The following is a 71,837-nucleotide window of genomic DNA, read 5'->3' on the forward strand; positions in this document are numbered from 1 at the left end:
GTCAGATACAATGGCTGGACGATGACAGTGAAGACTTTTCCTGGTCTACAGAACTCTTTAGCAGTAAAGTTCCTGAGCTTAAGTAACTGTATGAGACTTCTGAATGCTTTGTTCAGTTGGGTTTCTGTCCCTATTTGCCGCATGGCTAGAATGGTGACAGAACACAGGATGAGTATTTCCTGAAGAACGATGACAGTGAAGACTTTTCCTGGTCTACAGAACTCTTTAGCAGTAAAGTTCCTGAGCTTAAGTAACTGTATGAGACTTCTGAATGCTTTGTTCAGTTGGGTTTCTGTCCCTATTTGCCGCATGGCTAGAATGGTGACAGAACACAGGATGAGTATTAAAACTTTAAACATTCCTGGGTGATGGGACTGTGTTTGCTTTTGATTTCAGCATTGCCTGCAAGAAACCACAAAGAAAGTTATGCCTCTGATCACTTGATATCATATGATCAAACTATCCTGAAGTACAAGTGGCGTCTGGATCAGATTTGGCTATCTAATGAGATAGCCAGCTGTTTCTATTCTACAGTACTGGGCGCACGAATAAAGTCCTGACTGGGAAGTGAAGTTTTGATTGCAAGCACATGCATCAAGAATAAATTTAGTTTGACTGAATAAGACCATGTTCATAATTGTAGGACTTTGTTTCATATTATGTAATCCTCTGCAGCCATTTGTCATTAGACAAATGCAACAGCCAAATCCCATTTGGTAGAACATGGAGCACTGATGCTAATTAGTGTATGAAGCTGACACAGAGTGGTAGGGAAACATTACAATGAAAGTAAACGACAGCTTTATTTTATAATGGCTTGTAACTGAAAGGAGCCCAATGATCTTCAGATAGCGCTCCAGACACTCTTGGGAAAACGGATTATCTAGATCCATTTCAATCAGGCTTCAGACCTGTCTTTGGAACAAAAACTGCTTTGGTCGCCCTGTGTCATGACTTGAGCAGAAAGAGAAAAACACACACGGGGTTAATACACCCTGTTTATTCTCTTGGATCTCTCAGTGGCTTTTGATACCGTTGACCACAGTATCCTTTTGGATAGGCTGGCTGGGTTGTGTGTGGGAGGCACTGCTTGGAGATGGTTCTGCTCCTACCTCAAGGCCCATCTCCAAAAGGTGGTGCTGGGGGATTACTGCTCAACCCCTTGGTAGTTGTACTTTTGGGTTCTGCAGGGTTCCATTTCCCCCCTTATGCTGTTTAACATTTACATGGAACTGCTGGGAGAGGTCATCTGGAGATTTTGCCTGAGGTGTCATGAGTATGTGGATGACATTCAGTTATATCCCTCTTTTTATCAGGTGCAGGTGAGGTAGTGACTGTCCTGAATCAGTACCTTGATGCAGTAATGGACTGGATGAGGCTGAAAAAAATTGAGACCCGATCCAGACAAGACAGAAGTACTGTTGGTTGGTGGTTGCTCTGTCCAGGTTGTTCAGCCTGTTCTAGACGGGGTTGCGTTCCCCACTGAAGGACCAGGTCTGGGTATGCTCATCGATTCAGCGTTGTCGCTAGAGGCTCAAGTGGCGCCTTGTACAGAGCGCCTTGTATCAGCTTCGGCTGCTACCCCAACTACAACTGTACCTGGACAGAGATAGCTTGGCCACAGTTACTCATGCTCTGGTAACCTCTCACCTAGATTACTGCAATGTGTTATATGTGGGGCTGCATGGAAACTGTAGCTGGTACAAAATAGAGCTTCCAGATTATTAACTGGGACTGGGCACTCTGATCATATTACACCAGCTGCACTGGCTCCCAGTCCATTTCCAGGCCCATTTCAAAGTGCTGGTTTTAACATTTAAAGCCCTAAATGGCTTGGGACTGGGTTACTCATGAGCAGCTTGCCCCATATGTCCCAACTTGGACCTTAAGATCTTCTTTGGAGGCCCTGCTCTGAGTGGCCCTGCCAAACAAGGCGAGGTGGGTGGCTACTAGGGAGAGGGTCTTTTCGGTGGTGGCACCCCATTTATGGAACATCCTCCCCTGTGAGGTTCGCCTGGCATCATCATTTTGTTCTTTTAAATGCCAGGTGAAGACCTTTCTGTTCACTCAGGAATTGGTTTTAAAAAACAATTTGTGTGTGCATGAGTGAGCATGTTGTGATTTGATGTGTGTTAACGTATTTTTATTGGATGTTTTAATGTTGTGTTCTGGGTGGCTCACAACACAATTTGTTATGGGGAGGCTAACAAATAAGATGTATTATTATAATAGACAGGCTGCAAAGTTATAGGAGGCTGAAGTATGTCACCAAGATTGCAGCCTTTGACCTAGATATAGCCTTTGCCTTCAATAATTTTTTGTAATGGTCAGGCATAAAGCAATTCTGGCAGTGCCTTTCCACAGCTCTCTTCCTGGGACTGGCCCAGTACATTCAGCAGATGGGCAGCTGCTAATGTGGAGGGTTGGCAGACTCCCTATGGTCTCTTGGCCAGGACCATTTCAGACATGAATAATTTATAGGGCTTTCCCCAAGGATTTCCCAACAATAAAGCTAAAGATCAGGCAATGATGCAGAGATTCTTTCATGCGTTTCTCACATTGGCAAAGATTTGCTCTGTTGGGTTGGAGTATCTCACTTCCTATAGGATCTGATCCACATTATAAATCAAACAATGAGAAATGCATACTTGTGTTGATAGGTGACTAAGAGTGGTCCATTGCCTCATAAGGCTGTATTATTCTGTAATTTGGCCCCGAGTGGACAACTGGCAGGGAGTGTGGAGCAGGCAGTTGCTTGACAGCCTAGCTTGACCAAATGGGGAATGAGTTACATTGACATTGCAAGCAACACAAAGGATATAGATGGTTTAAAACGTTTATAGAGCAGCAACAGTTTTACTAGTCAATACTGGAGATCGCCCAAGATATAAAATGGGATATTGCTTTTATGGGCAAATGGATTTATTTAGTGCACGAAGGCTTATTTCTATCCTGCATTCGTGTTCTAAGGAACTCAAGGCATTACACATTGGGGTTCTCATTTTATGATCAGAATGTAGGTGGTGGCAGCTCAGCCAGGCGATTAACTGGATAGCTTTGGGCAAACAAGGATTTGAGCCTGCAATCGCAATATCCAATACCAGTCACTGCTCTAGTCTGGCTCCTCTTTACACCCATTAACATGAAGTGGATAGACATGCATTACTTACTACTGAAAAGGCTTTTTAAAGAAAAAAAGAGGCTATGGGTATTTACTGCAGTAAGACCAACTCACAGATTGTACTTCTTGCTTTTTATTGATGAAAACTTTGACATAGAAATCCAATGTGAAGAGCGTTTTAAGCAGTCCCAGAGCATACATTGAATAGGCCAGTCATGGCAACTAGGATTGTTCAGCCATATCTGGAATAAAAAGGCAATATTTAGTTTGGCTTCACATGTGGGTGCCTGCAAGGTCATGCCTGTGCAGAGTTGCTGTTGCGTATGGCGTACAGTACACTCTCACAATTAAGCATTAAGAATGGTCTTTAGAACAATCTGTGTTCAGTGACAAACATTCCAGATGTTCTGGACACTAGAATACACAAGGAGGCAACTGTCACATGCAGCTTACTCGCACTACACTGAGCAGATATGCCTGCATCAAGAATGTTCTGTCAAAACATGCCTCTAGACACCTCCCCAATGGTGGGTGGGTGCAGTATATATCCTAGACGACACTCTTAAAGAGGAACTCTCTACACATATAAAAGAAGTGTACAAAATTGGATCTTCGTGTCTCATTGTTGCAGCTCCAGCATTCAAGGGAAGTTGCTTTCACACAGAAAAATCACTGTCCTGTCCAATGCTATTCTTTTAGCATTGCTAGGAACAGCTTCTTATTTGATTCAGCCTTGAAAAAGGCTATGGCCACAATCCAATGCAGAATCAGATATGTTTAACTCCTAGTATAAACAGTGTGGTTTAAGTGTATGCAATTCCAGTATGGATCATGGTCTATCTTATCAACTTTTTTTACTGAAGGCATTGCCACCTTTAGCAAACGTAGCAACCGGGGCATAGCAAGGTTGTAGTGGGAGACAAGATTTTAAAATGAGCCCCCACTCACTAAAGCTCAGCTCATGAAGTAAAGAAATCTTAAATGAGGCTGAATAGTGGTAACAAAAAGCATAGTAAAAATTATATACACACACACCCCTATGTGCCACAATAGAACATCATCCTAAATTGTTTTTTTTAAGGTTTTGTAAATTGTGGACGATGCAAGTCATTTAATGGTACTAGAGAAAGACATGCTGTTCTGGTAGCTCCAGGTCTTAACACTTACATCAATTTCAGAGGATGAATACAACTGAAGGAAGCCTGGGTGGGTGTGTGGCTGGGCGAGTCAGTCATGTGACTTGCCGGGGGGGGGGCAAGGCAGTGGGCCCCCAGACAACTGTCTCCCCTTGCCCTATTATAGTTATGCCCTGGTAGTGATTCTTACAGTCTTCTTTATTCAAGTTGATTGTATTATACCTGATTTGTGCACTTCCAATTCCTTAACTTGGTCAGGATGAATAATCAAGATGGGCCCAGCTAATACATAACCACGGCGACCAGACTGAATTTCAAGATTCACATCTAAAATATTACAAGGAAAGTTAAGCCAATTTTTTTCTGAAATTCTTAATGGACATGTTTACGAAAACATTTTAGAAGAGCTGGTTGCTTCCCAACTTAAAAAATTAGACAAGATAATCAAAGTCAATTCACAAAAATATTAAAACATTTCATAAATAGATTCCATCTCCACAGTTTTCAACTGAATACCTACCAGGCTTCCTTCTAGAAGGACATTGTCTATAAGAGAGATCATCAATTACATGAAGGCAATCTCTGACTGTTACTGTGCAGTGGAAATATACCTAGAAGAAAAAGGAAATTTTTACATTTTCCTAGAAGACTGAGAATAAAAAGGGTTTTTTTTTTTTTAATTTTAAAGAGTCTAAAGTTTAACACATGTTAAATTCTGGTGTCTGCTCTCTCTCTCTTTTTTTTTTGGACAAACCTTGTTTCTACAAAGAAGCGCTTTAAAGTACTGGATTTAAAAAGGGAAAAGTGCTTTTTAGGAAGAAAACATGAACTAGCTCTGTTTAAAAAACACTGCCTAAAGTTTTATTTGTATGGAACACTAAGTTTAACATTTCAAAGTTGTTGCTCGCACACTCTTTTTCCCAACTAATGGTTGAACAGGTCTGTTTAGAGCAGGCTTGCACAATTGTGATTCTCCAAGTTTAATACAGCCTGGTGTTCAGGCCTGACAGGCCAGCTTTATCAGGGTCTGACAGTGGCAGGCCCCTCAACACTCCTCCCCTCCCCATTTTGTAGGCAGTCACAGAATTAGTGAGCCACTAGTAGGCTCTATTTGATTGGACCACAGATTTGTGCAGGTTACGATTTAGAGTCTGCACTAGAGATTTAAATTAGAAACAGTCTCTTATGAACTCTTCTTGAGGCTTGCCAAAGAGGGCAAATTTTATATTTAGATACTGCATTGGCATGGATACTCTATGGCAGTTTCTTCTGTTCTGCTTGTGTATTATTTCCACTGGTCGTTAAGCATTTCCATATCACAATGTGACACACACATATACATGGTTAATATTTGAGCATTCCAAGTTCTGTAGTACCATAGTTTATTATGCTCAAGCAGCACTAAGTCACTGCCCAACTGTGAAAGTCACTCCATAAGTTGAGAATTGTAGAGGCATCATGTTTATTCCAAAATCTTTCACTTGATCATACCTTTTTCAGTGGGATTCTCATCTGTATTCCTACTCTCTTGAAGTGATTGGGATGTTTTACTCTGTCATTTTTAGTTACAGGGTAGAAATTCAACACAGATCCATGGCTTTTGTTCTCACATCTGTTTTGTGAAGAGATGTGTGTTATTAGACTACAAACCTGATCAAGGTAGCTATGGAGGAGTTGTGCAGAGAGTTACTTGCCTGTCCACAATAACATTCCATTGGGGAATGCTGCTAAAATCTTCAGACTCAGTCACCCAACAGTTGTCCAAGTGCAGTGCAACACCAGGAGCTTCATCTTTCAATTCAACTTCAAGATATGTGGGCTCCCATGAGTACTTGACAGCTGTTGAATGTGACCCATAGGTTTCTGTGAAGGATTCATCTTGGGGGAGAAGAGATGGAGGGTTAGTTGGTAAGCTAAACTAAAATTGAAGTTCTCTCCCATTTTAGAAGAATCATCATTTTACCTTTAAACACATTTGCAGCTATATTCAGAACTTGCCTTCCTCTTCTAAGGCCTGCAGGAGAAGATGATATTTAAGAGTTTATCCCCGTGTAAGAGAATATGATTGTACACAGGTTTCTGCAATATTTACAGGTACAATATTTACCTACCTGGAAGACTGGACCTAGCTATCATTGTGCCATAGCCGAGAGGAGCAACATCTCTAGCTGAGGAGGAGCCAGACACCAGAGCACTATGCATCAGTGTCTCCTTGGTTGGATAGTAGCATAAGATAGTCAGTCTGCAATAGAAGATAACTTTTAGTTTGTAGATACTTTTAAAGGACAAAATGAGCACAAGTGTTACTTCTACCTGTAATCTGGATCTCTTGTGATAATTGGTGGTCCCTGTGCTGGGAGTGTCTCTTTTTCAAAGGATATTTCATTTTCATAGATGAGGTGTTCCCCTTCAAACTGTATCAGGAAAAATAGTTTCAGGTTTAGTGTGCTTGAAAGTTGGACAGCTTCTTTATCTTCTCCTCCATACCCCTGGCCCAATACTTACCCTTAGTGAAGTACCACAATTAGAAACATGGAACTGGAAGAAGGCTTGCTCCTTGGTAAACTCTAAAGGCTTACAATTGTGGTCCTTCAGTCTTGTTTTGCCCATGTCAATGGATGGAACTGTCTTCATGAGAGCCGATACAGTGACTGTTCCATTAGGGTAGCACACTAAAGGGAAAAGAATCAGATCACAAAACATGTCCACATAGAGGACCTTCTAAACTGGGAGTGGAGTACAGCTCACCTACAAATTCAGAGGCACGAAAGCTGCATCTAGCAGAGAAGATATCCAATGTCTCCATTGTATTGATTTTCTTCAGGGTGAGATCAAATCTAGCTTGGATTCTCTCAAATGAGACTTCCTTTAATCAGAGATAAACACATCCACAACACTTTGAAAAATAGCAAAGAATTAAGCATTTGAGCCAACATTTTAAAGCTTGCTAGGGATACTCAACGTTTATTAGATATTTATAATTTACAAATGTGTATTTATGGGTCTTGTTCACAACTTCCACAGAATGTGTAGAGGTCTGGGGCCAGTGGAATCCCACTCTTCTATGAATTCAGTTAAGAATTCAAGAATGCTTTGAAGGAGAGAACAGGACTCTAGGTCTGGATATCTGGAACCAAGTGAAGTGTTACCCTGCTACTCTGGTCTTCTGGTGGATTTCTGTAGCTGAATGTGACCCTCCTAGGAAGGAGCTCCAAGAGAATCTAAGGAACCAAGAGTGAGGATTCTGAAGGAAAGAGAAACTGGGAATGAGAAACAGTAGAAAGAGCAATTGAGGGAAGAGCTGGGAAAGGAAACAGCAGGGGCTCTATTCCGCTCTCCTTCCATCCAGCCCACAACCTGCAATAACTCAACTAGCCAAGCAAGCAATTAAAGAATGGAAGCTTACAGCTGCATCCAGTCAAGGATCCTGCAGTAGCAAGAGGGCCAGGAAACTGTGAGAGCCCGATTACCTGTCTGCTAGTAGTTTCAACAAGAAGCTAGTTATTACATCCCTGTTATTTGCTTTGGTGGAGACTTGATTTATAGCAAGTGAGTGACAGTTCAGTTTGACCCTCTCCTTTTTGTTAAATAAATCCTATCCTTTTAACTCTATATAAGTTATGTGAAAGGATCAGAATTCTGAAGGAGGCTCTTGGTCTGAGGCTGGGTAGATTTCTTAAACATTTGCCTACTTGTTATTGAACCCCACTGTCTTGGGAAGGAGAAGCTATTGGGCCAGAGACCCTGCTCATTGGTTCCAGCTCATGCCATTGTTTTTGACTCCTCCTAGTGCCATTCACATATCAAGGTCCCATTGTTCCCCAACAGGGATTGGTAGGGAAGAGTGGAGTTCACCCCCTACCTCAAAAGCATTTGTGGTAAGATAACAGCAAGATTTTCTCAGCTTCAGCTTGTTCACGAGGAAGTGAATTTTTAATTATATTTTAATTGATATTATATTTTAATTGATATTATATTGATATTATATATTATATTTTAATTGATATTATATTTTTAATTTATTTAAAGTGAATTTTTAATTATAGGCCTTAATTATATACCTCGTAGATAATCCCAACAGCAAAGAGAGGCACTTGCAGTCTTAGATGAGTAGCATTTGTAGTGATCAGATACCCATCTGAAAGGGCAGTGGCCTGATTTAGAGGCTTATTACCAACATAGAGGCTCCAGTGTTCGTTTAGGCCTGTAACTGTAACAGCTAGATACAGGTTGTCTTTATCACAGTACCCAATTCCTTCTGGTAGTTCTGTGGAGGAAAAAACCACACAAAGTCATTAAGTACCTACACAAAATGTGTCCCCTTCAAGAAGCTTTGACAGGTCCTTCAACTGTTGTAAGGTGAAGATAGTTATGAAAGAGAATTATCTATCCTTCTCTGACTCAACACAAAGGATAATAAGCCTGTTCACATGGCCATTTGCGGGGGTGGGTTGGAGGGTTTGAGAGCTCCTACCCCAGCACATGATCAGAACCTCTGTCAGGATCAAGAAGATCAGAAAGCACACAATTGAGCCAGGCGAGGCATCTATTGCCAAAATCAGAATCTGTAAGCACGAGAAGACATCAAAGACCTAACAAGCCATCTCAGCATGATTTGTGCTGCCAGTAGACTGGAAAGTCTCTTGAAGTCAGCAGCTGCCCTATGATTGGCCATGAAGGAGGAGGCAAACCCAGCCCTGCTTTAGGTGCTGCAGCTACAGGATCATAGAGTATGCTTTGCAGAATGGCATATCCATGGATGGCAGCACCTGTAGCCACAGCTCTATTGTTTCCAGGCCTGGTGGGTCCCAGTGGTCAAGTACAAGAGGTAAGTGGATCCACACAACCAGAAAAGCGTGATAGGAAAGCTCTCTTCTCCTCTTACCTTGGTTAAGAGTAGGGTACAAAAGCTGGGCTACCCTGCTTTGAACAACCTGGGTTGGAGGGATTTTTGCAAGTTCACACAATCATGAAACCAGGGTAGAATGCCTCCTACCCCAATTTTGATGATTGTGTGAACAGGCCTAATATATACATCATTGATCTTCAATTGGTAGTTCATAACATCTGGGTTGTGTTGCAGATGGGTTACACTAAATACCCCATTGCCATTTATAACTTTTTATAACTTATTCAGATTGTTTGCCATTAGTCCAGACACAGATTTTATAGTACCCAATGGTCTATCCCTTTAAGGTATAATGAAAAATCATCTGGGTATTACGTATATCTATGGTTTAAGCTAGTCATCCAAGAGTCATTTTTTGGTCAGTACTGGCAGGCAACTTACCAATATCTGCAATTGTGCATTCTACATCAGCAGGGTGGTGGTAAGGCTTCCGCTCAGGACCCACAGCCAGAGTATAATTCACATAGAGAAGGTATTTTGTTTCATTTTTGTTCACATACTTAGTCATGGAAAAGAAGATGAGTTTAATATTGTTAGCATGATCAAATCAGATGTTCAGGCAATATTTTTTTTGATACCATCTATGAGAACACTTCTGGAAATATACCAATAGTAAGATCCCTACTACCACACACACAGGAGTCTTTCAGTCAAAACTCTAGGATTTTGTTACATAAAATTCAAACTACTTCCATAGCATATCATCAGAACATAACAAGTTTGAAATATTCGAAAGCATAGCAATTATAGGAGTTACACATTCATTGCTCATAATATAAAGAGATTAAAAAATTTGAATACATAACCCTGCATTGCCCAAACTGCATCAAGAAGATCTACCTACAACCCAGGAGATGGCAGTTTCCTATGTGGCCACCTAGCAAAGGCATACTTTGTTGTCTATTTATTTATTTAAAATATTTATACCTCACCTCTCCAGTGCACTACTGCTCGGGGTGGCTCACAACAATAAGCTAGACACAGATACAATAAAAGTAATAAAATTAACTAAATTTTTAAAAGTCAGATTAAAAACCACAATTATTAGGTTCAATTTAAAACTGAAAATTATAAAAAGCTAAAGAAGCTAAAGAACCTACCAGATATAACTAATTAATAATGGAGCATTAAAAGGCCTCCTTAAAAAGCTGTGTTTTAAGATGTTTTTTAAAAACAATGAGGGTGGGAGCATGGTGAAGCTCTTCAGGGAGGGTGTTCCAAAGCTGAGAGGCCACAACCGAAAAGGCCCTGTCTCTAGTTCCCGCCAACCGAATCTCTGTTAGTGGCAGGGTCATGAGCAGGGCCTGAGATGATGAGCCGAGGGCCCTGGCAGATTCATATGGGTGAATGCAGTCCGTCAGGTACCCTGGCCCCAAGCCGTCCTAAGCTCAATACCAGCCCGAAAGTGGACCAGTAGCCAATGAAGCCGACGCAGGATGGGTGTAATATTCGTGAAGTGACTCGCACCCACGAGCATCCTTGCAGCCGCCGAAGCTTCCGAAAAGTCTTCAAGGGCAGCTCCACATAGAGCACATTGCAGTAGCCCAATCTGGATGTTACCAACGCATGAGTGACTGAGGTCAGGTCCGACTTCTCCAAGTAGGGTTGCAGCTGGCATACTAGCCGTAGTTGGTAAGAGGTGCTTATGCACACTGCTGCCACCTGCACCTCCAAGGACAGTGTTGGGTCCAGAAGCACCCTCAAGCTGCAGACTTTGTCTTTCGGGGAAGCGGGACCCCTTCCAAACCAGATTTACCTCATTACTCGGATGATCAGTTCTACCAACCCAGAGCACTTCCGTCTTATCTGGATTGAGTTTCAGCTTGTTTGCCCCCATCCAGTCCAGAACAGCCTCCAAGCCCAGGTTCAGAACATCCACTGCCTCCCTGGTGTCTGCTGACTTAAAAGATAGATAGAGCTGGGTGTCATCAGCATATTGATGGCACCACAGCCCACACCTACGGATGACCTTTCCTAGGGGCTTCATGTAAATGTTAAACAGCATGGGGGACAGAATAGATCCTTGTGGCACCCATAGGCCAAAGGCCAAGGGGTGGAGCAGGCATCCTCCAGCACCACCTTCTGAGTATGACCCCCTAGGTAGGAATGGAGCCACCATATAACCGTGCCCCCAAGTCCCAACCCAGAGAGACGTCCCAGAAGGATACCATGGACAATAGTATCGAAAGCAGCTGAGAGGTCCAGGAAGATCAACAGAGTCACACTCCCTCTATCTATCTCCTGGCATAGGTCATACCCCAGGGTGACCAAGGCAATTTCAGGCCCATATCCAGGTCGGACACCAGACTGGAAAGGATCTAACTAATCTTGATTCATCCAGGGCTGCCTGGAGCTGAGACGCCACAATGCTCTCCAACACCTTACCCAAGAAGGGGAGGTTTGAAACTGGCCGAAAGTTATTTAAGTCATCTGTGTCCAATGAGATCTTTTTAAGGAGGGGCCTAATGACTGCCTCCTTCAGGCAAGGGGGGACCACCCCCTGATCTAAAGAGGCATTCACCACCCCCACCACCCATGGACCCAGTCCCTCCCTACAAGCCTTCCCCAACCATGAAGGGCAAGGTTCGAGGACACACGTCGTAGGCCTCAACCTTCTAAGCAGCCTGTCCACCTTCTCAGGCCACACAGTCTGAAAACCATCCAATACAACAAGACCAGACAGTGCATCAGCAACATCCAGTTCCAGTGCCACAAAAATCTTGGCATCAAGTCAGAACGGATATGAGAGATTTTATCAGCAAAATGTAAAGCAAATCGGTCACAGTGGGCTGCTGAGTGTTCTGTTTGATGGTCTTTGGGGTCCTCACCTAGGAGGCCCCGAACCACTTGAAAATGCTCCACTGGATGACATTGAGCCAACGCGATGGTGGCGGAAAAGTAGGATTTCTTCGCCATCACCGCCATAGAGTAGGCCCTAATATGGGCTCTAGCCTATGTTTGGTCACATTCATTCTGAATGAATTTACTAGAGGCCTCACACATAATTTATGAGTGGATCAAGAGAAGGGTATAGTTCCAGCCATTTAACGTCTCTCACCAACATATGTGGGTTCCTTAAAGTATGGAGGTGGCTAGATGCTAAAAGCACCAGAAGAAGCACAAGCATCAAGCGGAGGCAAGTAACAAATTCTACCAACATACTCATGACAGAGAAATGCATGCATATTGATAAGCAGGGGCACAAACATAGGGAAAAATCTTGAAGAGCAACTCCTTGCCTGGTTGTTGTTTTTTTCGGGGGTGTGTGTGAAAACTGTTTGGGGATTGAAAATATAGGTTAGGTTTGTGAGGAGAATCTCCTCAAACGCTTTAGAGGGATTTGCACCCCTGTTGCTAAATGATTAACTGTTGAAGTATACAAGTGTGCCATTGAGTAGGTGTTGACTCCTGGCGTCCACAGAGCCCTGTGGTTGTCTTTGGTAGACTACAGGTGGTGGTGGTGGGGGGCTTACCATTGCCATCTCCCACGCAGTATGAGATGATGCCTTTCAGCATCTTCCTATATTGCTGCTGCCTGATATAGGTGTTTCCCATAGTCTGGGAAACATGCCAGTGGGGATTTGAACTGGCAACCTCTGGTTTGCTGGTCAAGTTTCCCCCACTGCGCCATTAGGTGGCTTTACAAGCTAATGCTTAATCTCTTCCTTCTACCAGAATCAGCAAATGCATGGGTAAGGAGAGTCAAAATACTTATTCATCTTCTCTGTTCAATATACCACTGATTTAGCCACTGTGTGCCTGTCCCAGAGAGAATGATTTCAGGGTAGGGCACCTGTGCCTTACCTCCTTCAGAACATTTGGATCATCAAAAGGTACTTTCAAGTTAAAACCCTTTGTTCCATTGGGGAAAGGCATTTCAGAGCTCTTGTAATTCTTTTCTAGTTCCTCTGGAGACAAAGTTGTGTCTCCTATTGTAATTGTTACCAGAGTGACATCAGGAAGGAAAACTCCAAAGTCTAGGTCAAATAGTCGTGTATCTGGAACAGTTTCTGTTAAGACAAAAAGCATTTGTTACTGGAAAGCCAAGAAAGATGTCAGAAGACTTCTTAAGGAGTCTCTCCCAATTATCTAGTTTTGAAAATAAAAGCGAAGCAGGATTTATGTGCCAATAGCAACCTTAATTTAGGGATGTATTGCAAAAGCATATGTTGTTGTTAACATACCTTGGATAACTAATGTAGGAGTCCATAAGCTGAACTGAAGTCAAGATCAGGTAGAGTTAAAGAATGACACCCACACACTTTTTTCTTTTCATCAGCTTCCCCCCCGCCCAACTCCAGTTGCCTGCCCCCCTCCTTTTTCTGCCTCATCCTTTCTGCTTTAACCAACTTCAACATCTTGGTCCTTCAACAACTAGCTCCCAACATGTTAGTTACTTCTTCTCCACTGTCAGTTTAACTCCCAACTGCTCCTGCTGCCCAGGTTTTGAAACCCATGGAATTGTTTCTGCCAATCAAATCAAGCCACATCCCCTAGAAACCATAACTAGGGTCCAATCACCTGCCAGGCTTATGTTGCAGAAAAAACACCAAACCAAGCAACATACAAGAATGTAAACCATTTTTTTCAGCTAAACACCTTTAAGTGTCAATTCTTCAAATTCTACAAGGGAGCTTGCAGCCTCCATTTGTTTAGGAGTGTGTGTGTGTGTGTGTGTGTGTGTGTGTGTGTGTGTGTGTGTGTGTGTGTGTGTGTGAGAGAGAGAGAGAGAGAGAGAGAGAGAGAGAGAGAGAGAGAGAGAGAGAGAGAGAGAGAGAGAGAGAGAGAGTCTTTCCCATCCCATCAACATTATTTCTCACACCAGACCCTGATTTCCTCATTTGAGGCTCAACAGCTAGAAGCTGTGAATGAGCCTACATAAAGTCATAATCACCCTTCCATCTTTTGGAATCAGTATCACACACCCCAATTATCACAATCTTTAGTTCTAGTTTTGTTAGACCACCAATTGGCTAGACAAAAGCCTATTCTCAACACAGCAGTGACTTCTAGAAGTCCACCAAAGCAGAAACACACTCTCATTCACTGAAAAGCAGGTAAGTTTTTAATGGTTTTCTATATAGTTCTGCATCTCAGCCATACCAACTTACTGTTGACTACTGTTGGTATTCTAGGCATAAAGGGTGTAGTGATGGATTTGATCACAGTGTATTTAGTCAGGTGCCAATCTGTATCTGTCCAGGTATGTTCCAATAATAAGCTGATTCTGTATATCACCCCATAGATTCCATTAGCTATCATGCTCTAGAAGAGAAAAGTGTTAAGGCATAAGCTAGACTCAGATTCAAGCATCATGGCAGTGGAAATCATAATTACAAATTAAGCTGTTGATAACCATCTGAACACACAATCCAACACTATGTTTTGCATTAATCAAGTGACCCTTGTAGAGTATTGTTGCTATTGTTCCGCTTTGCAGCAGCTTCTTGACAATTAAGATTCCATTTTTATTTATTTGGATTTACAACATGCTCCAGCCCAAGGCCTTGGTGCCAGTGCCGCCAGTAATAGCATACTGCTCCTCTATCCCTGGCCACCAAAAGCCAGCTTGAAAAAACCAAAACACAAACATACATCTTAACACTGTCTCTGGACATATATAGGCTCATGAGAGTCTTCAGAGGAAAAGAAACACAAGATTGTGAGTTAAACCACTAATAATGCCTTTGTGTACTCTCTTCTAGATATGTCTTGGGATACAGATGGTGTAGAGTATTCCGATCTTGGAGGTCATGGTGGAACTTGGGGTAGAAGTAGTCTTTTGGGTATTATGGGACCAGGCCATTATAGGCCATCACTGGCACTTAGATGAGCTCAGAAGGCAATATAAAATCAGTGCAAGCACTGAAGTGTTAGATAGACACTCCCATTCAATAAGCAACTGCAGCAGTGTCCCATGTATAAACAAGCCTTCCTTGGCCCAATTCCCACAGTACTCCATATCAAAAGGATCCCAAGTTTCACCCACATGCCCCCACACATGTAGAATATTTGTGCTGGGGCTCACTGTCAAGCAGATAAGATACATTACCATATTCCAGCTGGTTTGATTAAGCTTTTGAAGAGCGCCTGGAAGCAAGTAGCAGATTTTTACTTTGCAGCCATGTTTAACTTGCAGGATTTCCTTGTGCTCCCAACATAAGCCTGCTTCTCTGTTCTGTATACTTTGAAAGCATTTACCATGAGTCTGCCCCCAGATGCTCCTATTGGGATTGTTATTCCAATGTGTGTGCTGTTGTGTTCCAGTGTGTAGTTCAAGTTCTCAGGGTTCTCTATTCTTCTTCCATCAACTCCCATTGATATATTCTGGGATGTAAAGGTGGGTTCCTGAAGGACTAGTCTAGGGATAGTACGTGGCACAGTCCATGTTATCACTGCATCTGTGAAGCTGGTACCATCTGAAGATATATAGAATTAGTAAAATTCATAACATTGCTAGAGAAAATCAAGTTTAAAGAAACAATTGGTTGTATGTAATTATAGGACTTGGTCACAATTAACTTTTCTCACTTATTTCAATGATACTTGGTCATGAGTTTCATAATATACTCTGCAGATCATGCTCTCCCTATACCATATTTACCTTGAATGATTAGGTTTTTTTCCAGGTGTTTTGGAATTAGCAATCAGGAGGTCACCTTAAATTCAGAGTCCTATCCCTTTCTAGTAAATGCAGGTATAACCTGTATTTAACCTCTACTTTTTAAGAGGGTCGTCAAATTCAGAGTAATTTTCAAATTGGGTAAATACAGTAGTTGACAGGTAACACCTTGAATGCTTATGGGCCAACTTGCCATCACACGTGTGATCTTAAAATAAGATTTTGCAATTTCAGTTCTTACATATTTAAGTTTGTGTCAGTCTAGTCTGACAAAATATAGTTGCAGACATAGTTGGTAGAGACTCCACATGCAATAGTGGATGATTGGATCAACATTACTTTTGTTTTGCATGATTTCCCCCACCCTTCCCCAAAGGATCAGACCACATATGAATCGGCTATGCATTTGAATGGTAGGAGAAGTGAGATACTTGCCAACTGGGCATGATACAGTTGTGTCAATCAGTAGAAGCAGCCATCTTTGTTTGTACATGGAAGTGGAACTGATTGTGCTCATAGTGACCCCATTAACCTATGGAAGATGTATGGACAGATTTTACAAGGTCAGCTGGAATACGGAAAACAATGCTCTCCTCCCCTGGGGTTGGGGGCAGGGAAACAGGACTACTCACCACTGAAAGTTCAGTTTCATTTGTGGAGTATGGCGAACGGAGGAACACTCTTGCCAGTGTATTATTAAAGCCGTAGCCTAGTTTGTCAGCATCACTCACCACTGTAGTTTTTCTCCCGGAAGGAGAATAGAATATCAGCTGCCATATTTGATACACCACCTTCTGTGCCTAAAGAACAAACCACATGATTAGGGTGATGAAACTGCTTAAAACTTTGGAGCAACAAAGGTTACTAGGCAAAAATATACATGTTTCTAATTTCACTATTTTTCATTTCTCTCAGACATAGAGAAGGTAATGCAGTGTTAAATGACGTTTTGTATGGATGTAGGAGACCCAGGCACAAACCCCTGCCCTGCTATGAAACTTGCTGGCAGTCATGGACTACATATGGTCTCAAAGCAACGTATCCCAGAGTGGCAGCCAACTAGCCTGGTACCAGCAAAAGGTCTGGGACACCTTAAGGTCCAGTTTGTTGTACCTTAATGATTGGTAAGCAAGAGTTCTGAGGCATAGATGTGGTGGTCCAATGTCTGTCATTATGGCTATGAATGTGTTATGCAGAGTGGAGAAGTATCCTCTACTGAGCATTCTGGGACCTGCCAGTAGGTGGAAGAGTGGCATAATATTTATTTATTTATTTATTTGATTTATATACCGCCCTTCCAAAATGGCTCAGGGCGGTTCACAATTAAAACAACTTATAAAACAGTAAAAAGCTAAAACAAATTAAAACAATAAAACAGCTAACAATTTAAAACATTTTAAAACAAAAATAAAACATTATCCCCAGACCCCAGCTCAAGAAAACATAGACTCAGTATAGAGGAAAAGGGCCACAACTTTGTTATAATAATAAGCAATTAACTGTACCACAAGACCATTTCACAATAATACGAAATATACCTAGCAGTCCTATCCAATTGCATGGAACTGAACGTTAATTTGAATTGGGAGAACAGAACTTTGAGCTTTGAACAGCTCACTTGAAAATTGCATGCTTAGTTACTTCTCAGTCTCTAGCCTATCTCACCAGGTAACAGTGAGGTACTCTTCAGATACTTCCTCTGAGAATAATAAGAGAATAGAGTGGAGAGTGTATGCGTCATGCACACCATCTCAAGCTCTTTATGGATAGAAAGAATAAATTTTTTAGTACACATGTATTCCCATAATACAAGCATACAAACCAAACAGGTAGCTTACCACCACAGATGCCATAAGCCCCCAGAATTGTTTCCTCCAAAGGGAAAATGGGATCGACATGAAATTTAGATATTGTTCCCACCATACCTCTGGTAGTGCCGACATCCACTCTGCAGTCTCATCATCAGAAATCACAGGTACATCACTCTTCACAGACACCTTGAAATAGAGATTGGTAGGTTTTTCCCCCAAACACAGAATCCAAAAAGCTAACAGGAAGTTTAAATCTGCCCTTGCAAGCCCCTTATTTTAGCAAAAGTTAGCAAGATTCTTAAGTGTATTTGCAAGGCCGGCTGCACTTTAGAAGCTTCCCCTCCCCTGAATCTTATGCAGCTGCATTAGTACTAGCAAGGAAAGTACTGCGGAGCAAATTACTCATTCTCTCAGGTTGCCTATAATATTTAATAGACATGTTGTCATAGCTTACCTCCATGTAGTTCTCCTCACACACAATTTCCCTTGGAGCCCAAGGGGAGTAGGAGCAGTACATGGTGTGTCTGTAAGCTGTAGCCGCCCTCAGGTCAGGGAATAAGGACACTTTGATGTCTACAGTAAGAGAGAACCTTTCATCCACCTGCAATCATATAAGATATTATTTTCTTATGAATCTGGGGACACCGAACAGCCATAGGAGATGCATTTTGGTCACCAAGCCATAAGGCTTGACAAAGCCAAAGTTTAATGTGCTTTAGGCTTGATTGAATTTTACTGTAGTCCACATCTTCATGCAAAAAAGAGGCACCATCTGAACAATACATTGGCCTTTCATGCATTGTCCAGTCTGGGATATGCACCGCCTGCTGCTGAAGATGCTCTTGCATCATGTAGCTGTTTGCACTCTTGCAGCCATCCATCTAAACAGCTTTTCACAAAAGCTAGCATAGCATTGCCCTGACCCATTTAATCATAGCAGCAGTTAATCAAGAATAGAGTTTGTGGTTACAAACATAGGAAGCTGCCATATACTGAGTCGTCAGACCATTGGTCCATTTTGCTCAGTATTGTCTACACAGACTGGCAACAGCTTCTCCAAGGCTACAGGCAGGAATCTCTCTCAGCCCTATCATGGAGAAGCCAGGGAGGGAACTTGGTACCTAGATGTTCCTCCCAGAGCAGCTCCATCCCCAAGGGGAATATCTTACAGTGCTCACACATGTAGTCTCCCATTCATATGCAACCAGGGTGGGCCCTGCTTAGCTAAGGAGATAAGTCATGCTCGCTACCACAAGAGCCTCTTCTGCACATGATATCCCTAGAGCATCAAAAAAAACCCCATCCCATTGTTTTGGTGCTCCATGATACATCGAGTGGCTGCCATCTGAAGTTTGTGGGTGGAGTTAACATGGCTATTGATGCTTGGGCACCAGACATACAGTATTATTGAAGAAAATTTGCTATGACACAACTTTACTTCTAGAAGCATTTTCTGTTTTGCGGCATGTGCGATTTCATGATTATCACAGTTGAACTTATCTCTAGGAAGCAGTGAGGAGACCAGTCCACAAAGATGGTTGGCATTTCCCAGTGGTAACCATAGATTTAACTCTAGTGACCAGCACCCTCCTGGACACCTGGTACAAGCCTTCTTCCTGAGAGCCTTCCATGCAACGCAGAGAAGATTCTACAGCTTTTTTTACATAGTATGAAAAGCTGTTCTTCAGATGGACGGTTGCAAGAGCAAAAAGCATCATCATGCTGCAAGACTATCACCACCAGCAGAAGCTTAACACCCCAGAATGAGTGATAAGCTTGCAGTAAAAATTCAGGCAGGCATGGGGCGGTGTCTCAGTTTGTGCTAGCTGGTGTGAAGTGAACCACATCCCTCCTCAAGTTCTCCATGCACACCAGGAGACTTCAGAGTAGGGTGGGGTTGTCAACAACTGAAAATAAATGTCTGCCAAGCCAAGATCTGTGGTCCTTAGACAAAGGAACAGTATTTTTTCCCATCTATGTGTATCCCCTTGTTGTGAATGCAGGAGGTGGTTTGCTAAACATATACATTTTTAAGCTATAAAGAGACTTCTCCAGGAAATCATTCCACACCTTAGCCCCCTTGGGTGCTTGCTTGTTTTAAGTAAATGGTTGATTGTTCCTTCCAGCTCCTATCTTAAAGAGACTCACTGTCAGAGTTCGACCATTTTTCCTGAGAAGTATCACCCTTGTGTTGATACTTAACACCACATTATGAAGATTAGACACAGGTGTGACACAAGCTATCAAGAAGCACAGCAAAAGCCAAAGCAGCAAAGAAAGATAACATCAGTAAATAGGGATTGGAGTGGGGCTGGCTTCTCCCAATCTCTTTAAAGTGGGCATGGCAATTGCTGGGCAGATCTGTCCCAGTTTCATCTGGTCCAGGAAGTCCTACTAAGTTTTATCCAAACTGCTGTGCTCATGTCCACAGTTTTACTAGTAAGGAAACCCAAATTGTTTCCAGAAGTTGCAAGAATTATGTTCCATACAAATGTCTTTGGGTTTTATCCATAATCGCTCACTCATACCAAAAGTGCATGCACTGCAAAATGTGAAACTTTTCCTGCTAGCAGATCCTGACTATTACAACATTTCCTCATTTGGGGACTGAAGGTGCTGGGTGTGGGGCAAAACACACTTCTGATTTTCATCTAGAGAGTCTTGTTCCCAAGACACAGTTAACAACCTAAGAGAGAGGTTCCCAGCCTTGGGTCCCCAGATGTGGTTAGCCTATAACTTCTCTGGCCATTGCGGCTTGGGATAATAGAAGTTGTATCTCAGCAACATATGGGGACTCCTGATGGAAGGGAACTGGGTGTTTAATATACCAACACAGTGAACAGTCAAAAGCAAAGAGGTACCACTTCATTACTAGAGTGCAGCTAATGCAGTTGTGCAGGGAAACCCAGAGTTTGTGGGGTTAATATCAACAGCCTTGGGTGCTTAAAATCAGAGATTATTTAAGAGAATAGTTCTAAGAATCAGAAGCCTCATCCGTACTCCTCAAACCCAAGTCTCATATACCTTCAACTTTAAATCAATTGATGATGCTTTGCTGAGTCCAGCTCAACTTTTGAATAGTCACATTGCACACCAGCCTTTCCTACTTTGCTCTTTTTGAGATGATACCTCTCAAAGCATCCTTTGGCCTCACCTCATTTATAACATGACAAGCTAGAAGAGAAGCCCGGAAAATAGTGTTGCCCCACACATCTTCCATCAAGGTATAGCCACAGCGAGCTTCTAGTGTTTCATCAAGCTGTACAGGGACACCAAAGGGATCTAGCAACATAGAACAGAGTGTTAATTGCTCTGTAGGAGATCCCATTTCAGCAGCTAGCTCATTCTAATCAAACTCTCCTACATTATGTTTTGGAGGTAGCCCTCTCTTAGGAGCTTCCATGACAGCTCAAACACACTATCCATATACAGTAGTATTTCACATTATTCAGTATTAATAGTGTAAATATTAACCTTAGCCCCTTAAATGCCTGCCTAGAGACAGTAAAGGGCTGGATGAGGGATAATGAACTGAAACTGAATCCAAGCAAGACAGAGGTGCTCATTGTTGGGGGATTGTAAACTGCAATATGAGATAGAACTTCCAATTCTGGACAGATTCTTAGACTGAGAGTCCTCTTGGACCCGGGTCTCACCCTGGTGCCTCAAGTTGAGGCTGTGGCCAGGAGTGCTTTATACCAGCTGCAACCGATTCAACAACTCCACCCGTTTCTTGAGGAGAAGGACCAGAAAACAGTGGTTTACCAGCTGACAACTTCCAGGTTGACTACTGCAATGTACTCTACGTAGGGCTGCCTTTGTATGTAGTTCAGAAACTTCCATTTGTCCAAAATGTGGCAACCAGATTGATCTCTGGGGTATCCGAGAGAGACCACATTGTACTTGTTCTTAAACAGATGCACTGGCTGCCAATATTTTATTGATTGCATTTCTATACCACCTAGTATAGAAATCTCTAGGTGGTGTACAAACTAAAACATAATATAAAAACATTTAAAATTCATAAAACAGATAAAAATCACAGTAGATAAAAACACACATTAAAATTTAAAATTTAAATTTTAGTTAAAAGCCTGGGAAAACAGGTCTGTCTTCTGGGTCCTCCTAAAAGCAAACAGAGAAGGAGATGCTCTTATTTCAGCAGGAAGTGTGTTCCAAAGCATTCCAAAGCCACAGAGAAGGCCTGGTCCTGAGATGCCACCAAATGAGTTGGTGGCAACCATAACTGGACCTCTCTAGATGACCTTAATAGGTGACAGGGTTTATTGATTTGATTTGAATACCGCCCTTCCAAAATGGCTCAGGGCGGTTCATAACGGAGAAGGCGCTCTCTTAGGTATCCTGGACCTAAGCCATTGAGGGTCTTATAGGTAATAACCAGTAGTTTCTATTTCGTTCAGAAACAGATCATCAGCCAGTGCAGTTCTTTTAGAATTGGTGTTATATGGTCCCGTTGAGTAAACCCAGAGAACAATCTGACTGCCACATTCTGTACCAATTGTAGCTTCCAAACTACATATAAAGGCAGCCCCATACATTACAGTAGTCAAGCCTAGAGGTTACCAGCAGATGTACCACCGTTTTAAGGTCATTTGTCCCCAGAAATGGATGTATCTGGCGTATCAGCCGAAGCTGATAAAAAGCACTCCTGGCCACAGCCTCAATCTGAGAAACCAGGGAGAGTTTGGGATCCAAGAGCACTCCCAGACTACGAACCTGATCTTTTAGCAGGGAGTGCAACCTCATCCAAAATAGGCAGATCTCTCGGATCCTGACCCCCTACAGACAGTACCTGTGTCTTGTTAGGATTCAACTTCAGCTTATCTCTAATCCAGCACACTATCACCTCCAGACAGGCACTTGGGGGGCGGGTGTGTGTGTGTGATGCCATTTCCTGATCAAGTTGCTATGGAGAAATAGATCTGGGTAACATATCAGCAACATATCAACAACATATCAACATATCTTGCATCCCAGACAAGACTTCCTGACAATCTCTCCCAGCAATTTCACGTAGATGTTAAAAAGCATTCGAGACAGTATGGAGCCTTGTGGAACCCCACACTTTAGCTCTCATTTTCAGAACAACAGTCTCCAAATGACATCATCTGGAATCTGCCAGAGAGGTAGGAGTGGAATCACTGTAAGACGGTGCCACCCAATCCCACCTCCTTCAAGCAACCCAGCAGGATACCATGGTCAATGGTATCGAAAGCCATCGAGAGATCCAAAACAATCAGCAGACTCACACTCCCTCTGTCAATTGCCAATTGGAGAACATCCATCAGGCCGACCAAGGCAGTCTCAACCCCACAGCCCACTCGAAAGCCAGTCTGGAAAGGATCTAAATAATCTGTGTCATCTAAAACTGCGTGGAGCTGAGAAGCAACCACTCGCTCAATCACCTTGCCCAGCCAAGGGAGATTAGAGAAAGGCCTGTAACTAGCTAACTCAGAGGAATCCGATGCATGTTTCTTCAAAAGAGGTCTAATAATAGCCTCCAGGCAAAGTGCTGGTTATTACCTTTAGAGCCCTAAATGGCTTAGGACCGGGTTACCTGAGAGAGCACCTTTCTCTACAAGATCCCCTCTGCTCATTAAGGTAATCAAGAGGGGTCTGTCTTCAGGTTCATTTGGTGGCGACCTGGGATTGGGCCTTCTCAGTTGTTGCCACTAGGTTGTGGAACACACTCCCCATAGATATAAGAGAATTATCTTCCTTGGAGGCCTTCAAGAAAGCCTTAAAGACCCATCTTTTTAGCCTGGCTTTTAATTATATAGTTTAGTTTTAATTTTAATTTGGTTTAATTTTTAAAAAAATTTAATTGTTGTATTATGTTGTTGTTTTTTTAAATGTAAGCTGCCCTGAGCCATTTTAGGAAGGGCAGTATATAAATTGAATACATACATAAATAAATATTAGAAGTGTAAAGTGGTAGTGTGTGATGGGAAGGAAACCTTCCTGCAACCCTGGAAAGCTTGGCCAGACAGAACACGCGATATTGACTAGATGGATTAATAGTAGGATTCTGTATCCAGCAGTTTCACATGACCCTGGAGGCAGGGGTCCATGTGACGCGCGTGTGTGTGTGTGTGTATGGATAGACAGACAGGAAAGAAGGCAACTAAAACAATTTTGCTCATTGTATGCCTTTACCAACTTAGTTTTTGGAAATAGCCAATGTGTCAAGACAGCAGATATGAAGAAATTGCCCTCACTCTCTAGCAGTGTTAGAGTAACGCAAACTCTGAACCAAAAGGATCAAGGCATCAACAGGCACAGATATATTGAAATATTAACAGTAGAGCTGACAAGCTTGCAACCTTCAGTACAATTATCCCAAAAAAACCAGGTCTGTTCCTCAAAATCCCAATAGGCCAGCTTGGGGCCATTTGAGTTCACTCTTCAGCAGCTTGTTATGTCAGGGGATTCTGAGAGGTTTGTTAGAATTCTTTCTATTAGGGGTTACATCAGGCCTGCTCAACTTATGCCCCCCAGCTGTTTTTGGACTAAAACTCCCATAATCCCCAGCCACAGTGGCCAATAGCTTGGGAGTTGTAGGGCAACATCTTCAGGAGGGCCAAAGTTGAGCAGCCCTGGGTGACATGGCTAAATCCAGACCTATTCAAACAGATGAACTTGGCCAGGTTAGTTTTACCTAAGGAACTCAAGTCTTGCAACAGATAGCTTATCAGCTGCAGTCCTGCACATATCAAAAAGCAAGCAGCACAGAGTTCAATAGGGCTTATTTTTCATGTCAATAGACATAGGACCAAGCTACAAGTAAAAAAGTAGGACATAAAAGGATGCCCTATTTATCCTTTGCCATGAACTACAACTCACCAATTATTTCTAGTGTGAAGTACTTTCCTTGAAGAAAGGAGTTATCCAGCTTCATCCAAAAGAGACTAGAGGAACAGGAACTTGCTATGAAACCTGGAGAGAAGTTGAAGGAGAGAAGTTATACCAGCAGTGGCGGCACAAGAAATATTTTTGAAGGGGGAACACAGAAGGGGCAAAGTGCATTTATAGGTGGGTGAGCTGTATCCCTCATATTAGATCTCTGAAATAGAAATGGGACAGGGCAAGTGAGGAACAAGTTACTTGTCTGGGGGGCATTTGCTCCCCCATATCCCCACTCTCAGCCCAAGCTGCCTTGTATAGCAGTAATCTACTGAGCATTGAGAATCAGCTACATAGTTTCTGAAGCCCAAGAGCAGTAGTTACGGGGCAGGAAAAAACAATGCAAATTACTTCACCAACCTTGAGGAGTTGCTACTTGTTGACTCCTCCCTAGCCCAAACTGGAACAGAAGAAACAGCAGCAACATTCTACCAAGAAGAAAGAAGAAAATCAAGTAAATGGGCCAGATAATTTTAAATATATGAGTGTGTATATCATATAAAGAAAAGTCAACAAGAGTTGTCCAGCCCAAGCCACCTTACCGACAAAGTAGTTTACCCACAGTCTCCATGTTTTCAAAGGATCCCAGCCAAGCAAAGTACTCCAGACTTAAAAAGTTCTTTTTTACAATATAGTTTCCTGATAGACACAAAACAGGCCACAGAAAGGAGACAATCATAAAAGGGGAAAATGCAATGAACCCCCTTTTATAAAGAAGCAACTTGCTCCTCCAGTTCCTTCAATTAGAGGCAGGTGCTCTAGCAGCAATTTTGTTAATCATCAGAGGAGGCATATTTGAATCCTATGTGGGCTTTTTGAAGTCCTAGGTAAACTTACTAGCAAGTAAGTCGAGTTTAGTTTACAATTTGGGATTTACTTCTGGATAAATGTACTCAGGGTTGTATTCAAGGATTTACTTCTGGATAAATGTATTCAGGGTCAGGGATTATTAACAGGGCTGCCCTTTACCCGTGTCTCTAGCAACCTGGCATGCAGAAATTATGTCAAAATGCAGCACAATTTTCTTTCCAGCCCAGCAAAAGCTTAGTTTGCTACATTTTTCAGTGAGAGTGCTCTTAAAGGTGCAGGGCAAATAATGCAGAGGCAATCCTACTACAGTACTCAGTGTTTGTCATGGAGAGCCTAGAGGTGGAGGATCAAGATGACCAGGAGTGTAAAAGCTGGAAGAGGTGGTCTGCAGCCTCCAGCCAGGCAGTTAAATCCAGCATTATTATTCCTCAACTTTCCCAGATTTCCAAACAGTTATGCAGAACTTATTTCCCAATAAAGCATACATAAGATTCAGTTACAAGGCTGTAGGTCTAAATACGATTTCATCTTGATCTCTGTTTATTTTGAAGCAAGTCCAGCTGTTTTCAATGGGTCTTACTCCCCGTAAGTGTGCACAGGATTCTAGCCCTACTTGAAAGTAAACCGTATTGAATTAAATGGGCCTTACTTCTGAGCAAATATGTTTCAGCCTGCAATCCAAACATACCTACTTGGACGGCACTCCCATTAAACTCAGAGGGATTTAGAACGCGTGGCTAGGATTGTGATGTTTTATGTCTACCTTGTGCTGCTTTGTCATCTGAATCCGCCCTGGTGTATTTCTATTCTCGCTGAGCAGCAGCATTGTTTGAATGCTAAAATGTTGCAATGAGGTGCTCATAGACCTTTGTCCTAATGCAGCAAACACAATTTACAGGCTTGTGTTTGCAGAGAGGAAAAGGCACAAATAAATGACTATGCAGTTAGATTTTTTAATGTATATACAAATTACATTCTTAGTGTTAATTTCTTAGAGCTTTAATGCTTGTGTGTTGAACAATGGAACTATGTCTCCCCCCCCCCCCCGCCTTCATGTATGGAAATGAAAAACATCTGGGTTTTTTTTTGTTTTTTTAAAAAATAAACTGATCTAACTAAATACCAGTGCTGTGTCCATAATGAGTTACTATTAATATGTGGGAAAGGCAGCCGGCCAAAGCCAGTGCAATGTCAAATAACTGGCAGGAGCATGTAGTTTATTGCCTAAAAGTGACAAATAAAAATGTCAGGATTACAAAAACAATATTCTCTGGGTGAGTCATAGCCGACATCGATGTCCCCTGAAGCTATTTCAACTAGCTGGAGTAAGCTTGTGGTTAAAGCTAAACACCAAAGGCAAGATCTTCTCTCAGCAGCTTACTCTCTTCACATTTTGAAGGTTGTGTGACATTAATTAACACATTAATTAATTAATTATCATATTTATATGCTGCCTGATAGGGATGTGCACGAACCTGTTCGGAGGCCCTTTTATGGGCCTCCAAACAGATTTGAACATCGGACCGGTTTGAAGTTCGAAGGCCCGGGGCGGGGGGAGTGCTTTAAGGGCGGGGGAGGGTGCACTTACCCCTCTCGCTGCTTCCCCCCACTGGTGTTATTTTTTCATAAAAACCTTTGGGGCAGCAGTGTACCTCCTTGCCACCCCGTTGCCCTCCTCGGCCGGAAATACCGTGTGTGTGTGTGTGTGCATGTCGCATATGCGCACATGCCCATCTGACGTGCACACATGCGACATGCACACGCACACCCGGTACTTCTGGTTGGGGAGGGCAACGGGGTGGCAGAGAGGTACACTGCCGCCCCGAAGATTTTTATGGAAAAAATAACGCTGGTGGGAGGAAAGCAGTGGGAGGGGTAAGTGCACCCTCCCCCCACCCTTAAAGCGCCACCCCTGCCACTTCTGAACCACCCAGCCACGGTTCTGTGCACATCCCTACCTGATATATACATTTCTAGGCAGTGATGTGGTAGGCAAAGAGGGCTGTGTGATGGTATGTTTGCTGACAACTACTTCCATGGCCATTGGCCAATCTGCTTTTTCACCAGTTTCCTGAAGGATTTTGGGAAAAATCCCATAGGCAATAGGCTCACATCCGGGGGGGAGGGAGGGGAGGAGGACAGGAAAGTCATTTATATGTAAAAGTTAAAAAACAAATCACCCAGGAAGCCAGCCTTAAGATGACCAGAGCCAAAGGATGACAATGTCCTGAATCTTTATAATTGTGTAGAATTGCTGTGTAGAGGAAGGAATTTTAGCAGGTGCCCCTTGAGCTTGTCATGCAAGCATGAAAGAAGCACTTGTTGAAATTCCCCTTGATCCTGTACAACATAAAAGTATCAAAGGGCTCTTCTCTTTTGCTTCTAGTCACCTTATGGACGCTAGGAAAGCTCTCATGTGTTAGAGGAATTCTCTGTTTTTCATTTCATACTTTTTCAAGGTTAATGATAACGCGCTTACCTTCTCTCCTCATCCCTTCACTTTCTTGCCAGAATTTTCTGCAGACTGTAGCTTTTACTCTCTGCTGCATTGTTGTCGACTCTCCACTGGGTGTCTCATTTCTCCACGTTTGAGGGAAATTTTTTCTCTCACAAGTACCTTGTATTCCCTCGAGAGGAGCTAACCGAGGTTTAAGTAAACTTGAACTTTGAAGAATGCAGGTCAGGGCTATCCTACATACAGAGGTAAGTATCTAAAGCAGTGTGAAAGTGAAATTCTCTTTACTTCATTAAATGTTTGTGTTTTAAGATAATGGTAGAGGCAAGCTGCTTCTGGACATTTAGGAGCGACTCTTGGGAAACACTGTACAGGTCAGGGTTAGGTTATCTTTCTTGGCCTGTTCCTACTGCTGAGCCAGAATAGCTTTTGGAAAAGGTAGGAACTGAATGTAAAATGGTATGCAACTTTGGTTTAATACGGATGCTTTGAAAAAAGCAGGAAAGCTGCTGCAAAGCTAAAACAAAAGATGTTGAGATGCCCTGGAGGGGGAAAAGGCAGGTGGGGCGGGGGACTGTGCCCTGTGTTACTTAGAAGTAAGTTCTACTGAGTTTGGTGGGATTTCTCCATACTAAGCATATCAAGACTGCAGCCTTGTTGTGGTATAACTTTCCTACAATGTTATCCAAAATATGAAGTAGGTTGAGAACATGTATGTAGTATAATCATTCATGTGGATGTGGTTTTGGCTGATGGTGTATGTGTGTGAGAGAGACTCTGCTGTCGGTATATGGATATTATGCACATTGCCACATCTGTCCAGCTTGCTTCTAGGTTGGTGGTTGCTTCAAATATCAGACCATGAGTGGTAAAAGGGCTTGACACTGGGGAGGGTGCCCAAGAGGGATGGAGACCACAGTGATGGTCTTCATCCCACCATACCATCATTGCATTTGATGTGCATGGTTCTAGGTTACAGAGTTAAAGTATTTCAAAAGCCTTCTCTTCTCTCTCACAAACTATAGACCTTTGAGGAGGCAAGGGCTCTCTAACAAACTGGTGGCATTCTTTCATCTTTCTCCTTTCTTGAAGAATATCAAGCATAGGCCAGTTGAGTTGGCTTGAGGAGCTGAGAATCCAAGTGTCCCTCCTTCATTTTTCCACCTGCTCTGGGTCCCCAACTAACAGGGTGCAGAACATCTGGCTACTCACTGTTTCATATGTTGCAGCTTTCCCTCCACTTCTATAACACAGAAGGAATAAGAAAAAGGCACTGAGTGGTCGATGGATCTTTCTCGCAGCAGAGATCTGGGACCAACTTCTCCAGTGAGTTAGGCAACAACAGGCTCATTGTCATTGGCTCAAAGCAGGGTCTTCTGAGTGTTAAAGGGCTGTGGTATTATTATTATTATTATTATTATTATTATTATTATTATTAATAATAATAAACATATTTGTATACTGCACAAAATGCAAGTCTCTGGGCGGTTTACAACAAAACAATAAAAACAACAAATAAAAAGGTTAAAACATTACAACAATTGAAAACTTTAAAACTATTTTTAAAAAATCAAACTATTAAAACAGTATCTAATTAAAAGCCTAGGTGAACAAATGTGTCTTGACTGCCTTTTTAAAAGTTTTAAGGGATGGGGAGGCTCTTATTTCAGCAGGGAGCATGTTCCAAAGTCTCGGAGCAGCAATGGAGAGCAGCCATCGAGTAGGCACCAGACAAGCCAGTAGCAACTGCAGACAAATCTCTCCTGATGATCTCAATGGGCGGTGTGTATCATAGCAAAGAAGACGTTCTCTTAAATACCCAGGGCCCTTTATAGGGCAGGGCTTTATAGGTTATAACAAAGACCTTGTGTTTTGCCCGGAAACGTATTGGCAACCAGTGTAGATCTTTTAAGATAAGAGTGATATGGTCTCTCCGAGATGACCCAGAGACGAACCTTGGTGCCGTATTCTGGACCAACTGTAGTTTTCAGACTACATACAAAGGCAGCCCCACATAGAGTGCATTGTAGTAGTCAAGTCTGCAATGCAATTGTGAGACCTTTGCTTAAGAAGCCTGCCCTGGAGCCCTCAGCAATGGATAATTATAGGCCAGTCTCCAACCTCCCTTGGGTGGGCAAGATAATTGAGAGGGTGGTGGATGATCAACTCCAGGCAGTTTTAGAAGATATTGAGGCTGTTCTCACGATGGGGGGAAACCAGGCTACAGGAGCCCAGCCAAGTTTTCCTCCATCATGAAAACCACCAGGTTCGTGGGTGAGCCTAGTGATTCAACAGCAGCTAGCGCGCCAAAGTAGCCCTCCCCTTAAATGAGGTTAGCAGAGCAGGAGCTCCACTAACCCCATTTTGAAGATCTTAAGATGTCACGGTGATTTTTGAGTAGACCTCCAACTGGGAGGCTTCAGCAAGCCTCCTGACGTTGGAGGTCCCCCCAGAATGCCCCACTCACTCACGCAGGGCATCCTGGGACTTCTGGGGGCCAGACAGCCCCCAATCCCTGCCACCCCTACCGGCTCTGTGATGGAGCCGGTAATTGTGTGAGCGGCCAGTTCAGCCACCCAGGGTGGGCTCCATGCTTGTCTGTGGGGAGAGCGGTCAAGCCTTGCTTGTGTGGAGAGCCTCACTGATTATCTAGACCCGGTTCAAACCAGCTTTAGAGCAGGCTATGGGGTAGAGACAGCCTTGGTCGTCCTGATGGATGATCTCAACCAGGGAATGGATAGAGGGAATGTAACTCTGTTGGTCCACATGGACCTCTTTTTGGCTTTTGATACTATTGACCATGGTATCCTTCTGGATCATCTGGGGTATTTGGGAATAGGTGGCACTGCTTTGCAGTGGGTCCGTTCCTATCTCTCGGGTAGATTCCAGATGGTGTTGCTCAGAGATAGTTGCTCTCTGAAACAAGAGTTATTGTATGGTGTCCCTCAGGGCTCCATCCCATCTCCAATGTGTTTTAATATCTACATGAAACCGCTGGGTGAGATCGTCAGGAAATTTGGAGTTGGGTGTTATCAATACACTGATGACACCCAAACCTATTTCTTCATGACATCATCATCAGGAAATGGCATAACCCCTCTAAATTGAATGAATGAAATTGAATGAATGAATGAATGAACAAAATGCCTGCCTACAGGCAGTAATGGACTGACTGAGGGTTAATAAATTGAAGCTGAATCCAAGCAAGACGGAGGTACTCATGGGAAGGAGGAGTCATACGTTCGGAGAAGTGATAGATCTTCCTGTTCTGGATGGGGTTGAACTCCCTCCCGTAGGAACAGGTACATAGCTTGGGAATGCTCCTGGACCTGGGCCTCACTCTGGTTTCCATCCTATCTCCGATGCTTAGGTTGAGCATCGATAGGTTGAGGCTATGGCCACGAGCACTTTCTATCAGTTTTGGTTGATATGACAGCTGCATCCATTCCTTGAAGATAGTGATCTCACAACTGTGGTACACTCTCTGGTAACCTCTAGGCTAGACTACTGCAATCTGCTCTACGTGGGGCTGCCTTTGTATGTGGTTCGGAAATTTCAGTTGGTTCAAAATCCAGCAGCTAGATTCGTCTCTGGGGTATCTCAGAGAGACCATATTATGCCTGTTTTATAGCAGTGTGGTGTAGTGATTAGAGTGCTGGACTAGGACCAGGGAGACCCGAGTTCAAAATCCATTCAGCCATGAGACTAGCTGGGTGACTCTGGGCCAGTCACTTCTCTCTCAGCCTAACCTACTTCCCAGGGTTGTTGTGAGAAGAAACCTAAGTATGTAGTACACTGCTCTGGGCTCCTTGGAGGAAGAGTGGGATATAAAATGTAAAAATAAAAAATAAAAATACCAATAGGTTTCTAGGCAAAACACAAAGTGTTGGTGATTACCTTTAAAGCCCTAAACAGCTTGGGACTGGGTTACCTAGGAGAGCACCTTTTTCTGCACAATCCCCACTGCACATTGAGGTCATCAAGAGAGGTCAGTCTCCATATGCCGCCGGCTTGTCTGGTGGTGATTAGGGGGCAGGCCTTCTCCACAGTCACTTCTGGGCTTTGGAATGCACTCCCTATAGATATTCGTGGTTTAACATCTTTGCCAACCTTCAAAAGAGCCCTTTAGACACATTGTTTCAGCCAGGCTTTTATTAATCTTTGAATGCTTTAAATTTTGTAATTGCTGTTTTTTGATAGTTTTATTTTGTTTTTCTTGTTTCTTGCCATTGGCAGTTGACAAGACTGAAGGAATTACAAAGCGGTGGTGTTTGTCTTGAGGATGTTCTACTAATGAAGGAACAGCATTTTGTAACCGGGCATGTGCCAGATGAAGACAAAGCATGTGGAGCACAGGCCAAGAACCATCTTAAACGTATGGCTTGGGTGACATTTAAGTTAGTCTGCTTAGTGCCCATTCTGAGGCTGTTCTCATGAGCAGCCGAGCCCAGGCTAGGTTGCTCACGTGGAGCGCTGGGATCTGTGGGGATCGCAGCACTCCTGCTCAGTCTAACCCCACTCCTAAGCCTGGCTCTTAGCCAAGGCTAAAGGAACGAGCACTCCTTTAACCTGGCTGCTGGGATTGTGAGACACACAGACGGGCAACCCCATCGTGGTGCGGTGCATTGTGGGGTATTGTTAATGGTACCAATATCTGGAGGCCAAGACACATCATCTTTGATCATCTGAGGGAACGATGAGTTGGAGCAGCCTCGCCCCCCGCCCCCTGCCAACCTCCAGCCTTCCCCTCCCCCCAATGGCCCCAAGGTCTATCCCAGGAAGGGAGTTGCACTGATGTTTTATGGAAAGAAGAGCAACCAAGGCTGTAATTCCTGCACAATTACTAGGGAGTAAGCTCAATTGATCCCAATGGGACTTAAAGGTAAAGTGTGCCGTCAAGTTGATTTTGACTCCTGGCGCCCACAGAGCACTGTGGTTTCTTTGGTAGAATACCGGAGGGGTTTACCATTGTCTCCTCCCGTGCAGTATAGGACTTCTGAGTAAAGATGCTTAATGTTGCACAGAGTCATTTTTGATCCTGCCTCTGGTGCTCAAAAAATGTGAGCAAACTGGAAGAGAAAGCAGAAGAGAGGCACTTGTAATGCATATTAGCATTCTGGCCAGTGTAGGTCTAATGTCTGCATTGCAACAACCTGACAGAAACAAAAGTAGTTTTAAGACTTGTGTGAAAACATCATTATACTTTTTCTGCAGATTCAGTTTCTCTGGATCAGGAACAGGAAAAAGGGGCGAAGGATAGATGGCACTTCTTTAATAGGAAGATTATTCATATTATGAATCATGGAAAGATATTTCAGTGACAACATTCTTCTGACAGAGCAGACCCAGATGCCATGATCACACTAATACATAGAGCAGCTGGGTACATTATCCTTACATGGCACAGTTTTGATAGAGCAGTCAGTTATACATTGATCAGTATCTGATATAAAACCAAATCCATCCCTCTTATTCCCTTGTGTTAAAATAGTTACGGTGATGCAGGAATTTGGGTGGATGTGGTGTCTAAAAGATCTCTATCAAGCTTTGTGTTACAACCTCTTTCAAAGATTTTTCACTGCACATATTTGAAGGCAGCGCTTAACTTGAGTAAGGGCTTCACTCCAGATTATATTCATTGCCAGGGTTCAGCTCTAGGAAACATGAAATTGTTTTATGAAGATCTATCTGAGGTTGTGCAGACTGTCTTTAATTTACTTCTGAGTAACCATAGCCTGTTCCCACACAATTGATTTTAGGGAGAAGGATATCCAGGGCAGAGGACATCATTTCCAGCCAAGGTTTAGGCCTCCCTACCCCTGTCATGTCAAAATGAGGCACCACAGGTATTTCATTCTCTGCTTAGGAGTGTGTAAAGGAAATTCATAAGGAAGGTCGAGAGGAAAATCAGTATGTGTGCATGCATGATGTCAGTCACAGATGCTGAGTTTGTAGAGAGCTTCAGGAAGCCGCATGGAACCTTGCCTTGTGCTTGATGGTATGGCCAGTTGGATCTCTCCTTGAACCAACTATCTGCAGGCTGAAGCAGCAGAGTGGGAAGGCTGTGATGATTCTGAATGACCCAGCCAATCTCCATTAAATCTAAGTCTTTATTTTGCAGACTAACTAAAAGAGCATCAACACATCTTTTAAGGAAATACTGGTCCTACATGCTTTCCTGTTGCTCCAAGCATTTTCTCACTTGACCAGAAAATGTATTGTTATAAGGTGTGTGGTATCAAGCTAAATTGAACAAGTGGGGACAAATATTCCTGGGCCCCTGAGTAAGGGACCCACCAGATGGGTGACAGCTTGCTCTTTGCCGTCCCTTGTTTGCCTTTCTGAAGAAGGTGGCAGGGACCCATCTTCACTTTTTGTCCCTGGGCCCTCTCCAACCTTAATTGTTATGGATTAAAAAAACGATAGGGAGGATCTGGTGATGGGGGCCTCTATCTCTGATTTCCACTTCTGATGAGGTTTGTTGACTGGGGTTCTGATGAGGGGGTTCTACCTGATTTCACTTCTGATGAGGTTTGTTGAGATGCAAAGGGGACAAGCTCCTTGTACCTTTATAGCAGGAATCTCAAACTGCAGCCATCCAGCTATTATTGGCCTGCAACTCCCATCATCCCCAGCCATAATGGCCATTAGCCATTATGGGAGTTGTAGGCCAAAATCTTCAGGAGGGCTACACTTTTAGACTCCTGCTTTATAGTTTTACAGAAGAGGCAATTTTAGCTTTCCCTGCAGTCCTGCCTAACAAGACTGCATCTGTCAACCCCGCCCACTGCCAAAGGTACAAGGCCTGTCATGCTTTGCATTTGATCACTTTCTGACTATGAATATGCCTTGGAGCAGAACTGCACAACTTTGGTCTGCCAGCTGTTTTTGAACTACAACTCCCAGCAACCCTTAGCCATAGTGGTCAATAGTCAAGAATGATGGGAGTTGTAGTTCAACATCTGCAGGAAGGCCGCGCAGCCTTGCCATAGATGATTTATTTCGATGTTCTACATACTCCAGAGTCAAAGATCACAGGTCTGCGGGGATAACTTCATTTTCATGTTTTAAGTACTAGACTGCATTTTCTTTCCTCTAGTCTCATGTTGGTTTGTCATCTTCAAGGAAAGAATGAGACATGCTTCACAAATTTATTGCAGAAATAGATCTTTGTATTTCTGTCAATCTGGCTGCTGGCATGGGAACCTAAACTGGCTCAAGCAGCCTGTATTGTTTTCCAAGTGCTCACCTTTCAAAATCACCACATCCATCACAAAAGGAAAGTCTCCGAGAGGGAAACTCAAGTTGACTCATGCTCCAGCACAGAGACAAAACCTCCACTGTTTCAATGATCCTTCTCGCTGCTCGCCTTTGGCATGCAGAAGCATATGAAAGGAAACGCAAAGTGGATTAAGCTGATGGCAAATAATGTGCAGCGTTCTGCTAGGAAACTCGCCTGTCATTATCCTCTGTTTTCAGTATGATAGTGATTCAAGCTGCAGAGAGGCCCAAAATGAGTTCCAAACCTTGAAACACTTTAAACGGCTCTCTTCTACCTCTCGCCATGATTACATATAACTTGTAAGAGAATCTAGGGCTAGCTGGCTTAGAAGGGGACATCACATTACTACACCAGCTGCCCAAGCCAATAGATAGCAATCTTGAGTCACTCTTGTGGGTTGCCAGAGATCCCCCCCCCCCCCGCCAAGCCTAGTTCCTTTCTCACTCTTTCCCCATTACTCGGGTGTGATAATGAGCGTGTTGGACAAGTTTTATCTGCTGATAAGATTGGCTTCAGGCTGAGAAGTTAAGCATCAGTCAGGGTTCTTGTGATGTGTCTTGGGGTATTATTCTTTGGCCTAGTTGAGTGCGAGTCCAATGAAATATTTAGCCAATGAGCTGGGTCTCACAATCAGTGAGACCCGGTTTTTGCAGCTAAGCGGGGAGAGCAGGCTAAGCCTGCTCTCCCCACAGACGATCACGGAGGGAGCCCTGGGCGGCTGGATCGGCCACCCACATGATTGCCGGCTCCATGACGGAGCCGGCAGGGGCTGCGGGGAACAGGGGCTGATCGGCCCCTGGAAGCTCCAGCATGCCCTGAGCGAGCGTGCAGGGCATGCTGGCAAGACCCCCGGAGCTGGGAGGCTCCTCGTGAGTAGGCATGGTGCCGTGCCACGGCTACTCATGATCTTCAAAACCAAACCTGGTTTTAGGGCAGGGGTATTTAGGCAGATTACCTGCCTAGGAACCACCGGGCTCGCAGCCAAGCCTGGTGGTTCACGTGATGGGGTGAAATCAGGCTAGCCTCCGCTAGCCTGATTTTGCCCCATCGTGTGTATAGCCTAATTGAATTCAAAAGTCCTTTTCTTTGTTTACTTGCTGGGAAATAAACTTTTAAGTTAAGTGCTTTTCTTTCAGTGCACAGACAAAAAAGGAGCTGTGGTGCTCAGGGACATATTAAGAAGTACTGGGACAAAAATGGCCACCTGCCAAAGATACGTCTCCCCCGCCCCCTATCTTTGCTGCAGAATAGCTGTAAAGGTGTGGCAGAACACCCAAAACATTCTCACCATGCCCTTTCAACTTTGACATCTATGCAAATAATATCACATACTCTCCATCTATGCAGACACTTTCTCTCTTTCATACAAACATATGTGCATTTCCCTGGCTCAGAAACACACACACACACACACACACACACACACACACACACACACACACACATATCTTGGCTTGAAGCTGAGATGAATCCTCCAGTCAGGAGGCAGCAGCATGCCAATTAGTCAGGGAGGTGGGAGGGGGCCCCCACCCAGACATCCCCCCCTTCAATTATAGCTACTCCCCTGCTGGTGCCTCATTAGGATTGCCAGCCACACAGGGATAGAGAAAAACACAGCTTGGTACAAAAAGTCACTAGAATTATATCCACCCAGGCCAAACCACACATGATGTTGTGGAATTGTTACCCTGCCCTAAAACTTCTATCATGACTACAGTTGCCCCTGTATGATTGTTTATGTCTTTTTATAATTTTTATAAGTTTTAACGCCTCTTATAGGACTTTATAATACATTTTTACCTCTTTCTATGATGCTCTTAATTTTATTTTTACTCCTGATTTTTAATAGGTTTTTTTTAGTATATGCTTGTTATTCACCCACAGGCTTCTAATAATTACTCTTTTATTTAAAGTAAAGTACAGAGTGCCGTCGAGTCGGTTTTGATTCCTGGTGACCACAGAGCCCTGTGGTTGTCTTTGGTAGAATACAGGAGGGGTTTACCATTGCCTCCTCCCATGCAGGATGAGATGATTCTTTTATAACCATAGTTTTATTTTGAATTTTACTTCTATTCCTGGCTCCTATAGGCTTAAAATAGGTTTATATCTTGTATTTAATCATCTATCCACAGGCTTTTAATATTTGTTTTACTATGTAATCACCGCTTTTACTTTATGCTGGTCTGAGACCATAAAAAGACTGATTGGCTGAGGGAATGGGAATGGGGGAATCTAGCCCTCCCCCACTCTGCAGAAATCTGCTTGGGATGGGGCAATCCAGATACTCCAAAAGTATCCACTGGCACCGGTGATTAAACTATGTAGCCAGTATGTGCATGCTATGGTGCCAGGGTGTTGAACTGTGCCCATTATACTGTTCTGCACAGACTGCTACGAGTCAGAGTGCATGGAACATGCCACCACTTTTTTTGCTGAGTCAAGAAGAGAGGCAGTGTGGTTGGCTGAAACAGCAGCATGGTGTAGCAGCACATGGTGGCGGCGGCGGCAACAGCAACGACAACTGCGGGGATTGCTCCCACAACCACTTCCCTATGTCTTGCTTCCCCTTGTCTCTTTGCCCTTTCTTATGTCTTGCTTTCCTAAGTCTTGCTTTAGGCTCCATTCCTGACTCTGCCCAGGTACCGGAAGTCATGACTTGACCACCCAACGATTCATAGAGAGAGGCTGTTTCCAGGACAAGGTTTTCTAGTGCTAGGGAGCATACTGTGCTAAGGCAAAAGTTGTGCCTAGTCCACGTGGGAGAATCCAAGTTTCTCTGAAGAGGTGATAGGGAATTAATGTGTAGGTTTCCCCAACATTCCACCTTAAGTGGTGCAGTGGGGAAATGCTTGACTAACAAGCAGAAGATTTCCAGTTCGAATCTCCACTGGTATGTTTCCCAGACTATGGGAAACACCTATATTGGGCAGCAGCAATATAGGAAGATGCTGAAAGGCATCATCTCATACTGAGCTGGAGATGGCAATGGTAAACCCCTCCTGAATTCTACCAAGAAAACCACATGGCTCTGTGGGGCTTGAGGAGTCAAAATCGACTTGACAGCACACTTTACCTTCCCAACATTCTGCTGAGTAAACGTGATGTCTCCCCCTCCCCTCTGTATCCCACTTCTTCCTGCTTGTGTTTTCATTGTAGATGGGAGTGCTATATGGGTTCTAGTTGCCTGAATATTGCTTAGTGGATATTATTTGTCCTCTAAACCTGTGGTAATCATCATTTGTTATGCCTGTAGATTCCATGAGTTTAATGTGAATTGTGTGAACCATTTTCTCCTGCCTGTCCTGAATCTACTGCCCATCAATTTCACTGGGTTCTGGTGTTCTAGAACACCCTGGGTTATAGCAGGAGAACATTTCCTTTTTTCTTAAGTCATAGAGTAGGAGTAGACCTTGTAGGCCATCTATTCACAGCTTGATGTAAGAGATCAGGAGCTAGAACATCCCCAGTAGCCTTTGCCTGCAGAGAGCCCATCAGCCCTCTTGGTCATTGGTTCCATTGTCAAACTGCCTCTGCCATTAAGTGGTTACTATCCTGTACTTTAAACCAATTGGGTTAAGGTTACCATGCCCCCCTTGGAATTCTGGGTTTCACCCAGATTGCTAACCCCACCCAGATTCACCCAGATTCCTTCCTTCTTTCTTTCTTTTTCTTTCTTTCTTTCTTAAAGCTAAGCTTTAGCCCTTGTAGAAGCGGAGTTATGAAGCAAAATGTGAAATCACTATTCTGCTCAAAAATGATTTTAAAGCCAGTTTACATAATATGCAAATTAGGCACCCGGATTTGGAAAGCCAGACTATGGCAACAATAAATTGGGTCTAGTCTTACCCTCTTCTGTTTGAAGAATGTAATGTCTACCTCACCACCCCTATCCATATGTGCTTGTTGACAACCTCCAAGAACATCAAAAGGTTAGTAAGACCATGTTTCGCCTTAAAGAAGCCATGCTGATTTTTCCTCAGCAAGACTTGTTCTCGTATAGATTTACTAATTCTGGTTTTAATTAAACTTTTCGCCAGTGTCCCCAGAACAGAATTAGGCTAACTGGCTTCTAATTTCCTGAATCCTCCAGAACCCTTTTTAAATACCAGCATTACATTAGCTATTTTCCAATCCTCCAATAAGAGGGCTTTTTTTTTTAGTGACTGGTTGCATATTTTTGTTAGGGGACCAGCAATTTCACATCTCAGTTCTTTGAGAACTCTCAACTGTATGTCATCTGGACCTGGTCACTTGTTAGTTTTTAATTTGTGAGTCCAAGAACTGCAACTCTTGTCACTGCTATTTGACTTAATTCTTTCTCAAAATAGAGAATAGCTTTTCAGAGAGTCAGAGGCAGCATGGTTGTGTATTCAGGGCAATAAACACTCATTTGTTTGTATGCGACTTGGCTTCTGCTGAAGCTAATTTCCAGGTTTTTGCAGTACTTCAGACTGTATCCTGAGAAAACATCTAAAAATATAACTGGCATTGCTTTAATGTGCACACTCTCCTTTGACTGTTGCAGGAACCTATTGTCTAGTGGCAATGATGACTACAAGCAGGAAAAATGCCCCTTCTGACCTGAGGCATTATATATAATATTTACCTGAAAAGGACTTTATAGTTCCAAGCTGTTTGGGATTACGAACATGTTGTCTCAGTAAATCTACTGTGCAATTTTTACAGGCTTCTTCACATTACAATAAAGCTTGGGCTCTTGGCATTGATGGTTATTTAGTTCTATTGGAACAGCTGCACATGTTGCTAACACTACCTGTGTGAATGAGTCTCAATAATATATAGCTCAGAAGTGATCATTTATATTGTAAGATGCTGAACACAGTATGCAGCTTTCAACCCAGCCACCCTATCTTAACCAGCTGGAGAAATAGTACAAAGAAAACCTATGTCTTGAGGTACATAATTTGAACGGTGAGATTGCACTCCTCTTGTTTGATTCAGACATGCATCTTTCATTTAAGATGAGAGCTGTAGGGGAACCCAGTCTTCCTATTGGCTGCGAAAGCCAGCTCCACCCACAGTGCCAATTGGCTGGCTCTTTAGGATGTTCCAAAGCCACTTCCCTTTCCTTGGGGAGGATAATTTTTTTATTTCTAAAAATGGATTGAATTTGGGTTTTCTTCTCTCTTTTAAAAAGAAAAATAAGGAAAGGAACAAAGTTTAGTTGAATGGATATGCAAAGAGTGCTTTTTTTAAAAAGATGAAGCTTGACAGCTCACCTGAAAGACAGTGGGGAGGGACAATTGACTGAATGGACATTCATTCACCAATTATTACTCCTATTATTCACATGCTGATTGCAGGAGCAAGCTGGGCTTACCCCATGGGAGAAATAGGTAGGTACTGTGACTCCTTGTTTTGGGTTCACCTGTATGTGCTTTAAGCTTTGGTCCTTTTAAAACGAATCCCCCCCCCAAAAAACCCCACCCCCCCCACATCCCAACTGTGCACTTATGAGAGTTAATGGCATTGTCAGTACATCTGTTTTCTAGAAAAAGCAGGGGGTGGGGGGAGCTGGCTTGAATGTCCAGCTTCCTCAGTCATTGATAGCTACTTGTTTGAAGAAAATGAAATAAAAATGTCCGGCTTCCAGGAACCTGATTTTTTTTTTAAAAGGGCATTTTAAATGAATTATCTTGATTGATCTGCCTGTCAAGATAATTAGATAAATTATTCCTTCAATCTACATTTACAAACTCATTCAAACAGGTACAGAAAATTATCCCTGGTAAGAAGTTAAAGGACTGTGATGTAAATCAACAATGAGATTAGTGTTCCGATCTCTCTCTCTCTCCCTCCCCTTAACCAATAAGTTGGACAGCAGACTGTATGAGTTTAGGTTTCAGCTTCCTTTACATTTTGCTTTACATTTCCCCATTTCAGCTCTGTTTAAATGCATATAAGCATATGAATGACAGGCACTGTAGTTTTCTCAACAAGACAGTGAAGCATTTTCAGAGCTCAGATGTCAGTTCTTAGACAGACAGACTGAAGAAACAGGATTTAGGTAGGAAAAGTGGGGTTGTGTTTAAACGGTATCATTCATATAAAGCCGGGCTGCTCAACTCCTACAGATGTTGGCCTACAACTCCCATAATCCCAGGTTATTGGCCACTGTGCCTGAGGACTATGGGACTTGGTCCAAAAACAGATTATGGAATTTATAGTCCAAACAACTGGGGGTGGGGGCCCTAAGCTGAGCAGGCCTGATATAAAGCAGAGGTTCCCAACCTTAGGTCCCCGGATATTGTTGGACTTCAGTTGAATGGCCTTTGGCTGAGGATACTGGGAATTGTAGTCCAATAACACCTAGAAGCCCAAGGTTGGGGACCCCTGACATAAAGAGTAATCAGAGAGTTATTTTCAGTTGATTATTACCAGGAAATTAGGAAGTTTACTCTGTTCTTGAGTACAGTAAAGATCTGTAAAATCCAGAATTCCAGAGTAAATATTTGGAACTTGGAAATGTTGGGTGGAGAATGTTGCCAACACACCTCAGCCCAACATTCACCCAACAATCTTAACCAACATTTGAAGTTGGCTTGACAGTGCAAAGCTGAGGTGGGTTATCATTCTCCATTCAACATTTTCTGGGGTCTGACAACATGGAAACTGTGGCCAGAGTGAAAATGCATGTCCAGCAGGACCTGCTGTTATGTGTAAATCCACCCAATATTTCAGTTAATGGCATGCATTCAGGATTCAAAGATCTTCTATTTTGAATTGCATGTTTATTGGTTTTGTAAGTCACCTTGAGCAATCTTCCTTGAAAAGCTATCACAGGAATCTTAAATGGCCATCCAAAGTCATTAGTCATTCATTCCCAGCAGAACTCAGTTTATTTTAAATTTTATTACAAATAATGCACAATAACATGTCAACACACAAACACTAAAATAATGAAAAAATCTTATAAAACTGGATACCTATGTTGAAACATAAGGTAATGTGCAAAATGTAAGGTGACCAAGTTTGTCCATCATCATGAAGCCTGACTTAGTCTGTTTAGACATAATTTCCATATTGAAGGCTTTAGAGAACAACTCCTGCAAGCTTTGTAACTTGGAATCCTGCTGGTATTTGGTAGTGGGTACCTTAGCTTCTGTCAAGATTCCAGGCCAACTGAAAATAATCTTGGAAAAAATAATATTTTAAATATCTTAATGCAATACATAAGGCATCACAAGGTAGGGAGTAGCCTATAATTTCTCTGATTATTGCTATAATTTCTTTCCAGAAGGAATTAAATTCACTACATGTCCACCAGACATGTATTAAAAAATTGTCCTTTGTCAGTTGGCATTTTAAATAATAAATTTCTAGCAGCTCTCACTTTTACTTAGATAGTGTAAATAAAGAGTAAAGAGAGCCAGTGTGGTGTAGTGGTTAGAGTGCTGGACTAGGACCGGGGAGACCCGAGTTCAAATCCCTATTTAGCCATGAAACTAGCTGGGTGACTCTGGGCCAGTCACTTCTCTCTCAGCCTAACCTACTTCACAGGGTTGTTGTGACGAGAAACATACGTATGTAGTACACCATTCTGGGCTCCTTGGAGGAAGAGTGGGATGTAAAATAATAATAATAATAAATGTTGTGATGGCAAATAGCTGTAAAAGAGATGCATTTTTTAAAACACATGGCAGGATAAGCTCTCTTCTGGGTGATCTAGTAGTGGGGATATTCTTAATAATTTGCATTTTATGCTGTTTTAAAGCTTTGTAGCATTTGACAGTAAAGCAATGCAGCAGATTTCTTTCTCTTTGCTTTAGAAACTTACTTTAAAATGTTCAGTCATTTCATAACGACTGGGGGGAAATGGTAGTATCCAATGGTGCCTTTCTTGTATATCTTTCTTCGCCAATATGTTGTTCAGTTTCCTTTCAAAATGGAAGCAATTGGTATTAATACAGGTGGCCCTCATTATTCACGTGGTTCTGTTCCCACCTGTTTCCATAGATAACGAAACTGTGAATAAAGAGACCTTAACCCTATGGGGATTAGGTTCCTAAGCACACTGGGGTGTGCTGAATATCACAAGAAAAAGCAGGGGGTAGCAGAAATAAGCACAGTAACTTGCTCTCCAGCAATGACCCCCAAACTCCCCAATCCTCCAGTTTTTGTTCATTTTTTAGATTCTCCCCCCCCCCCGAAAAAAGCCAAAAAATGGCTCAGCATTACAATTTTCCAGCCACTCAAGAACCACGGATAGGTGAAAATAACCCTGTTTTTGCCCTGCAAATAAAGAAGCTGGATCCCTATGACCTAACTGTGGATATGTGAAACTGCAGGTGTGGGAACTGTGGGTAACAGGGGGCCACCTGTAGGAGGAACCAAAATGTTTTGTTAGTGGGTACATGGAAGAAAGCAGAGAATTGAAACTTGGGACAGCAACCATACTGTAGTAGTAAAAGTTGCACAGTGTTTGTTGCATCCTTCAGTCTCTCATCATTTTACAAAGCTTGAATCAGCGAATATTACAGTGGAAAGAAGAAAGCAACCCATCCCTATAAAGTCTGAAAATGGGGGTGAAAACAGAAATATCGAAATGAATATCAGAAATGGCTTTTAGGTTGCTCTATAATATTGTTTCAGTTTTTGTAGTAGTATCAATAGACTTTGGTCATGTTGTAAAATGCTATGATGAATACTTTCCAAGTAAGAAGTTTATTGGAGTTCAGGCACAATGAAAATGAATGTAATAAAACCAAGATGATGTTGTTTGTTTTTCATTTTCAGAGTGAAGATGTAGCATAGATTCAGCCCTGGAAACAGTGAGGAACTGGAAACCTGTCTTGGGATCACTGGTGTTTCTAGACCGCTATGAAAAAAAGTCTGAATAAGTCTTCGATGCTGAATATGGTCATGAATGTTTATCTATAATTGTACAATTATCTATAATTGTATTTTTCCAGGCAATAACCTGAAAAAAGAGTATATATAAGTATAAAGACCAGTGTGCCCTGAGAGGAAGGCAAGAAAGGAGGTGCCCAGGCCAGGGGAGAGCATAACATTGACCCCCACAGAGACCAGCTCTGGCCTGTGAGGATTGTTGGGGCAGCCCCACCACCCAGGAGTACGGAAAAGCCAGTGTGCCCAGAGAGAAAGGCAAGCAAGGAGGCACCCAGGCCAGGGAGCTCTTGTCCTCAGCTCCCGAAAAGACCAACAGCCCAAGACAACGTTTGATTAACATACTGTAATTTGCTTCTTTTAATATTGTAAACCACTTTGGGTGCATTTGTCAAGGCAGAAAGGTGGTATAAAAATGTAGTAAATGAATATATGTTGAAAGTCTCTTCTTAGCTAGGTAGGTGCATGATTTCTATAGTGTCAAGCAGTTGTAAGAAGTTGCTAGAGGAACCACAAGCTCCGTTTCCAGTTTCCAAACAAAGACTTATTTATTTATCTTATTCCATCTTATTTATTTATTAATTCTCTGTGTAACTGCCCTGAGCCATTTTTGGAAGGGCGGTATAGAAATCGAATAAATAAATAAATATTTAGGGATGTGCAAATTGATTTGGGTACAAATCAATTTGTACCCGAATCTAGATGATTCACGTGATTTGGAGATGGAAAAAAAATCACCCCTGTGGTCCATTGGCTAGATTTGGGTACAAATCAAGTTGCTCCTGATTTGATTCAAATCGATTTGAGATTCAGATCCCTCTTATTAATTCCCCCAGATTCCCAGTTTTCATTTTTTTAAAAAGGCTCTGGATTCACCTCAGGGGTATTATCGTATCTAAGTTATGACATACAGTTGTTGATTCAAGTCTGATCAGCCTCAAGATCCTTGGATTGTGTAAATAAGCTTTAGGGAGATCAAATGTTCTTGAAACTACAGCTGTAAGATCAGTTTGAGACAGTAGTTAGTTGGCAGTGTAATCATGAGATGTATCATGCATGGACATTCTGCAGCTTTATATGTATTATCCCTGCTTCTTCTACATTTCTTAATTTCATCTTAAATAAACTTGACTGTAGGCATTCAGGGGAGCAGTGAACCAAATATATTCCATTAAAGGTACAACGTCAAGTCATTTTAGCTTTCAGTCCAATAAAGCTTATTTCAATGCCCTGCCTTGATCTGTATCATTTCCTGCAATATTACTAATCTCATATCAGATTTGTCTCCCCAACCCCTCCTCCTTTTGATGTTTTTTCCTTTTGTTTTTGGAGGCTAAACACATCACTAATGCCTGAGGGCAAGTGTCTTAAGAAACATGTCTTAAGTTGAACAGCATTGCTATGGCTGGTTCGCATATTACATTTCCCTACATGAGCACATAATCAAATGCGTCGATCAAAAACTTACTTACATGCATATGCAACTAGGGAGCTAAGATTAGTTGCACATTCCCAGTGTGCACACATACACACAGAAAAACAGATGTGTGTAATCTTCACACATGACAGGGAACATTTCCCCACACACCCCTGTGTATGCCCACTTAAGACTACATTATTGGCTTGAGTGAGCACTGCCTTCGGACATCACGGCAAATTGGAAGTTAACTCACCTCTGGATCACCCCCCTCGATGTCCAAATTATCAGAACCACGATTCCCAGACCTAACCATGGTTCGAGTTTTGCCTTCAAACCTGAGAATGAACCCTCGGTTTGTAGTGAGTTCTACTCACCCAACCAAGGGTCCATTCCAGAGGTGCACCTAGGTAATTTTGGAGCCTGGACCTAAAGGCTTTTGGAGGCCTTCCCCCCTCCCCCACTAACAGTATTTTAAACACATTTTTAATGTGACCACACCACCTGGGACAGACTAAAAAGGATTTGGTGGCCCCCAGGGGGTGTGGAGGCCGTGGACTTTGGCCCAGAAGTCCAGGGATAAGAGCACTTCTGGTCCATTCCCTCCTCCATTGCATCTGGATTGGGATTTCACCCCAAACCCAGAGATAAGGGAGGAAGCTCCTCCTGTGGGCTGCCAGCCCATTGGCTGGTGTGGGTTGTCTTTCCAGGGTTGGAGGAAGCCCGCACAGCCCACCCGCCCCACTTGCCAGCTCCCAGACTTCAGATTGTGATTGGGAGTATGCTGAGGGCAGTCAAGGGGGCCACTGTCTAGAAACTGATCCAGCAATAGATTGCTAGCTTTCTTCTACTGATGCACAAGAATGAATGAACCCTCAATCTTTTTCTGTGATCAACAATGCTGACAGCCAGCAGAGTAACCCTTCTGTTTGAAGAGTCTGATTGCTTCTCCTTCCTAGAGGAAAAACCTCTCCTCTAGGTTTTTAAAGTGAATTTTGGGCCCATGTTGACATTTTTATTTGGCCAAATTGCAATCACAGCAAGTATGATCAGATGACCATTCTGCTTTATATTTTGGTGGATGTGGCAGTCAAACCCACATGTAAATGCACAGGAAAAAGCACAATATGCAAATTGTTACTTCATCTACAGACCATTCTGAAATGCAGAATTCATTTGGATCTGTCTGCAGACCACACTGTTGTGCAAATATATGGTTCCCTTCCCATTCCTGCAAACAGGGGCGTAGCTCGGGGAGAGGGGGCCTGTGTTCACCCCTCTCTCTGGTGGTCCCTCCCAGTGAGAAAGATAATGAAGAAAATAGGGAGGAGTGGAGGTGGGGGCCCCTCAGGAGCTTGGGGGTCCGGGTTCTTTGAACCCATCCGTTCAATTATAGTTACACCCCTGCCTGCCAATATGTAAACTTTTATGAAAACCGTGTATTTACTCTGAAGTAAAGTTCACTGAACTTAATGCGACTTACTACCTACTAATGTGCATAGGATTGTGTTACCTATTATAGGGAGATTCAAATCTATGTACAGATGGCAGCTTTTGCGACACTTAGAAGTGGTATCGTAGAACCATGATTGATGTCTCTATGAGCCCTTTCTCACAATCATGGAGAAAAGGCTCCACGCTGCAGGGGAGTAAGTCTTAAAATGCTTACCTCCCCCACAGATGGTCCTGGTCTTCTTGCTGGGCGAGCGGATTGCTGGCCCAGATGTTTGCTGGCTGTCACTGGGAGGTTTGGGGGCCAGGAGACTCCCAGAACTATAAAGCACCAGGTGAGTACATGGGAGGCTGTTTGCATGTAGGTGCTGTGCGGAGCCACGTGGCACTGACACATGAGCACTAAGCATGGTTGCAAGGGCACCCCAAACCTGGGCTCAGTGTTGTGCTCTCTAAGTGGGTTTGCCACTGCACTGCCGCCGGAAGCCACACGGCTCCTGATGGTTTAGATGTACCAGCAAAAGCAGGCTGGGCTTCCTTAGCCTGGTTTTGCCTGCAGGTGTTAATAGCCCCTATTTTATTTTATTTTTATTTTTATTTTTATTATTTTATTTAACATATTTTTATACCACCCAAAACTTACGTCTCTGGGCGGTTTACAACAAAATAAAAACAGAAAAAGTAAAACATTCGTTAAAGCAAAAACCAAAAAGTTTAAAACTTTACAACAATTTAAAATGTTTACAAGAATTTTTTTAAAACAGCATTAAAACCATTAAAACAATATTAATTAAAAGCCTGGGTGAACAGATGCATCTTTAAAGACTTTTAAAAAGCTGTCAGAGATGGGGAGGCTCTTATTTCACTAGGGGGCGCATTCCAAAGCAGTGGGGTTTGTGACAAAGAAGATATTCTCTTAAATTCCCAGGGTGCAAGCCATTTAGGGCCGTATAGGTAATTATAACCAACACCTTGTATTTTGCCCAGAAACATATCGGCAGCCAGTGTAGCTCCTTCAATACGCGAGTAATATGGTCTCTCCAAGATGTCCCAGAGACCAACCTGGCTGCCACATTCTGGACCAACTGTAGTTTCCAGACTACATACAAGGGCAGCCCCACATAGAGCGCATTGCAGTAATCCAGTCTGGAGGTTACCAGCAGATGTACCACTGTTTTGAGGTTGTTCATCTCAAGAAACGGATGCAGCTGGTGTATCAGCTGAAGCTGATTGAAGGCACATCTGGCCACTTCCTCAACCTGGGACACCAGGGAGAGGCTTGGATCCAGAAGTACACCTAGACTGCATACCCATTCCTTCTAGGGAAGTGTGACCCTATCCAGAACAGGCAGATCAAAATTGTCTCTCGAGTTTCGACTCCGCACAATGAGTACCTCCGTCTTATCTGGATTCAGCCTCAGTTTGTTATCCCTCATCCAGCCCATCACCGACTCCAGGCAGGCATTTAGGGAGGTTATGCCCTCTCCTGATGATGCTGGCATGGAGAAATAGATTTGGGTGTCATCAGCATACTGATAGCACCCTGCACCAAACCTCTTGATGATCTCTCCCAGCAGTTTCATGTAGAAGTTAAACAACATTGGAGACAATATGGAGCCCTGAGGGACACCATACCGAAGTTCAATTTTTGAAGAAAAGCAATCTCCAAGGGACAACATCTGGAACCTGTCCAAGAGGTAGGAGCGGAACCACTGCAAAGCAGTGCCTCCCACTCCCAACTCCTTCAGACGCTCCAGAAGGATACTATGGTCAATAGTATCGAAAGCTGCCGAGAGGTGCAAAAGAACCAGCAGAATCACACTTCCACTGTCAATTCCCAATTGGAGATCATCCATGAGGCCGACCAAGGCAGTCTCCACCGCACAGCCTGCCTAAAAGCCAGTTTGAAATGGGTCAAAATAATCAGTTTTCTCCTTGACTGCCTGAAGCTGGGAAGCCAGCACCCTCTCAATTATCTTGCCCAGCCATGGAAGGTTGGAGACAGGCCTGTAGTTGCTCACCTCTGAGGGATCCAAAGTAGGCTTCTTCAGAAACGGTCTAATAATTGCCTCCATAAGACAAGGAGGCATCCTGCCTTCCCTCAGAGATGCATTTATAATCTCTACCAGGCCTTCTACAACAACTTGCGGATGCAATAAACGTGAACTTGCGGATGCAATAAACGGACAGAAAAGAATATCTTCTTTGCCACACATATTGGGGCTATTCTCACGAGCAGTAACAATTTGTCTAGGAGAGCCTATCCCAATTTTTGCTGCTCATGTAAACCACCGGGCTCGCAGGTGAGCCCGGTGGCTTACAAGTGGCTAGCCTGCTTTTGTAGGCTTCCCCTAAGCCCAGGTTTGCGGAGCGAGTGCTCTGCAAACCCGGGCTTCCTGATCTTGAGTAGCCACGGCGCAGCTCCATGCCATGGCTACTCATGAGTAGACCCCCCGGAGGCGAAAAGCTGCTTCCCGGCTCTGGGTGTCTCCTCAGTATGCCCTGCACACTCGCACAGGGCATACTGGAGCTTTTCGGGGGCTGCGTGGCCCCTGAGCTCCCCAGTCCCCGCTGGCTCCGTCACGGAGCCGGCAATCGTGTGGGCAGTTGATCCAACTGCCCAGGGCTCCTGCTCTGATCGTGAGTGGGGAGATCGTGAGTCTCCCCGCTCTGCTGCAGAAACCGGGTCTCACTGATTGTGAGACCCGGCTCATTGCCTGCACATAGTTCTTCAAATGAGCTCTATGTTGCAATCTGTCGGATTCGAGCTGAGTATTTCTCCACTTGCGCTCCAGTCATCTACCTCACTGCTTCAGGTCCTGTAGTTCTTCTGTATACCAAGGGGCCAGTTTTGAAACGGGTCAGAGAGGACGCTTAGGAGCAATCATGTCTACTGCCCCAGTGAGTTTGCTGTTCCAATTCCCCACCAGGGCATCAACAGGATCACCGACAGAGTCAACACTAAATCCCTCCAAGGCTTCTTGAAATTCTATTGGAACAATAACCTTCTCGGGCAGACCATCCTAATGGGCCCCTCGCCCCTGTGAAGGTGAGGTGTGACTGTGAGTCCCACCTTAACCAGATGATGGTCCATCCACGACAATGGGGAAATCACAGGATTCCCCACCCGCGGAACACCACGTGATCAGAGTGAAAGACCAAATCAAGTGTGTCACCAACAATGTGCGTCAGTCCCAAGACCACTTGAGATAGGCCCATAGTTGTCATGGCCGCTATGAACTCCTGAGCTGCCCTGGACAAATTGGTCCCAAAATTAACATTGAAGTCCCCCAGCACTACAAGCCTGGGGGACTCCAACACCAAGTCTGAAACCAAGTCCGTCAGCTCAGTTAGGGACTCTGTTGAGCAGCAGGGCAATCAGTACACCAACAGAAGTCCCAGTCTATTCCTGGTCCCCAAACTTAAGTACACACATTCGATATAGTCCAACACTCTAACAGGGATCCTGGTAAGTGAAAGGTTATTCTTATAGACAACAGCCACTCCACCTCCCCGCCCATGGTCCCTCACCTGCTCCTCAACAGAGTACCCTGGAGGGAGAAGCTGGGAACCACACGGGACCCTCAGCTTTCCCCAGCTTCCCCCAGCCAGGTCTCTGAAATACATACCACGTTGGTGCCTTCATCCAGAATCAAATCATGGATGCTTTCTGATTTGTTCTGGACTGACCTGGCATTACAAAGGAGCAAGGTGAGGTTCCAAGGATGGTTGGCACTGCTCTCCAAGGTCAAAGAGCTGGCAGGACAGCCGTAAAGGGAAACAGCTATTAAGTTTCCAAGTCCCCTTCCCTTGTAACGGCCCGCTGACCTGCCAATGTTATTTCTTCTGTTCCCCACCACCAGCGGAATTGCCACCCCATGATCAATGGATACACTCCCCATCTCCCCAGCACCAGATAAGCCCAGACACATTTCTAAACAGAATTAAAACAAAATCACGCAGGACTAATTAAAACAGAAGCCACATTTAATACCCAACCACATGTGAATTCTTGGGTCAGGAGACCTGGCCCTTGCCCTCACTGTCCCCCAAAGGGGCTCTCCCAAAGGGGCGACCCCCTTTGGTGTTGCCCCTTTGGTGGCAACCCCTTTGGTGGTGGGCCCACCATCACAAGCACCGTCACCATCCCTTTATAGACCCAGAGATGACCACCCTGGCCAGATGGAAAGCAGGGACTGCTGACTCACTCCTGGGCCCCGATCTTGCAGAGCAGCCACAGCCAGAGGCCACAGTCCCACAGGTCAGGCAGGGGGCTGGCAGATGGTCTCACCCTCTCCCTCTCCTGCAGGCAGGCATTCAGCAGCAGCAGCAGCAGCAACAGACAGCCAACATCAGTCTCTCACCCTGAGAGCTGTCTGGGAAGCAGGTGGTCTCTCCCTCTGCTGCAGGGCTTCTTGTTGTAGTTTATTTGTTGGCCCACTAAGATCTCTGGTCAAACTGGATCTGTAGGTTTTCATAACATCTTATTCTGTATGCTAATTAGCCAAAACAGCACTTTTGGGGGGGTGGAATCAAGGCTATATCTCAGTCAGCAATTAAAGAACACAGTTTCCCTTAGGTGTGAAACTGAACTATCTGCGATCTGGTCCAATCAATTTTAGCATTCCATGGACTTCAGTACACCACTGGGACTAGAAGAAGTTGCTTGGATTAGGAAAATGTGCCCACCATCCTTTTCCACTCCAAGGTTCCTCTTGTACAGTTACTGAACAACGGCATAAAGAGAATGTGTCCCAGGTGCTTACCAAACTAATGATCTATATCCAGCCTTAGAGTACAATCTTTAAAAAGTTAAGTCTCTCTGAAATTATTTTTATTATTTATTTATTTATTTATTTATTTATTTATTTATTTTACATTTATATCCCGCTCTTCCTCCAAGGAGCCCAGTACTACATACTTGAGTTTCTCTTTCACAACAACCCTGTGAAGAGAGAGAGCCAGCGTGGTGTAGTGGTTAGAGTGCTGGACTAGGACTGGGGAGACCAGAGTTCAAATCCCCATTCAGCCATGAAACTAGCTGGGTGACTCTGGGCCAGTCATTTCTCTCTCAGCCTAACCTACTTCACAGGGTTGTTGTGAAAAAGAAACTCAAGGATGTAGTGCACCGCTCTGGGGTCCTTGGAGGAAGAGCGGGATATAAATGTAAAAAATAAAATAAATAAATAAGTAGGTTAGGCTGAGAGAGATGTAACTCGCCCAGAGTCACCCAGCTAGTATCATGGCTGAATGGGGATTTGAACTCGGGTCTCCCTGGTCCTAGTCCAGCACTCTAACCACTACACCACTGTATGCATAAATGTATGCATGTGTGGGCATACATTGCATTATTTTCAGTGATGTCTAAGAAGCACAGCTATTCACAGTCTTGCAGGCTAGGGAGGTTCACTATAATAATGTTAAGAACGCCTGAATTAAAGCATTCTGCTTCACCAGAATATAGTAGTTACATCATTTATTGGAGAGAGAAGGAAGATAGGGTAGACACTGTGGTATCAAGAATATACATATGACAGTTAAATGGGAATTACACCAAAGAATACGTTTTAAATGAAGTAATTATGCACTTGATCAAAGTCCATTGGACATAACTTTTTGCAATAGTGCTTCTGAGGGCATTCTACAAAAAAGTGAGGTCAGTGTTGTGTTCTTGAAAACTGCGGAGGAAAACAATGGGGCAATGAAGTACAATAATTGGTTGGGGGCAATAATAAAATCTGTTTCTCAACAAATATACATATACATAGGAAGTTGCTGTATACTGAGTCAGACCACTGGTCCACTTAGCTCAGTAATGTCTGGCAGCAGCTTCTCCAGGTTTTCAGGCAGGAATCTCTCTCAGCCCTATCTGGAGCGGCCAGGGAGCGAACTTGGAGCCTTCTACATGCAAGCATGCAGGTGTTCTTCCCAGAGCGGCTGCATCCCCTAAGGGGAATATCTTACAGTGCTCACATGTAGTCTCCCATTCAAATGCAAACCATAGCAGACCCTGCTTAATAAAGGGGACAATTCATGCTTGCTACCAGAAGCCACCTGAATATGCCCAGCAAATTAACTCAGTTTGAGTGGCGGAGTGGGGAAGCAATACTTTATAGGCATGATGTAAATGTAAACATCTATTTTTGGCATCCTCAGCTAGATAGATGGTCACCAGCTGACATTGTGCTGTTAGAGTTAATAATGTCTGGAACCCTTTTTTCCCTCTGGTTGGGTTTCTTTCCTCTTAATGAAAGTCTGGGCAATCGTCATGTCTACCTGGCAGCTTGTGGGGAGGCACTCTGTGTGTAATTATTTTTGCCTATTTGACCCTAGACAGAAATGACACAAATGAATACATTTTATATAGTATATTTCCATTGTACTGTGCCCACAAATTAGGGACAGCTTACTTGGCAACATCCGAGGTACCCTTCCCCCCTGCATTACACATCCTACTATTAAAGAACATATGGTGCTAGCATCAGAGAAATACTAAGGACCTCATGAAATGTGGCAGGCAGATGTATAACGAAGCCCCAACTGGCTGCGTTGTTAAAGAAGAAACAGCTCCAAAAGGGGGCAATTTGGAACAGAGAAATGGTGGGGAAAGGGGGAGCGCAGGCTGCGTAGCCCTCCCACACCTACTGCTTTTCTGCTCCAGATCCCATCCTAACTGATTGTTTTACTCCTGTGCAGTTATAAATGTGTGTGTGATCTTGCAGAGGAGGAGACTGTGGCTGGAACCACCTGCTCAGAATTTCAGTGTCCCATTACGACTATTCATATATATATATATACACACACACACATGAATATGACTTCTGTTTACACTTTATTTATTTATTTATTTATTTATTTATTTATTTATTTATTTGATTTATATGCCGCCCTTCCAAAATGGCATGTAATGTCTAGTTTTCCCCATGGGGTTCTTCTGTGAATTGACTAAAATCACACTTTTTGAGGATAATGTGTGCTGCCAATTACAGATAGGAACATAGGAAGCTGTCATATAGTGAGTCAGACCATTGATTTATCTAGCTCAGTATTGTCTTTACAGACTGGCAGCGGCTTCTCCAAGGTTGCAGGCAGGAATCTCTCTCAGCTCTATCTTGGAGAAGCCAGGGAGGGAACTTGGAACTTTCTGCTCCAAGCGGCGGCTCCATCCCCTGAGGGGACTAACTTACAGAGCAAACACTTCTAGTCTCTTATTCATATGCAACCAGAGCAGACCCTGCTTAGCTAAGGGGACAAAGGAGAGGTAGTAGAAACACTGTATGAAAGACCCCAAAATACAAACATTTTTGTATTTTTAGCCTTTGGCCCAATTCAGACATCATGAATTGGTGCAACCAAAGTGCAACCTCAGGTAATTGTAGCTGAAGTAGGTGTTTCTGATTGTCTGAGTGTGTAAAGCTGCAATTCCATCACCCAACTGTGGGTCCATTCTTGTCTCCAAACCCGAATTTGTACTTTCAGCTTGTAGTGAGTTTTGCTGCTGAAACTGGAGGTTCTGAAGCACCATTGGGTTTTGTGAAGAAGCTCCTCCCACTACCATAAAGAAGTCAGCTCAGAGCATCTCTAGAAATGTTCTCAGAAATGTCAGCTCTAGAAATGTTCTGGAGCAGTTCAGAAATGTTCTATCTCTCACTGGCTGTCTCTCAGAGTGAATGCTCCATTTCTGCTGTCACCTTTTAGTGTTTGTGGAACTCACAAGAGATACAATGGGTCAGGCTTAATTACCAGTCTCACACTGCTGAAATTAACCTGCTGTCCAGTAATCCCCTTACCTCACTGACAGGATGCTTCTGCCTTAGTAAATGTTTTGATTAACTCGCCTCACACATGTACCCCTTTTTTGATGTTACTTTAAATATTCTTTTGTTATAATTACACGCTAGATAGAGGTACACAAGAAGTAATTTAATTACTGTCTCACACAAATAGAACTAACTCTTTCACTAACTCCTGACTTTTAACATTCTTGGGACAAGGCAGGAGAAGATGTAGATTTGTTTTGGAGAATGACAGTAGAACAATACTCTGCTAACAAGAGAGACCCTGTTTACCCTGGACTGACCAAATATCCTGAGCTAATTTTGATAATTAAAAGACACTAGATGCCTTTTGTGATCCAGAAGACTCAAATGAACATCAAAGGATGGAACCACTATAAGAAGGCCTCTCTGGACATGGCAGATGGGCAGTTTTTTGCCTACAAGCAAGATCTGCTCATGAGCAATCCAAGGGTTTGCTGCTAAGCAACAAGCAGGAACTCTGTCCATGGACAGGAACTGTCTGGCAGGAACAAGACTTCCCCAGGACAGGAACAAGACTTCCCCAGCCATGGTACCTACACTCTCTGCCTCGCTCTGAGCAAACTGTCTGCTTGACCAGCCTGCTTGACCACCAGAAGCCAGACCACCGCTCCCAAGTTGCTGTTCCTAGCTATAGCCTCTCTCCTTCAGCTGAAAGATCAACCGTTCTCAAGCCTCTGATCCTGGTAATATGCTGCCTTCACAAGCCTTGGATCCCTCTTCCCTCCTTCCTGCTAATCACTGCTACCCCCTTCCTAAACCCCCCTTCCTCCTCCTCCTTTCTCTGCTTCTCTCTAAATGTTTTATTTAGGATTTGTTAGATTATTAGATATCTGTAATTACTGATTGTACACACATATGTTAGTTAGGCACATTACACTACACCTTGAATCAGAAACATGTTTTTAATGTGGATTATTTTATCCTGATGAGCAACTTTTTATAATAAAGCCCATTGAACTTTCTGAGTGTGCCTCTCTCTATCTCTGTTTGTGCACCCAGATCCTACATGGTCACCATCTCCACGAACCAATTCAGTTTGTGTATGATGTGACTTTGCCTCTTTCCCTCTGAGCATGTACAGAGTGTGAAACCAGGTGTAGTTCACAACCAGGGACACTGCATCCCTTGAATTCTTGCATTTATTATTGTTTGTTAATCTGGTCTGTGACCGTAATAAACATACTACTACTACTACTACTACTTGCATTTAAAGGGACAGAGCCAGATCAGAATCAGCCTGTTTCCCCTAGCTTGCTTTGGACCTGACGTGTTCCTCAGCAAGAAAAGGCTGGGAAGAAAAGACAGAGACAGCACATTCTCAGATGTTATAATTTCAGTGTCCATGTTAAGAAGACATTAAATTTTACATACAAACATGCATTAACAGATTTCTGCACACATACAGTGCCAACACAGATGATCAGAGCAACGGCAGAGAAGAGCAGGCAATAAGGTGAGTTTTCTGCAGATATACCTGAGAACATTTCCCTCTGCCCCAACAGCAGGAAAGAAAACTGCGGGGCGGGGGGGGGGGGAATGAAGGAGTGCTCCATTTTCAAAGTGCAAAAGATTCAGCTACACCAGGGTACAGTACAAGTTACATTGAAGCTAATGCAGGAACACTACCACATGAACCGCACCTGTGGTCCCCTTGGTCTTGTTCATAAAATCTTCCTTTATGTGTGTGATGCGTGTTTCTGTTAATGGCACCAATAAATTCGCAGTGAGGCATGTGTGCACTGCTGGCATGTGTGGGGAGGCTAGAAACTCAGGGGTTCTGTGGTGGTTGTCCAGGGTTTCCATGGGAAAGTCAAGGGTTTTAAATGCAACGCCTGTCTTGCTTCTGAGGGGAAGGAGGCTGGTTTGGGGGACTGCTTTGCTACATGCAATTGATGTTTGGGCACCCCTTAGTGAGGTGCCTTGCATGGAGGCAGAATTCCAATCGAAATGGACGTGAAAGCTTCCAAGGAAAGAAGAGGAAGAGGCAGGTGTGAAAAGAACCCTTTCACGGACCTAGCACGTGATCTGGGACAGCTGTCTCTGAACCCATTCTGATGAAGGAGTTGCATGTGTGGTCTGACTGGACACCACTATATGAGGTGTCTAGCATGCTTGAATGTGACATGTGTTTAAAGTGCACGTGCACAGGTCACAATTGTCTGGCACCCATCATAAATGGTAATATTTGTCATACCTTTCTCAAGGTATCGCCTGCCCATATTTTTATGAGGTCACCCAGAATGATGCCTACAATCCGTTGCTGCCAAGGAAACCTTTCCTTAAATAAGATGAGCCTACTTTTGAATTGGGCATGCAATCTTCTAGAGTCATCCTCAAGATTCTCAGATCAGCTGTACTTCACCTATGTTCCCAAGATCTTCTTGCAACCTCATCACCCTAGAAAGGTAATTTAGCAGAAGCTCCATTCCCTTTATTGCCTTCTCTTCCACAGACTGAGGAACCCTTTCCCCCTTGTTCTTCCAACAAAGGCTTAATTCTCATGACCTCTTTTTGTCATTATAAAGTGGCTACATGGTGACTCTTTGCCTATCATTTCTTCATGCCAAATTGTTGTTGCCATGACAGTAAAATAATGTGAGCAGCCATTTCCTCAAAATTGCTGAAGCATCTGTGTGTTTTTCATGTCTGGAGAATAGACAATGAAATTTTAAATGTGTATCTTCAACCACTTATTGGAAAGTTATTTTTATTGCTCAGTCTTTTTACGTCTGGTTTTCCTTTGCATCAGCACTGGAATTACTTATGAAACCTTGTCAGAGAGCCATGGACTGCTCTATGTTCCTTAACACTGCTGTATTATCTGAGTCCTCTGCTGATGGTGAGAAAGTAAAGTTGTGCCCTTGAGTCAGTATTGACTGCTTGTGACCACAGAGCCATGTGGTTTTCTTGTGGGAGGGGTTTACCATGCCTCCTCCTGTGCAGTGTGAGATGATGCCTTTCAGCACCTTCCTATATAGCTGCTGCCCAATATAGGCATTTCTCATAGTCTGGGAAACAAGTACTGTAATGTATTGTATCTTGTTCCTTTCAGATCAGCCATGCAGGAGCATCAGGGAGGTTATTTCTCAAGCTGATGGAGTTGGGTTCAAGTAAGGGACTTTGCAATAGTGGCCATTTTGTTTTTGTTCTTTAATAAATGCTGGGGAGAGAGAGAGTTGAAAGTGGCTGGAGACAGAATTTCCTGTGGTGAACATGCCTATTTTTGTCCCTAAGGTGTGTTTACCAGGGGGTGAGGGAAAAGTGAGATGAATGGGCAACTGTCAGGTGTGCTTTCTGTTTCAAACTGCCATTGCAAAACCTGTCATCTGTCTATAATCAAGGTATTATGGCCTGAGCATCCAGCTTCTTTTTCATTTTCATGAGAGACATACTGACTTGATGACACTTAATCAATCAATCAATCAATCAATCAATACACAGCTCTACTTCATTACATCACAAATATTGGTCCTGAAGGCCTGTGAATACTGCAACTTCAGGCTACTGTCATCAAAAGAGATAAGAATTGTAGAGAACACCCCAAGAAGCCTGCTTTTGAACTGAACATAGAGAATCTAGATAGCCATCGGGGATGCAACAATATGATGATGGAACTGCTTGCACTGGGCACGGTGCTGCAGCAATGATTTTTAAAATCTTTTTTAAAAGCGCGCAGGCTGGGAGTCTCAGAATGGTTTTGCTAGCATAATACTGCCATGCTATATTTGGAAGGCTTGCTCACACTTCAAAGTATGACTGTCTGCAATGGCCATGCTCTCTGACTGGACTACGCTGGGCTTTGGATGGTGCTGCCAACACTGACTGAAACTATTCCTGGAGATTTCCCCCCAATTCTTTTCCAATATATATAATTTTTCACAATATCAAGCTTTTGAAACCTTCTGGATGGCTTTCAGTATTTATCCAGAGACTGATACTGATCCCTGGAGACCTCAGACCGATCGTACAGAGCTGGCAACCGCACCTTCACCTTCCAACTCAACACCTTTATTCTACCACTACTTGCTAGGTTGCCAGGCTGTTCAGGCCAATGCTACATTTTTTTACTTCTCTCTGTCTGCAACCTCCACATCACATAGAACGTTGCCAAGTGCTGCATGGCAGCATGTAAAATTCGTCAGGATCTGACCACCAGCAAGAGTTAACCAGGCCCGACACAATTCATACCTGACCTGCTGTCCAGCTACTCAATCCTACTGCTTTTACTTCCTCGGCTTTCTCGACCATTCATGATCTTTGTTTTAACCTTACGGCTTATGTAGCTTTTGTTGACTCTTACAGCCTTTTTAGATTTACTGATTCTATAGATTTTTATAGAGTTTTAAAGTTTATTATAGAGCCTTTGTTCAACCTTATAGCTTTTATATATCTAATTTGATAGGTTTTATAGCTTAGATTATAGATTCTAGCTTCTACTCTACCACTTTTAATAATTGCTAATTTTACAGCTCCTGTGTCTCTTTTCACCTTATGCTGGCCAAAGACCAAAATAGAGATATTGATTGAGAATTCGTCTCCCCACCTGCCACCCATCAACAGAACGAGATCCACTGGCTACTGACATGACTACTGTAGGGTCATTGTCACAGTGCAGCCATATCAGTTTATTGAGTCTAAGGTATCTTGGTTAACTTGGAAAGAGAACGTTACACCCCATACAACTCAGCCAGCTATGAAGACTCGTCACTCATCCTGTGTGAAGAACTTCATCATAAACTCATAAGCAAACAATTGATGCTCCCTGATGTTAAGAACAGTGCTAGGCTCTGTGAAGGGAAAGGGGACTCCGTTTCTACAGAAGAAGCCATAACTCAGGATTCCGCTCCTGCATTTCCCTTATGACAGCCATCTGTAGTTCTCTGAACTGAATCATGCATAGCACACAGTTTCAATGTTCTCCAAAGAGAGAGAAAGAGAACATGCAATAATTATTTAAAAATAAACATCGCAAGGGCACAGGCTTGTGTTCTTTGGCTTTGCACGTATCTGGATGAAATCATTGTTCTGAACAGGGCTGCCAATATCTAGTTTCAAAAGCCTGAGGTTTGGAAGAGGCTTGCATCCATCCAGCAAGAGTGTCAGCACCAGGAAACCGCAAGCCACAGCAAACATCCATCAGTGGTGGTGGCTTGGGGTGAAGTCCCCACTGGGGCTTGAAACAGACCTCTGGGGACTGAAGCTCCTAGTCCTTCGGATTCCACAAACACACCTTTCACTCAGAACCTAGTTGTCAGTAAAACAGTGCTTTTGCTAAGAGAAGCCACACTCAAGAATCTCAAGACTATCATGACATTCTGGAGTGAAACATACTGCCCAGTGTCAGAAAGCTCTGTCTCAGTCGCAGGTCATGGATCCTCCAACAGGATAATGACCTAAAACACACAGCTAAAAGCACCCCAGAAAGGCTAAGGACAAAACATTGGACTATTCTGAAGTGGCCTTCTATGAGCCCTGATTTGAATCCTATCAAACATCTATGGAAAGAACTGAAACATGCAGTCTGGAGAAGGCACCCTTCAAACCTGACACAGCTGGAGCAGTTTGCTCAGGAAGAGTGGGCCAAACTACCTGTTGACAGGTGCAGAAGTCTCATTGAGAGCTACAGGAATCGTTTGTTTGCAGTGATTGCCTCTAAAGGTTGTGTAACAAAAGGGTCCCATCATTTTTGTCCATGCCATTTTCATTTGTGTTATTTGAAATATTCTGTTGCATCAGAACTCTAAAGCAAAGTCTGATTTTTGTTAAATGTGGAATAAACAATGATGGGTGTCAATTACGTTTGTCAGTTTCAAGTGATTTCAGAGACAACTGTGGGTTCTTCTCTTTTCGTGGAGTGGTACCAACACATTTGTCCACGTGAGTAGCAGGATGATGGACTCCATTTTGCACAGCTCCTGCTGTAGCTTCATCAGGAGAAGCTGTACTATCATGATTGTAGTGCTATGTTGGCTCCAATCAAGTGACCAGTTTGTGTGTTTCTTATGACATTTTGATATGCTCCAATCCGCTGACAACAGTTTTAGCATATTTGCTCCTTAGACCATACAATACAGTCCAAACTGGATCCCTGAGCAGCCCTTTTTTGTTGTCAATCTTTATTCTATAGGACTAACCCAGTGTATAAATTCTAATTAATCCAGTCTGAAATGGGCCAAGGAGGACTGTAACTAAACAGGCTATTATACAGCTTGTTTGTTTGTTTGTTTGTTTGTTTGTTTGTTTATTATTCAATTTCTATACAGCCCTTCCAAATATGGCTCAGGGCAGTTATTACTTTTGTATCCAGTTGCTGTGAGTCTTGTTTTGAACCTTTTCATGGAGGTTTCCATTTTTCCTGTCCCAGAAAACAGAAGATTCTAAAAAGTAAACCAATTTCTGTAAAACTAAATTTCAGTACCATAAGACTTCTGATTGATTGATTGATTGATTAAGTGCTGTCAAGTCGGTGTCGACCACATAGATAGCTTCTCTCCAGGATGATCTATCTTCAACTTGGCCTTTAAGGCCTCTCAGTGGTGCATTCATTGCTGCCGTAATCGAGTCCATCCACCTTGCTGCTGGCCATCCTCTTCTTCTCTTTCCCTCAACTTTTCCAAGCATAAGACTTCTTTTCCCACCATGAGACTTCTGGCTAGCCTCAAATATAGAGCCCAGGCAATGTTATGCTGAGGGTTGTCCTTTCAGATGGCAGTAAAATGTGAGCAGTTTGTGCACAAGTTCTAAGTGTGATTTAGAACTTAGAACTAAGTTCTAGGTTCCCCATGCTCCCACAAGCTCATGATCTCATGATGCTCTGTTTAAATTCCAAGCAGGGACCTTTCTCAGCATCACCTGCCACCCAACTGTTGCTTTTTGAGAAGAAAATCTCTTTTGCATTGCTTTCCTGACAAATGGGGTAAAGGAATGGGTTCTCCTTGGAAAGTAATAGCTGGCCAGCCAGTGATGCTGCAGAAGTAGTGTGAGGTCCTTGTTTGGCATCTGAACATAGTGTGAGATCATGCTGGGAAGTAGGATGGAGGCCTGTGGGAGTATATGGAGCATGAGAGCTTAGAATTTGCACAAAAGCTTTTCACATTTGGAAGGGTCCAAAGCCTTGCAACTATGTTGCTCTGAAAAAAATATGATAGTTTGTTGGGCAATTTTATTCTGGCCAGATTATTTGCCTGCAATTATTTGTGAACATTGTACATGTTTGTGTCTGGTTAAAGAAGACAGATTTGATTCTGCAACCACAAAACATTTGATGCACAGTAGCCTTTGAGCAACTGCAACCTTCCCTGCCTCAAAACCAAAGTCACCCAGTCAAACCAGTACATCAGCTCAGCTTTAGCCATGTTTATCAGCCAGTTGTTAGTAGTGGAAACTATTATGGTACTTGCCAATCTTTGAGAAATGAGTCATAAAAGAAGCTCAAATGCTGGGGACAGGTCCAATGTGAGTCCGAAACAATGTTCACTATGTTTTGGAGGAGTTATTTTTATGAAGATTTTGGCCCAGAACCCGGTCTCTTGATTGTGCTCCCCAGTTCCCCCCTTATGTTACTATTTTCCCCATAGTGTGTTTCAAAACCTGTGGCTTGATTTATATCTGAAAATTAATCCCCTTATTTATGAAGATGTAATGTCTCTGGGGTCACTGAGGCCCCAGCCACTTCATCGCACTAAAAGAGACGTTACCTAAGAGATCCATGAATCAGAACCAGAGCAGATAGAGGGAGCTTTTATTCAAAGCAAACCCTAACTCTTGGAGAAGGCTTCCCAAAAGGCAGGGAGGGACAGCTGAAAAGGGGAGCTGGTGTTGGGGATGCCCATGAGCATCATTTTTGGATTTTACAAGGAGCTGAACTATGTCCAAAGGATGATTAAAGCTTCACATGGATATGGTGCATGTGGAATGGCTTTATCAGCTCCTCATGCAAGTCATGAGGATATCAAATACCAAGGACAGGACAGGAAATATCTAGTTTAAAAGCAGGTAGATGATACTTGAAGAAACGTTTTGCTCAAACTGTTCCCGCATCTTAAAGATCTGATGTTCTCTGTGACTCTTGAAGGCAGGATTAGACCCAAAGGGCTGAAATAAAAGCAGTTCTAGGCTAGACATTAGGAGGAATTTCCTAATAGTAAGATGTGTTTGATAGTGAGACAGTCTGTCTCATGCAGCCATGGGCTTTCTTTCTCTAAAGAATGATCTCAAACAGAGGCTGGTTGGCCATCTGCTAGGAGGCTGAATGGCCATCTTCCTGAACTGAGGAGGAGTTTGGACTAGAAACATAGGAAACATAGGAAGCTGCCATATACTGAGTCAGACCATAGGTCCATCTTGCTCAGTATTGTCTACACAGACTGGCAGCGGCTTCTCCAAGGTTGCAGGCAGGAATCTCTCTCAGCCCCATCTTGGAGATGCCAGGGAAGGAACTTGGAGCCTAGATGCTCTTCCCAGAAAGGCTCCATCCCCTAAGGGGAATATCTTACAGCATTCACACTTCTAGTCTCCCTTTCGTATGCAACCGGGGCAGATCCTGCTTAGCTTAAGGTGACAAGTCATGCTTGCTACCACAAGACCAGCTCTCTTCCCTGATTCCAAGTTCTCCATAACATGATATCCATAACATGATAGCCTGGTGAGCAATATTCTGAACCAGATAAGTTGCCTGTAATATCTGAATGTTATTGAGCAACTGAATGTTATTGAGCAACTGTAGACATCTGTGTGTGGGTGGTGTTTTGTTTTTTAAAAATATTTTAGGTTGCATCCCAATGAATCAGAAATGCAACAACTCAGAGGCTTGTGGGGTGTAGTGGGATAACCACATGCATGCTAATGGAGCTTCTTTGTTGTTGATTATGTCAGGTAAAAGAGTCCCCTGCATGCCCTCAAAACTCCCATCTTCCATAGCTAATAATGGAACTCTGCATGTGTGCCACAAGTGTGTGTGTGTGTGTGTATACACATGTGCATTCACAGAAAACCTTTAGGTCTTAGTCTCTGAGATCTGGAAGGGCTAATGTCTTTATCTAGTGTGTGGACACTTCTAGGCAATTACAGGTTGTCACTCTTCATTTGAATAGTGAAATCCTCCTAACAGAGTAGGAGTATGTATATATGTGTATGTGTATCTCTGTGTGTGTGTGTGTGTGTGTGTGTGTTCACATAAAGAGCCAGCGTGGTGTAGTGGTTGGAGTGCTGGACTAGGACCGGGGAGACCCGAGTTCAAATCCCCATTCAGCCATGAAACTAGCTGGGTGACTCTGGGCCAGTCACTTCTCTCTCAGCCTAACCTACTTCACAGGGTTGTTGTGAAAGAGAAACTTAAGTATGTAGTACACCGCTCTGGGCTCCTTGGAGGAAGAGCGGGATATAAATGTAATAATAATAATAATAATAAATATTAGGGCATCAGATTTTCTCCTGTGTGGTGAGGATTCCTTAAAATGAGTTTTCACCTATAATTTCTAACTTTGTCATTAAGCTCTAACAGTGATCTGTTCTTTCTTACATATACATGTTTAGTAATCCAAAAATCTTCAGTTTAAAATGAGAATTAAGGTGCTTTACATTTTCTCCATGCACCCACACTTTGCCTTGGTCTTTCAGTTGGACATTGGGCTGAAGAGGGATGTATCCAGGCAGACATTTAACAGGTGCAGTTTCCCTAATTACTTCCTAGAGATGCCCCTGATGAATTTCTGTCTGATGTATCTCTGGTCAAGGCAAAGTGTGTGTACAGTTTGGTATATGATGTACAGTCTGGTATATGTTGATGACTGAAAAAAATATTTACAGCTTATATGGCGCAGAAGTTTAACTTGCACCTTAACTTGCAATTTCATTCTTTTTAGCTCATGAGTGAAAATGTAAAGCAGCTTTACTCTCATTTTAAACTGAAGGTTTTTGAATTACAGAATTTCCAGGCATTTTTAAAAGGAAAATATGATTAGACACAATGAAGAAAAGCTTACCCAAACCACAAGGTAAAACTTCTTGATGTTGAACACCAAAAACTTTGTAAAACCTTCATCTAAGATAAAGTCAGACTCTACCCTCACCCTGCCCACCGCCTGAAAAAACACAAGTCAATGAAATTAGTGGATTCAGTAGTAGTGGCAGTGTGATCCCACCTCATGATTATTTAGCAGTGAATACGGACACAACAAGAAGCAAGTGATTTGTGTTCACTTTAAATTTGTACTTAATTATTTTCCTTTTTCTAAAAACACAACAACAACACACACAAACAACAATGATATATAAACAACACAAAAATAAATGCTTTAACAACAGTGTTCTAAACTACAGATTATCTTCCCAGAAATTTCCTCTAAACCTCAGGGTTCTCTTGCTTGATTTCATTTCCTTCAGGATGGTGTTATCAGCAAAATAATGTAAAAGTTGTACACAAGTGACATAGCCATCCACACACACAGGCACAGGCGCATAGACATAGGCATGCACACACATGTGCTCAGACACAGGCACTCAGACACACAACCCTCATGCATTCCAGCGTGCTCCTCGTCCCTTCCCCAGCAATTCAACATTCCCTGCCGGCTGCCCTGCCCCCAGGGTTCAGATGGGCTCTGTGCATCTGCACATGCATGAAGGCCCTCTGAGCCTTGGGAGCAGAGGCTGGGGCAGCTGGCAAGGAACGCGACTTGCCATGGGCTGCGGCAAGGCATGTGCCCGCATGTGCGGAGGCCATCTGAGCCCTGGGGGTGGAGGTCAGAGCTGCTGGCAGGGAATGCTCACTTGTGAGGGCCAGTGGCTGGAGTGAGGTATGCACCAGAATGGGTGAGGCCAGGGGCACGTGCCAGAACAGAGTGGCGGGCAGGAGTGGCGGCAGTGGGCAGCAGGGTCAGGGCAGCTGGAGGGGCAGAGTGGTAAGTCAGCCGCCACGTTTATTGTGGTGGGCAACACTGTGGACACTGTAACCTCAAATTTGCTACAGCACAGACTCTGCTAGCACTAAAAATGCATTTTTCTGTCTCTTAAAATGCAACTTTGAGCATCAGTTGTAAAATAACAATCAGTTGGGTCCCAGGGGGATATACACAAGGCACTTCTCTGGCATGTAGTCCAAAGGCTGAAACTATGCAAATGGACTTCAAAATCATTTAAATAGGACTTCCTCAGTCCAAAAAAAATGTTGCCAATCCTTTAAACCCCTGTCCAAAGAAGAAAAACCTTAAACTACTTTATCTAAGCCATTGTTCAATGAATCTTCACAAAATTTGCAAGGGAGGTGTCTCTTGTCACCTAGTGAATGTGTGCTGATGGTCAGGCAGACCAGATGCATGGTTTTGATTTTATAAGCATTAGAATGTTCAAGGCTCATAATGGTGGAACGTTGAAAACACTCTCCAGCTTAATTTATATTGGCACAATCGCACCAGTATAATATACTTAGTGATCATCTTGAACCCATAAAGTGATATTAGTGTCTGTACTTGTAATAGGATGTCCAAGACTTCCACAGGAAAAACACAATCTCAGGTGAAGAGCCCAACAGTTTATTTTTTAAAGGTAATCCCATGGCCTCTAGTGGTAAAGGTAAAGTAAAGTGTGCCATCAAGTTGGTGTCGACTCCTGGCGACCACAGAGCCCTGTGGTTGTCTTCTAGCAGTACTAATGGTGAAACAACTACAATAACCGCCTTGCAGTTCCTGTCATAGACCTCCGTGTTTCCAGACTCCTCTAGGAGGCTGATTGCCCTCCTAGAGGAACTTACCCATCCAAAATCCCCATCCAGAACTTACCACAATGCCGCCGAGATCATGTATTTGCTACCCTTTGCAGTCATAGTCATTAGAGATGCCAGTGCTGTTTGCTTCTGTTTCTCCCCACCCTTTCATATATGCAAGCAACAGGTCTTTTGACTGTATTCACTAAAAGGCTCCTTAGCCAATTTACCACGCCACCAATTTACACTATCAAGGTGGCATTTGAAAGTCCATGGCATGTAGGAAGTATTAGTTTAGATACTGTGCAGCGCCCTCGAGTGGAGGAGTGGTGCATGTATCGCAGTTCTATCTGATTCCAAACTGCATTGCTGCTGCTAGCCAATGTGTGGAGCCTCCATAACTTCTAAGGATTACGGCCACAATGTAGCGACCCTGCTCCCAACATTCCCAAAGGGAGCAGAGTTGCTGCAGCTCTGACACAATCCTTAGGAGCCACGGAGGCTAGGTATGTGTGTCAAACGTGTTCGACGTTGAACCGGTTCTGTTCGACTGTTCAGGGTCAAACCGAAACACCTGCTGTTTGGTTTGACCCCAGACTGAACTGCCCTGGGGGATTGAGAGTTGTTGGTTTTTTAAATTTAAGGTTGTTGTTTTTAACTTACCCCTTCCGGGGGAGTTGTCCAAGGCACCGGGGGGGTGTCCATGGAGGACCCCCGCTGACCTCCCCCACTGGCCTCCCTTAGCTCTTTGGCCACTCTGTGGCCTTTCCCCCTTGGCGCAGTGGCCATTTTGGAGGTCCATGCCTGTGCAATAGGCCTCTGCCTGGCCACCACGATCCCCCAGGGGGGTTTGGTCCAGGGTCAAACCAAACAGGGGGTGTTTCGGTTTGACCCTGAACAATCGAACCAAACCGGTTTGACATCGAACACATTTTTTAAAAAAAAAAACTCGCACCCCCCCGCCCCGGACTGGACCAGACTGGGGTGGTTTGAGGAGGTGCCGGACCAAACTTGCCTGGTCAAACCGGACCAAACTTGCCCGGTCCAGTTCAGGTCCAGTTCAGACTTGAACCGTACCAAACCAGCTGGTTCTGCGCACAGCCCTAATGCAGGCTCTCTCCACATTTCACTAGCAGCAGCAATGCAGTTTGGAATAGGATGGAGCCAGTGGGTGCACCCCACTCTTCCATCAGTGGGGTACTGTGCAGAAACTAAACTGGTTCAATTTTAAACACACACCAAATGCTCATGGACCTTTTGAGTTATCAGGCTGAGCAGGTTTGTGGCAGAAGTAGCACTTGCTGGCTCCTTTTGCAAGTTGCCTTCATGGAGACACCTGCTAGTGGGCATGTGGGTGAAGGACAAGGGAGAGCAAGGGGATTCTCCTTCCTTGAATTAGTGAGTGTGGTATAGTGGTGGATTAGGGCCAAGAGACCCAAGTTCAAATCCTAGTTCAGCCATGAGACTCACTGGGTGACTCTAGGCGAGTCATGAATCTCTCAGCCTAACTTACCTCACAGGGTTGTTGTGAGGATAAACATAACCATGCATACTCCTTTAGGCTCCTTAAAGAAAGAGTGGGAAATAAATGTAGTGCATGCATGCATGAATGAATCCATACACTGTGATAAACAGTTGTTACTATAAATAACATGTAAAGCTTGAGGCTTTAGTAAGGGCCAGAGACAAAAACATTGGAACATAGGCAGCTGCCATATACCGAACCAGACCATTGGTCCACCTAGCTCAATACTGTCTATACAGACTGGCAGCGGCTTCTCCAAGGTTTCAGGCAGGAGTCTCTCTCATGTCCTGCCATCTCCTCTCTTGGAGATGCCAGGGAGGGAACTTGGAACCTCAGATGCTCTTCCCAGAGTGGCACCATCCCATAAGGGGAATATCTTACAGTGCTCACATGTGATCTCCTATTCAAATGCAACTAGGGCAGACCCTGCTTAGCAAAGGGGACAATTCATGCTTGCTACCACAAGACCAGCTCTCCTCCTTGGTGTATAACATAATTAATAAACTACTTAACGACAACAAAATTCTTGTGGTGAATATTGCAGAGATGCTTGTTCAAAAGCCAGTGTTCTATACGGTATGGGTTGAATTCATTACTTGGAGAGCACCACTGATTGGAGAGAGTTAGGCCAGTGCTGTGCTTGGCTGTCTTCCCCTGTTCTGCAGTCTGGTATGGAATATGTAACTCTTCTGACAGGGTTTTCAGAACACAGACTTGTATAATTCAGGGAGGCGATAAAGGTTCAGCCAGGCAAACAATGAAATGGTGCTCATAAACAGGTCTTGGACTAGAGATGTAGATTTCTCAAGATGTCTCAGAAATGATATGTATGGGCACAGCATTGCAATTCCTCTCCAAAAGAGAAATTATGGGGGTGGGGAGGAAAGAAAGAGGTGAAGAGGCCAATCTGATGTTGCCAACAATAGCAGGTTGTAGGGCTTAATCCCATCTTTTCTACCAATATGTTCCAAAGCTGTTTGAAGTTTTTCTGGTTGGTGGGAAAGTTTAATCTCTGCATCTTTATTTTCTGCCTTGAGACACTGACTGCCAGGTGGTCATTCTGACAAATAGAGGCCAAAGGGATAGTGATGTCTACAGAAGACTAGCCAGTTTTTAAGAGTATTTCCAGACAGCTGTTATTCCAACATGAACACTGATTCTTACAGACAACTTTCCACGTGTGTATCTGTGTATTTTCAGACAATGTTCGTTATGCATTATGTATGACAATCCATGAAATACCAGTGTCCTTTCATACTTCTGTTCAGACTTGGTTGTGGGAAGGGGGAAAACTGCATGAGGATAAAAGGGGTAGACTGATTGATCATAATGTAACTTGTAGAGGAGTGTTTATCTTTGTAGGTGGTAATGTACCAGAGGGTTGGCTCCCATGGGCATGCATTAGGCACACTTTTCATCTGGTTCTCATTTTGTGCGGCCCTTTTTTTAAATAAAAGGATGCTGGTTTGATTGATATTAAAAACTTTCAGCCCCCTTTTGATTTTTTGACATTTTTGTGCAAGTTTGATCTCATGGTGTCAGCTTTTTTCACCTCTAGGGAAAGAAGGCTTCTCCCCTCTTACTTAGTCTTGACACTTTCCCTCTCCCTCCACACCCTGTCCTTCTCCCCACTCTCCCTCTCCCAAATGATTGATGCCCCCCCCCCACTTTTTCAGTGTTGCAGAAAACCAGGAGCCACTATACAGCACACCTAAGAGGTATTAGAAACATTGTTCCCATCTGATTGCTCAAATTGCTGCAACAAGTCACGGGTCAAAACATTAAAGTGTTTATGACCAAGAACTCCCACAACTATCTGGTTGAAAATTTGGACGGTATCATGACCTCAGAAAGGTCTCCCATGCATCAAATGTTCACCCCATTCTGATAAGTTATAAGCCTTTTAGTGATTTCTCATTATAGTCTATGGCTAAAGCATTGGAGGTGGGAAAGGCGAGGACAGCTGAGTGTAGCAGCAGCACTGCTGATCTTGTCCTCCATGCCCTCTTCCTCAGGCTGCAACATTGACCTGATTCATACCTCCTCCATCTCTGCTCCCAATTGTGTTCTCTCCTTACTTTTTAGCCTACTTTCCAGTAGGCTTATGAGATCACCTGGCATTTCGTGTGTCCATGTGTGTGTCCCCCACTATCAACTTAGCAATGCCTGAACCAATATGAACCAGATTAGGTGCAGTTGTAGTGAGTGACACACAGGAGCACCTCAACTGCATAGTTTGTGATGATGTCATCCACTCCAATTCAAGATGGTGGATGTGTAAACTTTTGAGGTGCAATTGGGCTAACTTGTGAACCGCCTAACCGATTTGAACCAAATTTGCTATGGCTGTAGGGGCACATGGGGAAACTTCAATGGCATAGTTTGTGATGATGTCATTCACCCCAATCCAAGACGGCAGAGATGTGAACTTTTGAAGCACAAGTGCACTAACTTGAGGACTGCTTAATCAATTTGGAAATTGGTTACAGTTTCAGAAATTGGCCACAGTAACAGAAATTGGTTACAAATTAGGTGCTGTTGTAGTGAGTGACACACAAGGACACCTCAATGACATAGTTTGTGATGATGTCATGCACCCTAATTCAATATGGTGGATGCGTAAACCTTTGAGGTGCAAGTGGGCTAACTTGTGAACGGCTTAACCGATTTGAACCAAATTTGCCACAGCTGTAGGGACACATAGGTGCACCTTGACCATGTAGTTTGTGATGATGTCATCCACCCTGATTCAAGATGGCAGACATGTAAACTTTTGAGGTGCAAGTAGGCTAACTTGTGAACCATTTAACCAATTTGAACCAAATATGCTACAGCTGTAGGGACACAGAGGGACACCTTATTACAGCCACAGCTGTAGGGATACATAGGTACACCTTTTGAGGCACAATTGGGGTAACTTGTGAACTGCCTAAGTGATTTGAACCATATTTGTTACAGCTGTAGGGGCACATGGAGAAACCTCAATGATGTCCAAGATGGTGGATACGTGGACATTAACGGTGCAAGAAACCTAACTTGTGGACCTTGATTTGAACCTAATTTAGTCCAGTTGTGAAGATAGTGAAAGGAAAGTAGGCAGATTAGTTCTTACTAGAACAACTTGTTTAATGCAACGTATGCACCTTATCACTGATTTCCCCATCCCCCAATTAACTGAAGCAGCCAGAGGAATTGTGGTCTCAACAGCACAATAGATACACATTTACTCTGAATTAAGTCTTACTAAATTCAATGGGACTTCCTCCCAGGAAAGTGTGTATAGGATTGCAGTCAAGTCATTAAGAGGGAGCAATCAGACAGGAAGAGAGGGGAACAATTCAGTGGGATTTCAGGAAGTGATTAAGTGATCAGCAAAGATGTTCGGAGAAACAGGAGATACTGAAAACCACATCAAGCATGGTTTCTTCCAGTCCAAGCTCCATGGGAGTCTCAGCAGAAGAGATGGTGGGGAATGGTTGTAGATTTTCAGTAACCAGAAGTACACAACAACAGCACAACAAACAACTTTTAAATAAAAAGAATTAAACTTCAGAGGGAAGGACCCCAATCCTCAAGATTCCATTACTTTCTGTCCCTGGTGCAGACCAAAATTAGTGATGAGCTAGTGCAAGAACTGATAGGTATAAACACCCAGGGACTTTTACACACAGCAGACTTAACTGCGAGTTTAGTGGGAGGCTTTACTGTGAACTCAAAGTTGTCCCGAAAACCCAGCACAAATAGTGGATTTTTTTAACCCCAGATATAAATTGGGCTACACTCTAAAGTGCTGTGAAGAACCCAAATTGTGAACTGCTCCTGGATAACTCACAGGGACTTCAGGGTAAATCTGGCCGATATGTGAATGCACACCCTTCTTTCTGGAGGAGATGTGAATTAAAGGGCTTTAAAAGCCTCATGTGAAAAACTTCCAGCTTTGGCTCTGCATACAGTTCAAAATCTTCCCTCTGGTTTTCAGTTTGT

The 71,837-nt window shown here is 43.4% G+C and overlaps 1 protein-coding gene and 2 long non-coding RNA genes across 7 annotated transcripts; 2 read left to right on the plus strand and 1 right to left on the minus strand.

The window, feature by feature from the left end:
• Window positions 1-3,238: 3,238 nt before the first annotated feature.
• LOC128340298 (uncharacterized) lies at window positions 3,239-27,831 on the minus strand. 3 transcript variants are annotated; one of them, XM_053285271.1, is made up of 24 exons: window positions 27,813-27,831; window positions 24,884-24,951; window positions 24,464-24,556; window positions 20,754-20,881; window positions 18,054-18,200; window positions 17,714-17,785; window positions 16,421-16,588; window positions 16,224-16,320; window positions 15,368-15,585; window positions 14,278-14,431; window positions 12,971-13,176; window positions 10,923-11,066; window positions 9,548-9,665; window positions 8,319-8,524; window positions 7,006-7,123; window positions 6,763-6,929; window positions 6,571-6,671; window positions 6,369-6,499; window positions 6,221-6,271; window positions 5,952-6,135; window positions 5,749-5,869; window positions 4,778-4,868; window positions 4,480-4,584; window positions 3,239-3,363 (listed from the first exon to the last, which is right to left on the minus strand). In XM_053285271.1, exons 2-24 carry the CDS (start codon window positions 24,948-24,950, stop codon window positions 3,344-3,346), a joined length of 2,907 nt encoding a protein of 968 aa, XP_053141246.1. In that variant the 5' UTR covers window position 24,951; window positions 27,813-27,831; the 3' UTR covers window positions 3,239-3,343. The 3 variants fall into 3 exon arrangements, with proteins under 3 accessions (XP_053141246.1, XP_053141245.1, XP_053141247.1); XM_053285270.1 differs by lacking the exon at window positions 27,813-27,831 and adding an exon at window positions 25,066-25,213; XM_053285272.1 differs by lacking the exons at window positions 10,923-11,066; window positions 27,813-27,831 and adding an exon at window positions 25,066-25,213.
• Window positions 13,668-19,564, plus strand: LOC128340303 (uncharacterized). The gene is made up of 3 exons (XR_008313582.1): window positions 13,668-14,223; window positions 16,704-16,912; window positions 19,106-19,564. It is a non-coding gene; the product is annotated as an uncharacterized LOC128340303 (long non-coding RNA).
• On the plus strand, window positions 27,553-45,169 carry LOC128340302 (uncharacterized). 3 transcript variants are annotated; one of them, XR_008313580.1, is made up of 5 exons: window positions 27,553-28,036; window positions 29,018-29,114; window positions 32,025-32,163; window positions 33,548-33,634; window positions 43,828-45,169. It is a non-coding gene; the product is annotated as an uncharacterized LOC128340302 (long non-coding RNA). The 3 variants fall into 3 exon arrangements; XR_008313579.1 differs by lacking the exon at window positions 43,828-45,169 and adding an exon at window positions 39,596-39,793; XR_008313581.1 differs by lacking the exons at window positions 29,018-29,114; window positions 43,828-45,169 and adding an exon at window positions 39,596-39,793.
• Window positions 45,170-71,837: the final 26,668 nt, after the last annotated feature.

The sequence above is a fragment of the Hemicordylus capensis genome, chromosome 1 (assembly GCF_027244095.1).
Source record: "Hemicordylus capensis ecotype Gifberg chromosome 1, rHemCap1.1.pri, whole genome shotgun sequence".
NCBI lineage: Eukaryota > Metazoa > Chordata > Lepidosauria > Squamata > Cordylidae > Hemicordylus > Hemicordylus capensis.

What these genes read in the sequence shown, in the direction of transcription:
- LOC128340298 (XM_053285270.1), bottom strand. Translation starts at nt 25,202, where the DNA reads ATGATTGTCTCCTTTCTGTGGCCTGTTTTGTGTCTATCAGGAAACTAT. An exon ending in AACTGTATCATGCCCAGTTG is followed by an intron (nt 15,586 to 16,223) that starts GCAAGTATCTCA and finishes ATATATCTTCAG; the next exon opens with ATGGTACCAGCTTCACAGAT. An exon ending in ATCCAAATGTTCTGAAGGAG is followed by an intron (nt 11,067 to 12,970) that starts GTAAGGCACAGG and finishes CTATCTTTTAAG; the next exon opens with TCAGCAGACACCAGGGAGGC.